This window comes from Haemaphysalis longicornis, unplaced genomic scaffold, assembly GCF_048455015.1.
Source record: "Haemaphysalis longicornis isolate Haplotype H1 unplaced genomic scaffold, Haemaphysalis longicornis Haplotype H1 scaffold_9, whole genome shotgun sequence".
Taxonomy (NCBI): Eukaryota; Metazoa; Arthropoda; class Arachnida; order Ixodida; family Ixodidae; genus Haemaphysalis; species Haemaphysalis longicornis.
In genome coordinates, this window is record NW_027526460.1 from 108,129,333 (window position 1) to 108,201,421 (window position 72,089).

The window sequence follows — 72,089 nt, forward strand, 5'->3', positions numbered from 1 at the left end:
GTGTACTCAGTAGCCGGCACCACCGACATCGCGTTTTCGTTTTTGAAGCTGTACAGGTGATGGCTACAGTATTATCCAACCAAATAACGCTATTGCAAATGCTTCACCGGAAACGTGAGCTGTGAGCCACAAAATTGCTTGATTTCTTTGGATACTAATTCATCACATGTAGCTACGTGACCAAGGCGGCCGGTACGCCAGAATACACAAACCGGAAACGGTTTGCTAAAACATGCACTACTGTTTTCAGAGGTAAAAGGAAATGTGCCGCTTCGGCCACCCTTTGTTGATAATCGGCGGTCAACGCATTGGATTGTATACACATAATTGAGCCGGCAGCAATGTCTGAATGCAGACTTCAGACGTGGCCTACGTCGTCTTCTTGCCCCAAAACGCGGCCAGAGCCCCACTAGCCGTTTCCGACCCGCCGGACACCTGTCGAGCCAGTGCCGCGATAACTCGCCGGTCGCCCTGGAATTGTAGGTGTTGGTCTCGCGCCCGCGTTGCTTCTTCCATCGCCGGCGGTGACTTCCCTGATGCTGACTCCGTTGGAAAATTGACGCAATCCCACACTATGTATTCGAGCGTTGCAACTTCCTGTCGACACACGCTACACTTGTCGTCGGGGTGTGCTTTTGGGTACATCATGTGCTTGAGCGCTTGGCTCGGGATTGTTCTTGTTTGTGGTTGCTTGCATATGACGGCCTGCTCCTGGCTCAGCCCTTTGCAAGGCGGCGGTAGCGTGTGGCCCTCGCTGAAACTTGTCAGGCGATCCTTCGTACCGGACCACAGTTGTCCGCAATATCTCACGGTGCGGTCTGTTAATTCTCGCGCCCGTGAGTATGCGTTGTGGTTGTCGTTGTTTGCCGACACCTTCTTTGGACGTGCCGGAAACCTCGTGATTCCAACGTGTGTGTCAGTTTGTCTTTTGATTCAGTGTCGTCGCCGCCGCAGGGGAGGTTCTGCCTTGGGAGTAGTTCTTCACTGCCCGTCTAGAGTCACTGAGGACTGTTCAGCATCCTGGGTCCACGATGACCAGCGCGATGGCCATCTCTTCTGCCTCCTCTGGGTGTTTGCGTGCTATGCTGGCTGCCGTTCTCACCTCCCCCTCGGAGTTGACAGCCACCACCGCGAAGCCATCTCTGCTTGCGTATTAAGCAACGTCTACGCATCGAGAGCCGTTTTCTTTGGCGTGCAGGGCCGTCAACGCCTTGACCCTTGCTCGCCTTCTGCCGACATTAAACTCTGGCTGCATGCTCCGCGTAGCAGGGTCCACCTGGCTTCTGCCATGTACGCCTTCGGGAATTGAACCCTTGTGGCCCTGTTCCGCATGATATCCCATTCCCAGCTCCGAAAGGATTTTTCTTCCTGCCTTAAGTTGGTCGTCGACAGTCCCCCCGGCTGGGCAACCATTTGCGCCAAGGTGATTTCGTCGAGCGTGTTATGGATGCCCAGGCTGGGTAGTGTTCATGTTGCTGGTCCCGGGTTCTCTGATTGCCGTGTTGTACGCCCGTCGGATGACATCGAGCTTATTCTTGTTGCTCTTCCATCGATGAAACTTTGGCACGTACGTGATGTTGCACAACACGAAGAAGGGCACCAGCCTGGTGAGGTTCTCTTCGCGCATTCCTACACTTCTTTTGGACACTCCCCACAGGAGCCAGATGGAGTTGGCCGCCTTCCCCGCCACTCGCGTGATCGTGCGTCGGTTGTTGCCGTGCTCGTCTGTCAGCATGCCTAGGACACGTATGTTCTTTACATTTGGGATCCGGCTGCGGTCGCCAGTGCAGACATCGGCCAGTGTAGCTTACGCTGCAAAAATGTGGCAGTGCAACGCCGGGACGTGCGGGAGGAAAGCAAGCACAAAAAGAACAGAACTCCTGCTGGGGCTGTTTCAGGCAGGGGGCGCGCAAACACTGCGAAGGCGAGAAATTTGAATTGCAGTGGGTGATAGCAGTGAGTGGATAACGGCGCTACAGCCTATAATGGCGAATAACTGCTATGCACTTCCGACAGCTTTCACGTTGAGTGGAATGGTTTCAATTTTTCCCTTCTTGCGGCTGTATAGAAGCAACCAGGCCGCAAGATTGTTGCGCTGTGCAACAGCGAAGGCCCACACCCTAAACGTGCCTCGTTGTTGCATTCAATTATTTGATTAGAAGGCTCGCGCACATGAATAACGGAAGTACTTAACCAATGTGATCTGCAAGAGAGAATGTGTGGCTAAGCCACTGGCAAAGAGGCATGTTCGTTCACCGCCCCGGCGGTCGCTTTTCTGATGTCGACAAAAAAGAACGCCTGTATGTCGATATTCCCAAGTGGTCAAAATTTTCAGGTAGTCAAAATGTTTCTGCCGCCCTGAAATTTACGGTGCGTGTCATAGCACGAGCATAGCTAATGAGCATCAAAGCGTCAAGATTAACAGCAAAGCTATTGTTACTAGCCGTTATTCCCGCGTTGCAGAAAACTTCCCTAACGCATACTCCCTTGGGGAGCTTGGCCAACAAGGATTTGTTTGGAAAGGCCACCGGAGCTCATACCCACTTAGTGAGATTGGCCAATAAGAATTGGTTTGGGAAGGTCACCGACACCGCCTCAATCTCTAGAAACCATTATGTATAATTGGAGACATGGCTGCGAGTGTGCGACTCCTCACCGAGAGGACTTGAAGGTCCCGCCACCTCTGCCTCGAGTCGATGACGAAGAGTTGGTAGAGGCCTACAATGATGAGGGTGACTTTCCATCCACCACTCGCCGTTGCGAAGAAGACGGCGACGTCTTTGATGCATATCATGACAAATACTAGCACCGCAACTATGCAAACAAATAACGATACTAAAACTCAACTTTGTCTCCGTCAATGCTCACCCACAGTTTCGCCATTCAAGTCTTGTGCGTGAGAGAATGCTTCCCCCAATTTTTGTTTTATTTGCAAGTGTGTTTAGGCTGGAAAACAAAAAGAAACGACCCAGCACTTGGTTTCAAAGTATTCAAAGCAGAGTTCATGCATGAATAGTTTCTGCTTCTTTTCGCTGCCTTCAGCAATAAAATCAACAAAATACCAAGAGGTAGTCGATATTTCTCTCCGCATCCCTTCCCTTGTCCGAACTTTCACATAACCGAACCTCTCATTACTAGGATGGCGGCAAGCGCCATCATGCTGATGTAATCGTTAGTTTTTTAGGGCGCGTAGAGCGGGCAATTTTGTGCCGGCCATATGTGTCTTACCTTGACGGCAGAAGTTTGCTATAAACCAAATGTGTTACAGCAAGGCAGCTAACAACGTCACATTTCGCTCTTTGTAGCTCCTAAGCTACACACATTCTAGAAAATATTTTTGGGGCATGCGATTAAGGGCACCCATGGCTTCGATTTGTGAATGCAAACAAGCGCAAGGTGGCCTTTTTATAGCGCTTTTCGATATCAAGCGATGTGCCCGACTTACCTGCAATTCAGTGCATTATTCCAATCTAACCCTTTTTTGTACATGAACTAAAATTGGCGCGAAGAATTAAAAATGGCGGATTAAGAATATCAAAAAATTAAACACCCTAGTTTTTTTTAGAACAGCCAGTAACCGACATGTCGGAAATTTCTTTAAGGGTGTATTCTTTCTAATTTTTTACTAGAAAGATTTCCGCCTGCAAACCAGAAATAGATGCTTTAAGTCATTTATCAGTGCTCGTAGCTTTGATAGAAGGAAGAATTCGTGGCGTAGCTGCTACAATTCTTGTTTGGCAGAGGTGAAAATTTGCAATTTCGGGCGATTAGTCCAAAGTGCTTCTGGTTCTAGGCGTCTTTAAATTTTTTTTTTTTTTTTCAAAAGAGGAAGTTTTCTCCTGCAAAGAAACCTCAGGCGCCTAATTCGGTCTACTCATGACGTTATTTACGAATTTCTTGCGCAAATTAAAGGTACGTCCACAGACCCGTCCCCCAACTCCCGTAAAAGCACCGCGAACTCGATTCTCGGACAACATAAGGGCTGCGGGAAAAAGTGGCTGTCAAGTTATCGCGGCTAAATTTATCTTCCCTAACACCTCATACAATTGTTTAAATTTGTCCGAAATTGCACCATTGTTATTGGGGAGGAAAGAGTATTTTGAATTTCTTTTTATCTTTTGCTTTCGTGGTAGTTTTAACCACAAAACTTTTTTTTCTCGTTTTGCTTATAATTTAACACATCTCACCGGTTTGCGAACCAGTTCAAAGTTTCTGAAACGGTTTTGTGAACCCGTTTGGCACGTAATTTAGTCAAACCGGCACTGAACCGGAAGGTAACACATTCTTCGGAACAGAACCGGAACCGCACCGCTATTCTTCTGATTCGGCACACTTATTTTAATGCTTTCAAAACGATCAGAGGATTTTTTAGGTAGGAAAGCATGCCTCACTTTACTTAGTTGTGCCAGAAACTTGGAAATAACGAGACTTGCTTGTTTTCTCCATTGTGTGTGCATCGGGCTCAGTACAAATGACTTCGTATCAAAAATTGCCCAATACACCTGATTGTTATGTTCCACTCTCCAGGTATGTAACACTGTGGAAGCAAAGTATGGTCACATGCTTCACAGTAAATGCACAAACTTCTTCAACCAACCAACCAAGTAGGGCACAAGCACTGATTGATTGATTGATCGATTAATTGATTGATTGATCGATTGATTGATTGATTGATCGATTGATTAATTGATTGATTGATTGGTTGATTGATTGATTGATTGATTGATTGATTGATTGATTGATTGATTGATTGATTGATTGATTGATTGATTGATTGATTGATTGATTGATTGATTGATTGATTGATTGATTGATTGATTGATTGATTGATTGATTGATTGATTGATTGATTGATTGATTGATTGATTGATTTAACTAGTTTCCTGTTTATAAAGCGTTATCCAATACACTTTTGCAGAGTTGTAATAACTAGGGCCAGGCTGCAGATTACACACACAGCTCTCGCAGTGCACTTAATAACTTCTTGGGGTTCACTAACTAAGTACTTGCGCACGAAAATTCGCTCTCTTGCGTTAGAAAGAAACAACATGAACATTCAGTAAAATAGAGATGCACGGTTTTATATGTGAACGAAAATGATCCTGATGCTCAGTCTAATCACAGGAAAAAGTAAGATGTCAAAATTAATAACAGTAGTAAGGAACGTGTTTTCCGATTTTGCATATCGCAGGAAGGTTATCTGCGCAATGTATGTCCCCGGACTTCAACTTCCCAACTTCTCACTCAAGGGTAACGATACTTTTGGCCTGGGACTGCCTGATCAAACCAGTGAAAATTATCGAGCCGTGCTTCTTAGTGTCCATAAGAGATTTTAAAATAATCCTTATATTAGAAATATAAACATTGGGATTCTCAACTATGTCAACAACTGCAGTATCAATGCTTTGTTTAATCAAGCCTGGCGAATTCTGCTTCTGAGCCATATTTCTTTTTCTTTTTAGTTTTGAAATGACAGCCGTGAAACCCAGCGGAAGGTGTAGAAACGGTTTCATCAATTCACCGCCGCAGCCACTCGTGAGGTTTATATTTAGTATAGCACACAACAAACAATATCATGAGGGTGTAAGGGGAATAAAACAGGAAAAAAAAACCTCAAAAACGCTTGGCCGTGCTGCAGCGATGACGATACGCTTCATTTCCTTGCCGAACCAGTCACCCAGACACCTTCACCTATAAAATATATTTGCGCAGTAAACGGAAAGATGAACCTCAAACCTCCATAATGTGTGTTGGTTATAGTAATAGCCTGCGAATATTGTTGATGTTAATGCAAACGAGATTATATAGTGCCACAATGACACAAATACTCGCTGTAAAATAAACAGTTTCGGCATAGAAATCAAAAATAAGGGTAACAATTACCAAATCGGTTTGGTATATTTTATTCAAATTTCTTGCCCCTATGGCTTCCACCAAAAAAAAAAGGTGGACGAATTAAAATAACTGGCCCCGCGATTCCCGCCAGACATTTTTGCACATATTTTTCGCGCCTCACCTCGCGGATTGAATTTTGATGAGCGACATTTTGCTCTTGTTTCCAGGTGTCTTGAATGAAATGGAACCAAAGATCAATAGAAAGCACCGTTGCTATGGAGGGGGCGAAACGGGGCGGGTCAGTTTGTCTAAGCGAAGTCCCGCGTTTTTTCTTTACCGGCATTTTTGTCAATCTCGATCTCCCGCGTTTTTCCTTTACCTGCATTTTTGTCAATCTCGATCTGTCGCCACCATTCATAAACCGCGAGGACGCGCAGTCGTCGGAACAAGTTACCCAACAAGAAACGAGAGCGGCCCCCCGTTCATTGCCGGAAAAAAAACTGGGCCGCATAATGTAAAAAAAAATGGCGGGAAAAGGGCAAACCAAACGTGACACGGAGAGAGATGGGCGCACGCTGGTGACCCCTCTGCGATCAGGGACGAGCTTTTGTAGCCTCGACGGCACAAAATAAAACAAGAAAGAGAATACATAAAAAGGTGCGGTGGCAACGGGCAGTGCGCGGCGAGGTCAGCGACGGCGTTTTCAGTTTCAATCGGGCCAGACCCCGGGTCTGCTGGCCGCTTTGGCACCGAGCCGAGCGACCCTGGCTTGGCGGGCGGGGGTAGACCGGATGTGGTGAGCGGACGGGCGGGACCAGCCGAGGCGGACCTGACGAGCGAACGCGGTCGTTCGTGGTCACGACTTCGGCGCAGGCAGCGGCGACCAGGACCGAGACTACGGACCGTCCAGTGCTCTGAGGAAAGAGGAACGGAGAGTGTCGGAGATAAGCCCGTTTCCACCGGAGACTCCCAGGCACTCCGCAGGCTGCACCGGACTCCGTCGGCCGGGAATAAGGGAAAGGGGGAGAGCGAAGGAAGGAGAGAGGGGAGCGGACGTCCCTGCTCCGTCTGCCCCGGCGCCTGCACCGTCTTGTTGGCTCCACCTGCGTCGCCCACGTGTTAGTGCGCGCGTGAGTTGGGGAACTTGGGCGTGCGTGCGCGGTCCCTAATCTTCCCGGGACATGAATAAAAGAAGCCGGGCCGGCTGAGAAGCAGCAAAGAAAAGGGGAAGGAAGGGTGGGGTGAGTGACGACGACGTCGACGAACGAGGGGCGTCGGCCGACGGCGCGCTGGCGGCGTCATCGCGTCGTCAGGACGCGCGGGCTCCGGCGGCAGCGGCGGCAGTGTTGGCCGTTGCACCGGTCGCGGCCAGAGCGCGCCACTCGGTGTCCGGACCCACGGCGGCGGGATTGGGAGCAGCGTCGGCGGCACGCAATAAGAAGCGGCTGGCGGCAGCCGTGCACGCGTTCGAAGCGGGCGCCTCCAAAAAGCGCACGGCCTCGGTGCGGCCCGAGATGCTGGGCAGTGCGGCCACCCTGGTGGGCACGGGACCTGCGCCGCCAATCAACGCCGGAGGAGGAGTGATGGTGGTGGACGCTGCGGGCGCCAGGCGCCCCGGGGCGGGTGGCCCGTCCACCACGATGCGCGGAGGCAGCGAGAGGGACCCCAACGTTCTCAGCGAGTACCTCCAGGTGAGCCCGCGCAACAGGTACACGCTTCGCGCATTCCGCACACTTATATACTTGAAAAAAGCTTTATGCCCTTTAACTGTTGCAGGAGTTCAAAACCAGTGACAGGGCAGTGCGGGTAACTTGTTGGGTAACTTGTTCCGGTAACTCGTTGGGGTAACTTGTTTTTGTATCTTGTTCCGACAGAAGCTGACAACGATGGCTTCGTGCACTAGCTGGTGGAGCATTCTAAAAGGGAGTACAGTGTGTACAGTGGGGAAGACAGAGAAGAAGAAACCGTAGACACATGCACACTGTACCTCTTGTTTTTTTTTTCTTATCGGTGTTGTGTATGTACCCAGTGTCATTCCTCTTAAAGTACGAAAACTATCTGCAATTCGTTAAAAAAAGTTTTGAGAAGAGACCAGCAGATGACGTTGTCTCCCCTCTGCCGTTTTTTTTATTTGTGCGCGTCTGTATATTATTCTTCATTTTATTTTGCATTTATTCTCACAGTATCTTCACCAAATATGTTTGCTACAGGCCCAGCATTTTTATGACTTACCTCTACAGTTCTCTTCAACAGTCCTGTTTCTCTCACGATTTTCACCCGGCTGAATCTGAGAGAAAAAAAAAACTTCGTCCGGATTATAGTAAATTCGGTTCGCGCATGCATGTTCTCTTCTGTATTTATAGCCACGAAACCGTAGGACTGCTATTGCCATTAATGTCATGCGGTTACTAAACAAACAGTACATTCAGCAGGTACTGCACGTTTCAGCCGTTACATGAAAAAAGCTGAAGACAGTTAACAACTTCGGAAAAATGCAAGAAATGTAGTAGGCATCTCCAGTGTGCGATTATCTGAGGACTCAAAGCCGTCACTGACTTCCTGGCTTATGAGTGCTTCCTCATTTACATCATTTTTGAAGAACAACACCATAATAACGTTTAGCCTTGCGGCTGTTTTATTTTTAATTGTTTAGTTTTTTGCCGCGGCGAAAATTAATGTGGACTCTGCGGCGCACCGTTGTGAAGGACTAGGAATAATATATGGCAGGGTCCCTGGGTCCCTTAACCCGCGCAAAAATCTCGAACACATGGTCATTCTTTCTCTGTGTCTCCATCAGAAAAGTGGTCACCGCGGCCGGGATTGAACGCATGATCTCCAGTTCAGCAGCACAGCACTTTAGTAACTCATTCATCACTGGGAGTGGAGCTTCATTTTTAAAGCATCGACAATGTTGCATGACCTGTTTACAGGTTATATTCATTTGTATATTATTCATTTGTATTCATTTGTATGAAGAAACGGGTTGTATTCATTTAACTGTATAATGAGGGTCATAAAAGAAACCAAGTATGTAAACCCTTATTCGCACTAAGAAGACGTGCGCTTTGGCTTCTGATTTCATCCGTGAGAGAAGGTCGCTCAGCAGAAGTCACACGCTCGCGCATAAAAATACGAAAGAGCACGAATTATTACTGTCCTAAAGTACATAGATATACGAAGTAAGTGAAAATATAGCCCTGTATATGAGAAGTTTTCTTGAGCAAAACAGGCTATATAGTTGTTTTCCTGTAAACCAAATTCTTCAAATAATGGGCCAAAAAATGAAACAAGGAAAATGGCAGTGGGAAACATTCCCATACTTCAAAATAAAATGATCACGAAATCGGGGCTGAGCAGCCATCGATCGTTTTTATTCCCTTTTAATTTCATGCTGCGCACAAGGTCGCGGGTTCGTTTCCCGGCCGCGGCGGCCGCTTTTCTGATGGAGGCGAAAAGCAAAAACGCCCGTGTGTACGAGATTTCGGCGCACGTTAAAGATCCCCAGGTGGTCAAAATTAACCCGGAGCCCTCCACTACGGCGCGCCTCATCGCCTGCGTTGCGTCGGCGCGTTAAACCCTACAATCAATCAATCAACCCTTTTAATTTCAGAATGAACCATTTCTTCGAAAAAAAGCCTGACCAACGTACCCTTGGAATAATTCACGTCTTGCAGTTGACTGTGTATATATGTGGGAACGCTGCAGCGCTGCTTCTTAGGGAAAACATTTAGAGCACTCGTGAAGTAGAAACGCCTGCGAAACTCGGAGGGGTGTTCTAAAAAGCCAAGCATTTTATTTGCATTCCAGATATTCTACACTGCTTGTACTGTGCTTTTAAAACGTGAAGTGCGAAACTTTATGTATTTGATTTTCACGCTACTGAACCCATTTCTGGCGTGCGTAAACATTACCCAACCAAACTTATTCGCCTTCGCGAATGACCTGCTATCCACGAACATAACATTCCCATGTCCCCATTTATCCAGTCACAGGCTCTTGTTGTATAACCACTCTTTCTGATCCCACAACAGTTCACATAAATTAAGGTCCTGCGCTTCTAGTTTGCTTGCCTTTGCGTTTTATTGCAGCAACCTCTGGATGTGCGCCCTCATGCCTGGCTATGTGGTAACGTTATGAGAAGTCGGAAACAGTGCTTAAAGGAGCCAGGAAGACAAAATACAAGTTGGGTTTATTGAAAGACTGCTTAGTCCCAATAATAAGGATACCAATATCATCGCAATCTTCGAACAAATAACGGAGATATGAAAGCAAACGTGTGAGGCAGTCGCGACCCCCTAGCCAATTTCCCGCAACTTTTCTGTGACGTCAGGGAACCTTTTTTGTGTGATTGGCGGCCGCCTAACTGACCTGTCGCGATGACAGATGACTGGACGTCTGTAATGTGGTCTCTACTTCCATTTGGCCGCATCACTTGAATGATAACGTGCAGTTAACGCACTGAAAATTAAATTTTATTGTTGGCCCGTATGACGTCATTCTTGCTCATAACACGTCACTTTGGCGCAAAATTTGAAAGTTTTTAAATACTTCTGGCTTATTTTTTTCGTTAAAAAAATACCTTTTGTGGCTCTAATGGAGCTGAGTGAGATACTGAATCCTAGTTCTTTCATATTAAACGAAGTTGTATTTTCTCTTCATGGCTCCTTTAAAAAACGACAATTTTTTTCTCTACCTCTGCTGTTGCATTCCTATCTACTCCAGAATTTATGTGCAAAAGGGAGACTAAGGCGTAGGATAATATTCATAAATCCACATTTATTTTCACGGCACATCACCCTATTCGAGGAAATGACGCGGAGTAGGGTTTAATTGGGACTATTGCACAAAAATCCGCATTTATTGCGTAAACTGCTATGCCAAATCGTGAAAGAAGTGGCACGTCGTTCTACACCCCGTGGTACCAACGTCAACACTTCAGCAGAAAAAGCAGAAAAAAGCGGGAAATGGCCATGGAGCGATGCTAGAAAACACTCTTTGCTAATTACGCGGCAACCTTCGCCAGGCACGCACGGGACAAGTGCGCGCTGCAATGACATCGAACCGGCGTTCGTACTATCCGGCTTCTGCGCAATAGCACGTATAGGATGCAGTCGAGGATAGTTGTGCCTCTGATCACTTTTATTAAATAGGATGTCTTATTTTGATGTCATTTGTCCTTGTTGGCCTTGCGCCATTAAAATAAACCAATCATCATCATCCCGGTACACGCGGGGCATGCTGCACTAAGTTGTCTACTACGATAGACGCAGTTACCGACGTGGCCCTGATCGTGTACTTCAACTTGCAAGCACCTATCCGTGCGTGCGCAACCGCCATGCCCCACTCTGTGTGTGTCCGTGACGTATACGCGAGTGCATCCACCACATTTGTGTCCTTGTCAGTGCTCCCGCAGCTGGTATAGCCCTGTCCAGCGAGATTCTGTTCCCAAATATATAGGTGTAAGCCCGAAACTTCCCGCGTGAAGCAGAACGTTAATAACGCGTTGATATGCCGCACCCCAATTTTAAACCAACCTAAAATGTACCACCACCCTAGCCTACAAAAAGGACGCGTAAAATTCAGGCAAGGAAACATTTTACAAGAACAAAATCACTGGTTTCACGCAAACATTTTGGCCCCGCTGGAGCTCTAAATCAGGCCGGTTCGCGCCAGAAACCGTGGTGCCACCTATTGGGTTACTATGGCCAAAAAGCGGGTGTTGTTTATAATTCGCTCAAAAGAATACAAGGAGTGTTTAAAGCGAACGAGTAGACGCCTGTGTGCTATCAAGAAGTGGCCTGCTTGTACCCACTGGGGAGCGGAATCTTGCCGCTGCCCATGGCTCCGTAGCAGACATGTCCTCTTCCGTATACTTCCAGTAATCTACATGTCTTTTACGGTTCGTCCATGACAGACGCGACCCTGGATGTTCTTGTTCGCACTGCTGGATGGTAGCCTGGAGTTTTTAGATTTTTCCAGGGGTCCTAACGAACAACACGGCGCAAAGAGGAAATTGACTTGTTCCAGCACAAATACTGGACAGGCTTTAGGCTGTGTAGAGGTGTTGGCGATAAATGTCGAGTTTTACTGCATTAACTGATTGGCGATAGGAATTACGCCAACGCATCAGTTTTTTAGGGGCGAGGCCCCTTATGGGCTGGGGCTGTTGCCGTCTCCTGTCGTCATCGTAATCGTCGTTGCATTTAGTCACGCTATTAAAACACCGGGAAAGTCATTTACGCCTCACGCTATAACGTAACACGTACTAAAAAACACCGGGACAGTCATTTACGCCTCGCGCTGGAGCGTTTCGTAACGGGTACTAAAAGTAAACACCAGAACACTCGTTTGCGCCTCGCACTAGAACGCTTCGTGCTTCAAAGACAAGAGACTTTTAAAGTCAAGCTCTCGACCTCTACCCCCAACGGTTTCATCTCCGTTGGCAAACCGCCAAGGCGCCAGGAATACACTTATACACTGCATTCTTCGCCCCCCTTCAGGTTTCACGTTAGTGGAGATAACCCGGGATTTTTATAATATAGCGTGGCTGTCGACACCCATGGATCATAAAGCTAGGAACGTGATTACAGTCTTAAAATACCAGTAAAAACTAGGCCGACGCCGTATTAGGGCGCCGTTTTGGCTTCACGGGGGAGCTGTATCTTACGGCTATCTGATACGTTAACTGCTTCTTTACTCTGCTGCAGATATCAGATAATGATATATTCCTTTTTTTCAATAACCTTCCTAATCGAGTTTAGCTAGCAGTGATTTGAGTGTTTCTAATCCAATTTTATTTTTCGTCTGTTTCCTAATGTTCACGTTGATTGCCTCAGCAAGTAAAGCTGCTGGTTGTTCTTGCCTCGTACGTATTTTCCTTTAATTTTTTTCCCACAGCGTAGACTAAATCATCGTAAATCAGGACCGCACCGATTGAGCTCATACATGAAGAATTTGTGTTAGGTTCACAGGATTCATATATTTGTCGACGCTATTCCGGGAATTGCGTCATTGATAGAGATTTACCGCAATTTCGGGGGGGGGGGGGGTGTTTTGTTGAAAGCACATCTAGAACCTTTTTATGGTGACCCTTCGCAATAAAGTTGGATTTGCCGCAAGGCGCATTAGCTCACGCACAAGAAATATACACGGAACCATAGCCATATAGAGCTTCGCTTTAAAATGTTAAACACCATTTTTGTTGTGCGGACATAGCGGGTCTTGAGAGTGTTCGCCAGTAATAAGATTCCTGATCCGTTTTGGTCCGGTGATTTATCTGCCTCAGGCAAATATCCACATACGCACGTGTGGCCCATGGGCACGCCAAGAATGGCCAAGGATCAATATAAGCTGCGTGCCGAGTTCCAATTATGCAGGCTCGATTGTTTGCCTGCCCCATCCCTTGTTTGCTCAACCCTAAGGTTCATGTTCGCATTTCACGCACCCGACGACTTCCCCACAGAAAGCTGGAAGGGTATTTTTTTACCATTCTCACGCAGCAATTGGCACAGACTGTCGAAGGCGGCATGTTTGTAAGCAACGTGCTTGTTATCTAATAAAAACCGTTCAACTCGTTTCCTCCTTTTTCTTCTCCTTTACGCTGCTTGCAGCTTGTATTAAGTTCTCTAGGGCAGTGGAGAATATATCATGATTTCACTCTGTTACTTAAAAAATGTGCTCATTCCGAGTGACTATTTACCCAAGCTCTGAAAGCCCACGCGGGTGTCCAATAATTTTACAGGAACATTAGTGGTGTTTCTCATCTTACAAAAGGTATAGGCACCATAGCCATTTTTATCATGTGCAAGCGCGAGAGGATTACTGGTCGCTGAGTAAATCATTTAGTTATGTCGCTGAACGTAGCAGCCGTGTGGTAAACTGTTTGTAATTTCAGTTGTGCGTGTTATGTTTCAGTGTGCAATGTTATTGCTTATGAGGAAAACTACCAGACAACAAACTGGCCATATCGCAGCTTCGGCCACATATCAGCTGCGGCAATTTTTCAACTTGAGCCATCTAGTGAATTTCCCGCGAGGCAGCGCCCAACCACGTGCATAAGGCTATTTATCTCTACCCCAGTTGAAACTACGCGCCTTAGGCCAGCTTGCGTCATGCAGTCAACCGGCTGCGACGCAGGGCCTAACGGAACAACACGGCACGACGCTGCCAATGGGAGTAGCGTGCCATTTACCTGTGGCTGTGTTGGAGCCAAGTTGTCGCACAAGTGCCACGTATTATGCTATCAGCTAAAAACTGGATACCTATTGAGTAATAGATGTTATGTGGTAAACCGTACGTTTATTCACGAGGCCTTAACGATGAGACATTATAAACGCGTCGAGACTGGGCGCTGACTAATAACAAGACTGACTATGTTGACTAGGGTTGTCTTCGTTGGGGTATTTCAGTGTGGTTTTGGAGTCTTTATGTATGTACCGGCAAGCCCGCATTCAGACACATTTTCACCCTAACAGGTACAGATGAGACTATGCCGCTTTCCCTACGCTTCCAAACAAATTGGCTCTTGCACACACTGCCGTGCAACGCGATTCTCTGATCTCAGTTCAGCATGTACAAATCGTGTGGTGCAGCAGGTTGCGCGCGTTTTGAAAGAACCGTCATGCTTTTTGCGCTCATAGAGTGAGATGTGACTGCAGCATAAGCAATCTGTTCTCCGTGAGCAGTTGCGCATGCGTTAAAGCATGCATAGGACGCTTTTTTTCGAAATGAGCCAGATCTAAAAACCAAAACTAAGTTGGGCAAAACTACGTTGACGGCAAAAACTCGCCAGTTTTCCCCCAAAACAAGGGGTGGCAAGAAAACAGTTGAGATAAGGCCCTGAAAACGCCTACGCAGATCGTAGTTCCTATCGAAAACGAGCCAAAACGAGCCAAACGAGCCATATCGGAAACGAGCCAAATGAGCCAAATTCATTTGCCCAATGGGTGTTTGCTTTTGGCTTGACTGTGCCGACTATTTCGCGGGTGTTTTCGGTAGTTTTTTTTTTCTTTTCTTAGCTGGCTTATTATGGATTCAGACGGAAATTAGGAGATCAGCGAAAGATCTGTCCCCAGATGTCAACGACGAAGTTAACAGCAGAAGAAGTTAATGGAAATGAAACTGAGAGATGTGAAACAATGGTGTCATTACGTCTCACCTTACCCTACCAAAAAACTCGTTATATTTATTTTTTTTACTCCCATATTTACCATTTTAGTAGTGAACTAAATACCCGCCGCTTAGAAGCCCTGGCAAATCTCTACCCCCTTTCACCGCGGGGAGTAAGAATCGTTTCATGAAAGAGAAGAAGACATGAGCAGCTTTCTTGTGAAGCGTTTTGTAAATTCAAGGCAAAGCAATGAAGAGCTTGCTTACTTCATGAGTACGTTCAGGCGTGCCAAAGAAAATTATCCAAGAGCAGAATTCGGAAAGAGCTGCTAATGGGGCCAAGAGGACTCACCTGCTCTCCATGTATAGATCTACTGTTTTTGAGGCCCTTGTGCGCATTTCTAATGCCTTTTCCGCCAAAACTCAATCGGACCACGCTTGAAAATCACTTTAAATAACGCTTTCATGAGAATGCCGCATGAACTTGAGTGTTTCGATTCAATATGAGCCAAATCCAAGCTTAACACCCCCAGTATTGCCATATTCACGGAATAATTTTAAATATTTGTGGCCTTAAACTTCTACCTGGCATGCAAAATATATCATATAATAGCTTTGACGGCGTTGCATTGAGGTGCTCGTACGAACTTCAGCCTGTTTCTCAAATTCGCGTAGGTGATTTAGCTGATATCGAAAAAAAAGCGCCTCATATATAATAGCGTGTTAGTATGCTCACAAGGGGTAACTGCACCATTTAATGGCAAATCGTGGTTGAGGACCCGAGGCAACCTGATTGCAGCTTTGTTCTTTGGTTGCCTCAGACCATGGTCTGTAGCCACGCGGGGTATTGGCCAAGAAGCTTTGTACCAAATCAGGATGTGAACTATATTATTTTACATCTAAAAATTTAGAAAAGGAAATACAGAACAGAATTTTTTGAACATGTACAATATGAAAGTAGAGTCAGGAACAAAAATTAAGTAAATGTGAACGCTTAGCTGCCTAGCAGGAAAACCGGCCTGTCGCCGCAACATAATGGTGATGGGCGGGCAGAACATCCCTGTGGCAGACTCCTAGGGCAGAATCGACTAGTGACAGAACCTCGGAAGAAGATAGCGGAAGGTGGAAGCGTCTAAGGGTTGACTCCAGGGGCGGTATTCTCGTAACTGTCCCTTTTGAAAACGTCCCTTTTGAGTCCCTTTATACATGACGTACTTCTGGTTAAGCAGTGGGCGTTGACAGTAAGTTTGTTGCTCTTGCGTTACATCACTTCCGGTCGTTTGCTTTTAGCCAATCCGGGGTCGTCAAAAGGGACACTTTTGAAAGGGACGCAAAAGGGACAAAACTCGAGAATACCGCCCCAGATGCGTGCGTCGCATTGGGGCAATTAAAAAGAAAATGATCTATATTTTCAAGTTCGTCGAACAAACCGCATTGCGGAGATGGAGCCAGACAAGATTTCTAAAGATAAAAACTTAATGGAGGAATTTCGCACCGAAGTTTAGTGATTGCTACCTCGCATAGCCTTGATTCACAAAACATCGGCTTCCATGCATGACAAAGGTGGCTATAATCTATAAAAGAGAGAACGGCGTCTTGCCGGTAAGTCTGGAGTAGTTGTAAACGTCTAAATCTTGCCCCCAATAAAAAACTATCATTTGGACATTGCACGACCGCAGGGCCACCAAAAGACATACTGGCTAATTGATGAGCCACTTCACTGTATGAGATTCCTGCATGTCCTGGTACCCACACTTGCCTAACCTCACAAAGCTGATTAGGAACAAATGACCGGAATGTGCAGATAATGGAAGAATCTTTTTCGGATGTTAATGATGTTAACGAATAACGTTTTTGAAGAGCCAAAATCATTGCCAATAATTCCGCCTGAAAAATAGGTGTGTAATCAGGTAACCTAATGAAAAGGACCAATCGTTGGACTGGGAGAATATCCCGACACCAGCGCCGTCTCATCACTTTACGAGGCATCGGTAGCAATGAAGGGTTGACAAATGATCCTCCAGCAAATTCATTGAGGATTTGGGCCGGCAACATCTTTGCATTCGGGGGTAGATATTATCAAAGTTTATTTCCACGGATTACACACTAATACAAGGAAGGGGAGCCGATAAAGGTCTGCGTGAAATGGCTGAAGCAATGACTGTACTAGATCTATCTGGGAGCTCTGGAACCGCGGCCAGTGAATGCCTTGAAAAATATCAGGCCTCAGGCGGAAAATGAACTGTGCGTCATGCAGTGGGGAGTCAAACAATTTGATAGAGGTTAATTCAGCTTAACGAACAAGAAAAAGGACCCGGACGAACTTGATCTGTCCTCTTTCTCGTCTTCCAGCCCGCTCTTGCGCTTGCGATGGCGGGATTGGCGGTATTGTTACTATAACAATAGCGCCCGCGCTGTTTGACTGTTTCCGCTTGCGATGAAACCATGACAATATAAATAAATTGTTCCAGGGCCCACTGTCACATAAACACTACTGATGTGTGGATTCATGCGCTTAAACTCTCCTGCCAGCAACCCCTCACGTCTCTGCGCCTCGTCGTTTTATTTCCCCGTAAGTTACTCCTCTCTTAAGCGGACGGGCAGATGAAGCATGCAGCATTTTCAAGCACGAAGCATGCATACTGTTCAAACTTGTGCAGTTCTTGAAACTATCAATCTGCCCTCGATTCGCTGCTTCGCCAAAAACTGCAGCTAGCTCCTTGTCTGGTATCCGACACGGAGGCAGGCTCGAACTGTCATTTTATTAGGTCCTGGGTCAGTAGTAATGATAGCACCTGGGAAACTAAAGATCTGCTCCATTTTTTACGAGACTCTGATCTGGAAATATCTCTTTGATCGTAATCAGTGCAAGTGTCTCGAAACATGTACTATTTTGCGCTGTGGTGTTTATCTGTTTACGTTCTTTTTGGTAGGTGTTCTTGCCATCCTTTGCACCTTTACTTAATATTTTCATGAAGAGTTTGCCCCAACAATTTTCTTTTTGAAATTTAATTTCTCTCCAAAATTTGATAGCAGGATTTCCTTGTATATCATATCCAACTGTTTTTGTTTGCCTTTTCGCTGTTCTACCTGTGATGTCCTACATTCATCACTCATCACTATAGTCATCCCCCATCTGGCGTAGCAAGCCCTGCCACTCTCAAGGCTGACTTCACCAGTTCCCATTAAAGAGCTCTCTCTCTCTCTCTCTCTCTCTCTCTCTCTCTCTCTCTCTCTCTCTCTCTCTCTCTCTCTCTCTCTCTCTCTCTCTCTCTCAAACTGCCTGTAAACAAAGCACGTCGTTGTTGCTTGGGTGGAAGACGGGAAGCGTAGGAATATTTGTTGAGTGTGGTCTTGGGCTCCTCAGGGAGCTGGCCCAATAATCAGTGGATCTTTAGAAGATCGCGGGCAGCTTGTAGAGGGTGCCCTCCCGCCTATAGTTTAACCTGTACAGCACCAAGACTAAATTGATGCACCATTTAAAGTATGCAGGGCAGGCAACACTATGCCACCTCTGGATTGTCCTTTGTTGCGACACTAAACATCCGCTTAATTGTGCACACGACTTGTGGACAGGTTTGTAGCGTTCGATTCTGATTTTAAGGCGGAATTCAGAAATACGCCAAAAAAACGTTACGTTCCTACTGCTCCGCGTTACATCAGCTCTATGAAAGCAGGAGTAAGCCAGGAAGTCCGCGGCTTCCTCTTCCCTGTACTGTTTATAGCTTCCCTCTAGCTTTTACCCGCAGTGCTTTTGTTGCAGAGAAAAGAGTGGCCCACCCCAAAAGCCCGAGATCACGTTCGCTATGCCCGCGTGATTGAGTTGGCAGCTTGAACCCGCTGCTCGGAGGAACGCCAGACAATTCTGCCTGAAGTTCGTTCCCGTCACACGCAGCGGAATGGGCGTCGACGCGGTAATGTGCCGAGCACATGCTACGGGTCGTTATTTTTGTTGCACAAAGCACAGCTCAATATCGGGTAGATTGTAATTGTTTGTAAGCAACCAACACTTTCCATGCTTTAGTTTTACCACAACTCAATTTGGGAGACCGCTATGGCCGTTTCTCGTTAAATAATTAGCTGCTTAATACTTCCGTGGGCTACCATTTTGCTTTCCTTCCTTACGTCCCGGAATTGGAATTTTGCAGCTTGTCTAATGTTAACGCAGTGCGCGGACATGGGGGTGTGTTAGGTGTTGCGCAAGTCGCCACACGTGTCGTGCCGCATTGCGGCAGGTGAACTGCACCAGCCACGATGCGCATCGTGCAGGGGCAACTGCTTCCTTGTAATGGGATTGCCCTCTCACGTGCGGCGGACCCTTTTGTAGACCTGAGCCTCTGCGCGCGACCCCCGACGGCGCGTGCCCCAGTGGTTGCTCTCCAAGCAGCGAATTGACAAATCGATCAGTGTCCACCTGGCGGCCCGTGTGCGTCTTTCTCGCGGTCACGCATGCGTCTTCTTTGCTGTTTCTTGTTGTCATCGACCTTGCTTCCCGGAAACAATTTCCTTGGCTGCGATGTTTTCGCTTTGTTTTTGTATAAAGAGGCCGGCAACTTTGGTATGGTACCCGACCTCTACGACTGGCACCACTGCTTTGCTTATTTTATCTTGGACGACGATGTAGCTTGTGCTGCCGTTGGTTAATATCCGAGGCACAACGTAAAGTGTAACCTGGAATTGCCTCAAATCACAATAGGTACTCGCGGAATCGGCGCTTTACCTTCTGGGACTGTGCGCCTTGAAAATCAATGAAGACGGTTCGCGCAGGTAGCGGGAGTATTCGCGAAATATTTGATGACCGATTATTTTGCACCGGAATAGAACGAGAAAACCTCTGCGCACCACCGCGACACACATCAGGCAATAAAATGGGTGGTGTGAGCTAGACCACCAAAGTCTTGATTAAAAGCGTGTACGGATATCTGGGACCACAATGCAGACTGCGGATTTCTGTGAACTGGGCCCGTTTACTACTTGGCTCAACTTTCCTCGTATGAACGTACCGACGACATGATGGGGACCACGGAAAACAAAATTTGGACAAGAAAGGCCACAAGAAATCCCGCTTTCAAATTGATATCAAACGCTACAAACCTGTCGAAGTTTGTATTGTCCAAGTTTTGTTTTGCGCTGTTTCCATCATGAACCTATACCACCAAGCCCAACACGCAGTTCTTCAAAAAAGTGAAGTCGAACCTGGGGTGGGGCGAAGCATGCAGTGTATAAGTGTATTCTTGGGGCCTTGGCGTTTTTGCCAACGGAGATGAAACTGTTTGGGGTAGGCGTATACAGCTTTGCTGTAAAAGTCTCGTGTTTTTGAAGCACGAAGTGTTCCAGCGCAAGGCGAAAACAAGTGCCCGGGTGTTGTTTCACTACGCGTTACGAAGCGTTCCAGCGGGACGCGTTAGCGACAGTCCCGGTGTTTTAGTACCCTGACAGCATGAGACAAAGGCGACGATAACGACATGAGACACCGACAGTCCGAGCCGCGAATGGGCTTCGCCCCTAAAATCAGAAACACAGAGCATAAGTTGGGTAGCTATTCTTAGTTTGTTTAATGTATGACGTAAACACTTGCATATAATGTCTCCCTGATATATCACTTCTGTCTGTCTGTCTGTCTGTCTGTCTGTCTGTCTGTCTGTCTGTCTGTCTGTCTGCCTGCCTGCCTGTCTGTCTGTCTGTCTGTCTTCGTGTGTGTGTGTGTGTGTGTGTGAGAGAGAGAGAGAGAGCAAGAAAGAAAAAAAAGAGGAAGAATAAGGATTCTGGTAATTTAACGTAGCATGAACGACGCAAGGTTTTTGAACTATGTAAATTTTATCGGATGGAACTTGCGCTCCGCCCCACAGGAGCGAAAGCACGAACGTCGAAGAAGCAGTTAGCAAAGTCAGGAGCGCAGGGCGGCGTCGGCAAACAGAATGCCGCGTCGTTGAATGGGCACGCATTTATCCCGGAGCATTTATAACCCTCAGATCTATTTATCACAATTACTTTATTCCCAATAAGGTTGAGCACAAAGTCGATCAAAGAAGAGACTAGGCTAGTTATAAGTGGGTAGCGCCCTTTCCAAATAAAATTGCTGAGTTAGGCAGACTGGGAACAAATTGCCATTCCGCTCGAACAGTTATTTTTTTTTATTTGGCACTCTTCGCTCGAGTTGCCCTTTCGCCAGTAAACTCAACCAATAGTCATCATCATCGTCGTCGCCATCGTCGTCTTTTTTGTGAGCTCAACATATACGACAAGAAGCAAGGAGCTCTCTTCTATCTACGCCATAAATATGTTTGAATAGAAACAGTTACGACCAATGAAACAGCGAGCCATAACTAAGTTACAGGAAGATACGTGCATGGCCAATGGAACCGAGAGCATCGCGTTGTTCTTTGCTCTTTTGAAAACTGCGCCGCGTCGTGACAAGTGCACTTTCTAAGAGGGTGGCGCATTTAGTGGGTTTCAATATCATGCCATGTACGTGTTGCTTGTCCCTGCTGTTTTGGTAAACGAATGAAGGGCGCAAGCTGGTGCAGCGATGAACAAATTTAGAACACTCCTCTTCATTTCGGCGAGCGTGCGCCAAACTCCTCTCCTGCAACGAGAACAGGAACAAAGCCTTCGAGAGCCACGTTTCGACTCTGAGTATGGCTTTTGCCAAAATAACTGTACCATTCCTTCCTAAAGAGCGCGAAGGTGCTTTTACATCAAAAGTGCGTTAGGAATGCGTCAAAAGTTTCGCTAAAAGTGCGTCAAACCTCCGATGAAAGTGCGTCCAATCGATTGTCAAACCTTCAGATACCCAAATCGTAAAGGAATGAACAAATTCATGCGACGATTTTTCGCGCACTAAGTAAGCGCAGCTACAAACGATGCAAATGTATACCGATACGGGGTCATGAGAAAAAGGTATGCTATTGTACTCCTTGTTAATGATCGATGCGTGTGTTGTCTTTTCTAGAACCTTTACTTTTTCGCGATTTTCAACTTACCGTTTTGACAGAATGAAAGCCCGGTGTCATGCACGCGCCGCATTTCCAGAGTTCTTTTCAGAGACTAACCGAGCTTTTCAGTAGACTAACCGGTCTATTGAGAAATCATTAATTATTTTGAAAGGACGCCATCGGTCCCAGTAACAAAGCGTTCGCTTTCGGAACTGCTAAGGGATAACAACCGCATTGGCCGTTGTGCAGAAGCCACAAACTACGGCACACAAACGCTACGTCACGTTCTTCCCTTTTATCTAAGTAAGCTGAACAGTATTTGTTTGAAAAATCAGTTTTTTTACAGTGCTGTAAATTCATACCCACTTCTTGTCTAGTGATTGTATAACTATATGTTTGGTGTAATTAACTTTTTTTTCTTCTTTATCTTAGACAAATGGTGTTACGTTTTGCATCGTCTCTAGTTTAAGTTGTTTTTATAGTTTGTTGCTATGCGTACGCGTATCTTCTTGCGATGAGGTTTGTGTTTTATTGTACATGTATTGTAACTTCGTATGTGTTGAAGTATGTACATGCTCATGTTGGCAGCAAGCCGCCGCTGCCGCTTGTTTTGTACACAGAGCCGTGAACCGTGTCAAGCCCGTATGGTGGCTTTTTGTTGTTGAAATAAAAAGATTGTTGTTGGAATAAAAAGATGTTGAAATAAAAGGCTATTATAGAAAAACAAAGCCCTTAAGATTGTCAGATTTTTTTCTCCTGATGCTGTACATTTATTACGTTTCTTGGTGTTTTCATTTTGGTATCCCTCTTATTCGTTGTTAATACCTACTTTTCCCCTTTTCTTTTTTTTTTCACCTATGTTCGCACCCATCTGAAGTAGCGCTCCCCGCGGTTTGTCGGGCTAACCTATTCAGTCTTCATGAAAGTTCTCTCCCTCTCTTTCTCTCTCCCTCTCTATCTATCTATCTATCTATCTATCTATCTATCTATCTATCTATCTATCTATCTATCTATCTATCTATCTATCTATCTATCTATCTATCTCTCTCTCTCTCTCTCTCTCTCTCTCTCTCTCTCTCTGCAAGAAAACGTTTCATGTTGTCCTCCTGAAAAATCGAGCAGTGCTGAGAAAGCCTGAGAGTGAGGAAAGACGGTAAAGAACAAGGAAGGGAAATATTCGAGGTCGAGTTCCCTACTGGGGAATTATCATATACCGTATCTATTTCGATCATAAGGTGGTCACTATTGTAAGGCGTTAGGCAGGGGTGCAGTTTGGAGAGTCGTCATATGGATTCACCAATGAATCCAATTATTTATGTTCTGTTTGTAATATTGCCGTTTTTGGGCGTCCTTTATAACCCAGACAGCGGCTTTTGTTGGGTTTTTTATTGCTTTTGGTGACTACCACGACATCACGACGATACTATTCTTGTGAGTTTATTTTTGTCCCACTTTAACGCGATTTTTTTCTGTTCCGTTTTCTTATTCGAAGTTATATTTTTTTGGAAAAACAAGCCTGCCGTGAGCATTTAACTATAAGCAAGATGCAATTTTTGTGTATGTACATGCGTTACGTTTAAATATACCCACGGCTATCTGGGCAATCGGCAATGGTGGCTTTATGAACCGTGCAACGACTGGTGGTGGGTTGGAAAGCTGCAGCCTATCTATGCTTCATGGTCAGGCTCGCTTTTATGGAAGACATAGTACAATATGGCGCTAGGAGCTTGAGAGATCATAAAAAACGCATACAGCAAGAAAAGCGGGAATGAAGGTTTATTCGTGCCCCTAATAATCCTGGAGACAAAGAATAAAGCTTATAAAAACGGAACATTAGCGTTTGAATAAAATGCATTGAATATTGCCGTAAAATGCATTGAATATTGGCATAAAAACAGGAAGTATCATTTTTCTGTACTGCAGCTACATTAACCCCATCAAAGATCAAACCGAAAGTCACTCCGCAATTATTCTGACAACATACATGTACATACCAAAAGAAAGCCTCAAGGACAATTACTACTTTGATTCGACCATTTCGTAGTCAGCAAAAAAAACGCTTCCATTTGGTTTTCACGTAGACGAAACTCTGTACCCGCAAATGTACCCCGTAATGTCGACGAGCATAACGCGATAGCCTTCAAACGCAAAAAGTCTCCTAGTTCCTCCAATATAACACTGCCAGCCCCCATGTCCAGTTCTGGGCATAGAAATACCATGAGAAGTTTCTAACCAAGTTCTTCTGTTGTTATATTCATTCGAATAATGTAAATTAGTTGAAATTGTGCCAAGTGTTAATGGCGCCCGCTTCTTATACACGAAGTAAATCGCCTTTTCTGAGGTATCTTGCAGTTGGTTACGAGACCAAGAGCGATCACATTTTGCGTTTGAAATCTTAACTGAGCCATTCGAGAGATTTTTTTCGCTTCGCGTGAATGGCTTTCACGGAATACTAAGTGAAGATGCCAGCGAAAACATTACCTGCGTGTCGAGGCGGCGGTTTAAATGACATAGAAAAAGTTCATTTTAATCAAAAGGGACGTTTGAGCCCGCAAGGTTGTAAGCTTCACTAGCTTTCACATTACATGTAGGCGCACCTCTACTTCCTTTAACACAAAAAATCTAGCCGAACTGCCTCACTTTCTCTTTATCTCTACCCCCAAATATTTAGTAAACGATGAGAATGGCCTCTATCACCATTATTTCAGCCGTATAAATAATGGGGCAATCGTTATAATTCCACGTAAAATGGCAAGAAGAGCTTACTGGAAGTCATGACAAACACATGAATTTTCAGTAAACGGGAAAATGCGGAATCATGCTTGTAATTTTCATTCTTGGAAATAAGATAATAAGATACAAGCACCAGTGCGTTTACTGCCAATTAAATGCAGGATTTACCGAAGGTCTGAAACGACGGTGTGATTACATGTAGTTGTGCTGCGCCGCGAATTAACCACGTGGAATGGACGTTCGCTAATTGCTGTTCGAAATCCAGCTGCTCGCGTTTGCAATTAGCTCTGAAGATCCAGGTGGAAGGAAACCCGAGAGAGTGGGGAAAAACAAACAAAAAAAAACTTGGGAGGGGTGCGCTAATTTTCGTCAATGATCTCCCGAAAACGCGGGCGCTGGTTGTAATTACTTTTTGTCGTTGTCCGCAAACTGTACACCCTCCAAACGATGCAGACGACGATTTGCGTTTGCCATTACTTTTTGTGTTGTCGTCCAAAAAGTGAACAGGAATTCTCGGCGCGCGCAGTATTCGCAAAGGAAATAAATTACCCGAATCTTACGATTCCAAGCACGCGCAAATCACGTACGTGAATGTGTAAGTGTGTAATCATGGCCAAAAAAAACAGCGCAAAGAAAGTGAACTGAAGACAAGAAAGAGAGAAACACGGCAATGTTTCTCTTCCTTGTCTTCCGTTCAGCTTCTTCGCGCTGTTATTTTTGCCATGATTACGAACCAACTCGCCCGTCTTCTCAAGAACACTAGTTGTAAGTGTGTGCGTGTGCGCGCGTGCGTTCGTACGTACATTCGTGAGTGCGTGCGCGCGCTTGTGTGGGTCATAAATAGCACTTAGTGGCCCTTAGGATGATGATAGTTGGGCAGGGAAAATCAACAGCCAACAGCGCGAATAAAGGCAGAAGAAAAGTGTTTCCTCACTTATTTCTGTGGAGAGAGAGAGAGAGAGAGAAAACGTTTATTGAAAAGCAGGGACGGGGTAGGGGAGAAAAAGAGTTAGGAGCTGTGGGCGGCCATCCTATTCCGGTAGGCCGCGTGCCGCGGCTGCCATCTTCGCCCGAGAGATCAGGGCCTCCTGGTCTTCGAGCTGGCAGCTCTGCAACGCGCACTCCCACTGCTCAAGGGTAGGGGATCTGGGAGGTGGAGGGTTGGTGGGGCACGTCCAGACGAGATGAGCTGTGGTGTTAGGCTCATCGCATTGGGGGCAGTTGAGTGGGTAGTTAGTAGGGGATATGTGGTGGAGATGGAGGTGATTGTAATAAGTGTTGGTTTGAAGTCGGCGCCAAATGCAGGCGTCAGCGGTAGAAAGGGAAGGGTGGGGAGGGGGATAGGTGCGTCGGGTTGCTCTGTAGTGGTAGAGGATGTCGGTGTATGTTTGGGAGAGGGGCGCAAAGGAGTTTGTAATACTGGCTGCATTGTTGCCCTCTTCTGGGAATGCCCGGTGAAGGAGAGCTCGGGCGGTGGCGTGTGCCACCTCGTTCCCAGGGAGGGAAGTGTGGCTGGGTGTCGACACTATGCGGGCATGAGGGAGGGTGGGGCATTGAGAAAGGATGGCCAGGGTAAGAGCCGAGACTCGTCCGAGTGCAAAACGACGGCAGGCAGCTTGTGAATCAGACAGTATCGTTATGCTGGGACTCATGGCTTGGGTCATTGCGAGGGCAATAGCTGCTTCTTCGGCCGTGGTAGTAGACTCTGTGCAGACAGTTGCCGAGGTGAGGAAGGCATTGTCGAAGCGGGCAACAGTGGCGACGTGAGCTGGTCGTTGAGGATAGGGAGAGGCGTCCGTATAGAGGGTGGTCGGGTCGCTGCCGTATTTTCTGATGAGGAGGCGTGTACGATGCTGACGACGGCCGGCGTTGTATGTAGGGTGCATATGGCGCGGAATGGGGAGGACATGGATGTTGCATCGCATTGATGGAGGTATGCGTTGCGGCGAGTCCGGAGTTTGTACCACCTTCCGGCCTAACGTTTTGAGCAGATGACGACCGGCGGGTGTGAGTTGTAGGCGCTGTAGTTGGTTTTGGAGATGGGCCTCAATAATTTCCGAGAGGGTGTTGTGTAGACCCAGTTTCAATAAGCGGTCGGTAGAAGTGAAGGTAGGCAGGCTGAGGGCTGTCTTATAAGATTTGCGTATTAGGACATCAATCTTGGCATGTTCTTGTGGTTTTAAGGTAAGATAGGGTGCCCCGTAGGTGATGCGGCTGATCAGCATTGCTTGAATGATGCGGCAGTTATCTGTTTCCTTGAGTCCATGTCGGCGAGAGCATATTCGTTGAATTAGGTGTGTAAGTTGGGAGACTGTCTGTATAAGTTTGGGGAGGTACGCGGCCCCGGAGCCGTCGTGGTGGTAGTGGACTCCTAGGATGCGGAGGGTCTTGACGGTGGGGATTGCTTGCCCGTTGAGAGTGAGTGAGGGGTCGGGGGTAGGGTTTGGTGGGCGGCCCCGGGTTCGTGCTCGGAGGACGAGTAAGGCGGATTTTGATGGGGCGCAGCAGAGACCACAGGTTTGGAGGTATTGGAGCGTAGTGTCGACTGCCTGTTGAAGACTGTCTTGCTGTTGTCCGGGAGAGCCTGTGTTGGACCATATGGTGAGGTCGTCTGCATATAAGGCGTGCGACACGTGGGGGATTTGCTCAAGTACTGTCGGGAGTCCCATGAGCGCTATATTGAAAAGTAGGGGTGAGACAACCGAGCCTTGGGGAGTGCCCTTTGCCGGTGTGTGAAAGGTCTCTGTCTGGTGAGGGCCAATGTGGAGAGTGGCAGTTCGATCTGTCAAAAAGGCTCTCACATAGTTATATGTGGCAGATCCGCAGCCCGTGTTTTGTAGTTGGCGGAGAATGGCTGTGTGAGTGACGTTATCAAAGGCGCCTTGTATATCGAGAGCGAGGACGGAACTGGGATGTACTTTGCTGAGGCAGTCGAGAACCCGCTCTTTGAGTTGGAGGTGGACGTCTTGCGCCGAGAGGTGAGTACGGAACCCGAACATGGTGTGAGGTAACCGGTTGGTGTCTTCAAGGAAGTCCGTTAGACGGCGAGTCACCAGATGTTCAAAAAGCTTGCCCACACAGGATGTGAGGGAGATCGGTCGTAAGTTGTCAAAAGTGATGGGTTTGTGAGGCTTGGGAAGTAAAGTGATATCTGCGTGGCGCCACTGGGGCGGTACTGTGCCGTTAGTCCAGTGGTGGTTGTAACAGGCAAGCAGGGATTCTAAGTGGTCGTCGTTAAGGTTACGAAGTAGCTTGTACGTTATTAAATCGTGTCCGGGTGCTGTTGTGCGGGTTAGCCGGGTTAGTGCTTGCGTGAGCTCGTCCATGGTAAAAGCGCCATCGAGCTGAGGATTGGGAGTGCCCACGTAGTCCGGGTGCGAGGGAGTTGTCTGAGATGATGCAGGTCCGAATAACTTGTGGCGGATTTGGGAGAGTAGTTGATCAGGCGGTTGAGAGTGGTTGTGTATAAGTCGGGCTATGTTTTGCGAAGTGGCAGTTTTGCTAGGGGCGTTACCCAGGAGGTGGCGTAGGATGTGCCAAGCTTTCTTGGTTATTTCTGTGGAAATTGATATTTTTCGATGATGAGGAAGGAATAAAGTACAAGTAATAAGGCGTTAGGGGTGTCTCCCGAGAACACAGCCTTCGGATGAGGCGTCCGAAGGTTCATGTCTACAATAAACGCTGTATTCTGTTCCATGAGTTTTTGTATTTGCGTGTATGTAAGTGCATCCGAGCGTCAGTATTTTTCATCCAGTGGGACTCGATGGATGTACTGAGCCAATTTCATGAACACACCTGCCATGTGGGATGATCCTACATGATAACGCAACTGTATATGATATTATTAGCATGAGTTTATTTTCAGGAGCTTCAACCACTCCAAGACATCCTCAGTCTAAGCGAATGGGAACATATGGACAAGCAGCAAATCAAACCGAGCCCTTAGTCTGCTTACGTGGTTTGAAGGCAAACAGCTAGCGGTTATCACAGACTTCATCGTGTTTGCGCCACTTTATTCTATTTTTCAGATCCTGGTCTTTTGAAGTGAAACTCTAACAAGCAGAGTGACCGCAATTCACGCGGAAGCTTCCCGAAAGTCCGAGCTCTACACCGCGTGCCCCCACGTGCCGTCACGCTCACCAGTCATGTCACACTCACGCTCACCGTAATTATGCGTGCTGCATGACAGATGAGCGGGCGACTTAAGTCATACTTAAATGTGACTTCGGTGTGTGTGTGTGTGTGTGTGTGTGTGTGTGTGTGTGTGTGTGTGTGTGTGTGTGTGTGTGTGTGTGTATGTGTGTGTGTGTGTGTGTGCGTGTGTGTGTGCGTGTGCGTGTGCGTGCGTGCGTGCGTGCGCGTGTGTGTGTGTGTGTGTGTGCGTGTGCGTGCGTGCGTGCGTGCGTGTGTGTGTGCGTGTGTGTGTGTGTGTGTGTGTATGTGTGTGTGTGTGTGTGTGCGTGTGTGTGTGCGTGTGCGTGTGCGTGCGTGCGTGCGTGCGCGTGTGTGTGTGTGTGTGTGTGTGCGTGTGCGTGCGTGCGTGCGTGTGTGTGTGCGTGTGTGTGTGTGTGTGTGTGCGTGTGTATGCGTGCGTGCGTGCGTGCGTGCGTGTGTGTGTGCGTGCGTGCGTGCGTGCGTGTGTGTGTGTGGGGGGGGGTGTGGGGGGGGGTGAATGGGTGGGTGGGTGGGTGGGTGTGTAAGTCATACTCTTGTTTCATTGTGGCATGATTCCGGGTTAGAGCAGTGATGGTTAGGGCACTTGGTACCTGCTCGGACCCACAATAGGCAAAATGTTTTTTTATTTATTTATTTGTAAATTTTTACAACAGCGGCAATTTTGGCAACGTTTATGTTTACCACAGCAGTCACTTTGGCATTTGATGAAACATATAAGGTTTTGGCTTTATATACTCGATTCGAATATATACTTGCTTTATATACCTTATATACTTGCTTTACACTCGACTGTCTAATGCGACGGGCCCCGCGGCTACCCAAATAGCTTGGCAGCGAAATGTAGCCAATATCTGTAGCACGCGGGCGACGTCGCTTGGGTGACGTAACTAACGCTTGACGGCGATGACGTGGCAAAGCCAACGTAACTAGATCCGACAGACGCTTGCTCTAATCTTCCCTCAAAGCCAAAGTGGTTTTACAGCGAAGTTGTCTTCCGCTAGGTCCTGACCGAAAGTGCGTGAGTGTCGCGCGTCGATCATTTATTGCATGCGCTCGCTTCCCAACTGCTCACTCACTACGGAGCTTGTGTAAGATTCTCCATAGCTCTGAATCTACTCTAGGTATGTTTCAAAAGAAATACAGTTGAAACTCGGTTTAAAGAAGTCACCGGGGCCCGCGAATTATTTCGTTAAATCGGGAACTTCGTAAAATCGAGACAACGACAAAATTCGTTCAAAAGAACGACACATTTATTGCCTAATGAGAAGCTTGTAATTTTCGTCTGCGCACTTCGTGTATAGCGGAAGCGCACACTTTTCGTAGCTGGCCAATGAAGTCAAAGCGTCCTCGGCAACCTCGTGTGTCCCAGCAAACCACCTGAGGAGGTCGACAGGGTCCGTCACCTGGCTTGATGTGGGCATGGGAGCTTCGACAGTTCCCGGATCGTTCGCATCTTCAAACTTCTTTTGTGCGTCAGAAACAAGCTGCACTATCTCCTTGTCGTCGAGCACTTCTGTTGTGTCAGTGTCCGCGTCTGCGTCGGCGTTCACGAAGTCGTTGAACTTCTGATCTGCGGCAACCTCGTCACGCCGACGAAGCTCTTCCCAACTGGGTGATGCCTCTTCCTGCTCGTATTGTGGGCTTGTGGAGCTCGACGCAGCCTCGGAATTAGGAGTGTGGAAGCTCCTTTACAAGTGTGAAGGCAGTGCGCTACCGCTCCTGCGCTGGTAGCAGACTGCCAGACATTCTAGTTGCCGTAAATCTGGAAAAAAAACCTCTTCTTCTATGCATTTTTTTTTTCGGATTGCTTCGTTACATCGGGTTTGGTGGGGAAGTTTGTTTCGTTATTTCGAATACGTAAAAGCGTTAGGCCTATGGGAAACTGCGGCGGGAATCCTGATTCCTTCGTTAAATCGAGAAATTCGTAAAATCGGGTGGGTTTCGTAAAATTGAGTTTCAACTGTATCCTGAAATTGGTCGCTAAGACGGCTCTGTCATTACGCCAAGTTTTATTTACTTGTCTTAAATAATAGACCATGAAGTTGGGAACGTTACAGAAATTCCGTCTGCTGTCAATACATGGCGATCGACGGAGGCGGTATTGTTACAGAAAGCGGCAGTAACTTTTGCTTTAAGTCTAAGTAAGTTTTGTGTATGCGTCTTTATTCGGTCAGTGTAGTACGGTCCCATACGTAACTCAATATGATTGCCTACCAATTCAGCTTCGCTGGTCTCCCATCTTCACAGTTGGTGGACGGGATACTAATTTTTTCCTTGTTGTTGAGTCACCAACTTTTTTGTGCCTTCTTTTATCTCGTCAATCTTCCGCGCCGTTTGCACCCGGCTGTTTTTCGATTGCATTTTTCGAATGTCTATTTTTAATTTAGAAAGTACTGCTATTCTGGACGATTGGCTTGGGTTTTCACTGATTATGTTGCTGTTAGTTAACGGGCGAAGTTGCCCTGGCGAGATGTGCCGGCAATTGCTCCGCCCTATCAGCACGTTAGAAAAATAAACGCGGCAAATCACCAAACTCAGCACATTAGAAAAATAAACGCGGCAAATCACCAAACTTCCCATAGGCTTGTGTTCATCAAAAACTGGAGGACTAGGATAGGATGTCTCTCCAAGTGATGCAGTGCCCGTTTCAAAATATAATGTTCTCCAAAGAAGCATGAGAGCCGGCGCTTCCTCCAAGATGTTTAAACAAAAGTGGCCGCTACAGTGCATACTCCGGGAAGTCTATGACACAATGATCGACGTAGCCTGGTATATTACACGTTGGACGCTGCGGTGAGTAGTTCAGTATCAGCTTATAAAATCACGTCAGTGTTTCAGCTGAAGTTGTCCGGATGCAGGCATCAATGACACCTCTTTTCTTCAAATCATTTGGTAAAATAAGTATAGTGATGTGGAAGCCCTGGAGATTTAAAATATTCGTTTATGGTCATCTTCCACATTCGCTGTTCGTCTGGGGCCACTTCAAAAGAACGAGTATAGAAAATTGCTTCCCGGGCGAACTTCTCAGTATCTTCGTTTCCTAGCACACCTTTTAGCGCGCCCCAACTTCCGTGGTGTTCCTGCATCAGGGAACACTTCGTAATCGATTAATTAGATGTTGCAGTAATAATTGCAATGATAATGCAAACATGTTTCTTTTTTTGTTCCAATCAATTGAAATTACTGCGCATAACTGGCTTCATAGCTGACAGAAGCCTTTCTCCCTATTTTTCTTCCTGTTCTTCTTATTCTTCTTGTTCTTTTTCTTCTTATTCTTTCTTTTCTTTTTCATGTTATTCTTTTCTTTCCTTCCGCTTCTTCCTGCTATTTTTCTTCGTCTTCCCCTCCTACGTCTTGTTCTTGTTCTTATTCTCATTCTTTACCAAAGCGTAAAACGTGCCTTTAGCACCTTTTCTGCGAACAATCGTGTTTATTACCATCACCATCACCGAACCGTGAAGGTAACAACCACAACTCCTATCGGGCGGCCGTGGTTCCCAGTTTCAGTTCGATTGCTTCTGGGCTTTTTTTACCTCTCACTCAATGTAGCAACACCTATACGAGTTATATTTGGAAACTTGTGCCTTAACACCTTGAGGCGCTCAAGACATAGCGCCACATCTATCACTGTATACAAATGCGCCAAGAACGTCTGAGACATCAGGACGACAAGATATCGATGCACTAGAGCAGCACAATGCGCACAAAGCAATACACGTCATCTACGTTTCCCCCTGTGCCATTTCACTTCAAGACAAGGGAGTAATTCACTTCCAAGCGCACGTTCCTTGCAGTAGGCTTAGAGAATTAAAAAACGACTTTTTGGCGCCCATTTCGCGCGGAATTAGGCGGCCGTCGTGTTATTCGATTGCATCTGGGTGCGCACGAACAATACATTTCCTGAGGCATGCTGCGGGTGCAGCAGCAATACACACCCAGCATTCGACTGCGTGACTGCTACACGCCCCACAACGACGCGAACAAAATGGGAGCCTAGCAACGTGGCACGATTATCTGATCGAACAAAAAAACCCGCACACGAGGCAAGGGGAGGTTAGCTTGACGAAAATGTAGGCAATGCAAACAGCGTCGACGCCGTATTCCACTGCAGGCACACGGGCTCTGGTCTCATTGAAAAACTTCCACCCCTTTTTTGTAATTTAAACACCTCCAAGATAACGAGCAAGGCTGCTCGCAGAATCATTACAGATGCATTAACAATCAGGCTAGGTTAAGAAACACCACAAGAATATCGAAAAAAATTCGTGAATAAAGTGGGACAAAGTAGGGGGAGTTGGCTGATTTTGTGGCCTCATTGGTCTGGACGGTGCTATACACACCCGGCTCTATGCTACGCGCGAAGGCTTTTTTTCTCAGGCCACTGAACAGGAACCACGCCCCCTCGGTGGAGAAACGGCGGCAATAGCCATTCAGAACGTGTACATTAACTCTGCTACAGCCCGATGATTTTACGGTGCGCTCTACTGAAAAGGGGACGTACTTTCCCAAACCGTTTTTTTGAAATGTTTGTTGCAAATTTATTTTTCAACTTTTCCGGGCTGGCGTAATCAGGAAAACGGCGAGGGTGTGCTTACTTTAGCCTAAATGCTGACGGTGGCATGACATTTAGGCATACCCCTACAAAATTAGTGGTACTCTAGTCCAAGCGAGGACAGGGGCAGAGATGATTGAGTGAAACGAGTGGGCATGGAGGAACGTGGAAGCGCTTACTCTGTCCACTCTAATTTACACAGTATCTTTTTTATTCGCAGGTGGTACGTGCTCCGATGTTACATATCAATCGAACGTTGCTACGTGCCAACGGCAGCGGTAATATTGCAACAAAAACTAACATTGACATTCAGTCGCAAACGAAACAAATTGCAACTAGTAGCCGAGCTGTTTGTTTCTGTGTCCTCTGGGGTGCAGAGAAGGGAGTTAACACATGAGTGATTTGTATATCAGAATTAGTATGCTGTTATCCACGTTACAGGTCACCAGAACTGCCTTAGTAAATGCGCCGCAGATCTGTGAAATACAGAAGCATTGCGAAAATAAACCACTCTATTGGCAACAAATGTATTAAACACATCGCACTCTCGATTCATTGCTCGACTGAAAAAAAAAGGTGAATCTGGGCATCGAGAAATATCAAATGTCATGTGGAACATTCTTTAAAACTGCAGGTCGAATATACCAAACGAATGGCAGGTGAAAGTATTGCGGCCGCCAAGCAATCGCTGGCTCGAACATGAACGTCGGTATTGGAATATTCCTCTAAAAATTCCCAGATAATAACACGGTGCCTATTTTTGAGAATGACACCCTATTTCGTTCCTTCATTTCACCGTCTAATTACCGAGGTTGCAACTCGAGAAATTTTGCGAGATCCCATGTGGACCCATAGTAATTTAGGTAGAAGGCCCCAAGGTCACTTTGTTCCACCGAACTGGTAGGTCAATGGTGACTCCTCAAAATTGAAAACCCTCCTTTGAGTTTGTCCTTGGTGCCCGAGGCAACGCAAATGCCATCACACTGCACATCGACTAATATAAGTACGCAGCACTAAAGGGGCCCAGCTTGTCGCTGTAGCCCGTCCAGTGTCACGCACCCAAACAGAGGCTTCGTAACAAAAATTGGGCCCATCTCCCCGCGAGGGGGACTCGAGTAAATGCGTCGCATAGGGGGTGGGTGTATTGCGTTAACGTTTAGTGTTTGGGGAGTTGGTGGTAGTGAATGCGTTGTATCAGCAGCTTGTTGACGTAGTTTGAATGAGTCAAGGATATAAGGCGCGTTGGTAGCCTCCCATTCTGTGTCGGCTTTGTGGCGCAGTGGGTAGAGCACCATGTACATTGCGTTCCGCCCGCAGGGTCGAGGGATCGAAACCAGGCGCTGGATAGTATTTTTTTATATAGTGTAGGGGGAGGGGTGCGGACAACGACGGTGCGGACTACGACTACGGACGTCAACGCGGATGACATCGTGAGTTACTGAAATGCTCTGCATTTAAAAACGTCGGGATCGAACCTGCGTCTCTCGCATTCCGACGCCGATGTGAATCTCATTGCGCCCCAGACAGACACGTTCCTCTTATGCAAAGTGTTGAAGAAGATCTCTGCGCGGTGCCGTTTCCACGGACGCTACGTTGCTAGGCCGCAAATAAGTATACAATACAAATTCAGGAACAAATTATAGATTAACGCATTAATTACTCCAAATCACTGAAACTCAATCCAGCGTCTCTTCACAGGTGCGATGATGATCATGATAATACTCATGATGATGATGATTGCTAGTGGCATCCCCTTTATAGCGGGGTGATGACGGGTCATTTTACTTAAAACAAATACACCTACATTTTATACTCTTCGTTTAATACTTGCGCTGCTCTTAGGGGAGACACAAAATACTAATAAGGCACGCAATACTTCGTTTTTCTGTTACAGGTGGCAGCTTTACTAGGCAATATTCCCCTCTCTGCTTTTCGTCCACCCGCATTCTAATCTTTTTCCAATCTAATTGTAATCTTTTTCCACCCGCATTCTAATTCTTTTCGTCGCCTCGACAGCCCTGAAGTTAACTCCCTCTGTGCTACCCTGAAATCCTAGGGCTTCTGGAAGCCGAATATTTCCTTCATGTAGATTTGGATGGATACAAGCGCATTCAAACACTATATGCCGCATAGTTTCCGTTTCTTTACCGCAGACCACGCATATCCCATCATTTTGTGTATACTTCTCTGCAAAGCTTTAATGGGCAAGGAACCTGATGGAGTTTCAAAAAGCGAAACACTGCCCTTGGAATTATCTCAGAAATTTTCCGTTCTGGTGTCACATTTCTCAGCCCTGTACACTTCAAACGACGCTTTAGCTTGCATTTTTTTTCTCTCCATTTATTCATGTCTATCTGCCTTGCCTCTTTTTTGGCTATCTTGGCTGCCTTTTATTCTCCACTATTCTTTTCGTATTTCATCGTTAGTCTTCTAGTCTTCCGTAGCCACCGCGTTTTCACGCTTTTCATGTATAGGTATCTTAAAACTATAGCTGTCCCGCTACGTTGATTCATTGCTCCCAGCCTCCCCTCAAAACATATTTTACTCTGAGCTTCTCGAGCTTCTTTTCCGGGACTGCGGCGCCCTCTCTTGACTACGTTCGGTATCAACGTCAGGCTGAGACTGAAACAAGTCAGCAGAGCACGCCACAACTCCTCTTGCTGGGCTCCGTACTTTCCTGCAGCTTTCACGTTGAGTGGAACTGCTTTAATTTTCGTGCTCCATTGACCATAGAGTTTCTTACAGTATACACTAGAGAGGAATCTGGCGCTAGCGTCTATGCGGCTCACATCAAGGTCGTCTGTGTCGTCATGGACCGCCATTATACATCGCGCTCGCCTTAGTTTCATCATTGGCTTGGATTGAAACGTTTTAGTGACCGCTAATTTAAACAAAGTGCCACAAAAATGAGAAGAATAGTGTTCAATTATGTAAGTGGAAAATAAAAACAGGCTGTTTTAAAACTAAGAAAAAAAGAAGTAAAGCGTATTTTTGCCGGGACGGTTGTGCCTGCTATTCCGCAGGTCAATTAGTTACGAACACTGTTATTATTTGGGGGGTAACTCATTAGAGACTGTGATTTTATTAATTTTACCATTATTTCAAAAAATAAGTTGTTTGAAGAGTTTCGAAAGTTTTTTGAGCGTGCCTATGAAAACGTTGCCTTCGTGCTGAACCGGTGCACCGCGACCGCCAGCTAGTTTAACAAGAAAAATGAAAACGTGGCGTTAAACAGACGTGGACGATGACAAGATAGGACGCATACAAGCGCCCGTATCTGCCGTATCTTGTCTTCGTCGAAGTACGTTTTGTTTCTTCTTTTCGTCGGCTGCAAATTTCGGGGCGGCATATTACCCGCTCAGTCATACGTCCTTCGACTGCGGCATGAGCAACGTCAGGTGCGATCACGCATTGCCTGCTGTTTCACTGAACACGGCTACCACAGAAACTGGAGGATTTCGTCTTCCTTGTAGCTCGTAAACGTGTGAATGCATAGTGAAGAAAGCAAATCACAAAAACCGCTTAAGAATCCAGTTGTCATGCCAAGCCCAAGCCAAAAAGGATGTATTCCCATGAACCCCCATGACGACATGGCTTACGAGGCGCAGTTTCCTCTCTAGTATACTTACTAAGAAACTCTATGCCATTGACCACACGCGTTGATCCTGTTATCACCTTCTATTTTTAAATGCAGAGCATTTCTTTAACTCACGATGTCACCCATTCTAGGCGTCCGTACTAGTCCGCATCGCTGCCTCGACATGCCCGGATCAGACGTTTCGCTATCGGCGCGATCAACATTCGATAGTGCGCCCAGGCACGTTTCAAGGACACTCTCTCCCCTCTCTCGGACTCAACGTGCGCCGAGGCTGCCAATTTTACTGCTGACGAGCGCTCTCTCGTCAGCAGTTGCCACAAGTGCAACAACATTAACGTAACGCAAACTACTTAACGTCGTGCGCCCCCGGAAATGCTCTGCATTTGATCGTGCCCCTCGCGAGGGGGATGTTTCACTGCGTCGCCATGCGAACAGTTTGCCACGCTTTAGTTTCGAGTTCGCCGCATCTTTCGCCGCATCTTTCGCCGCCGCTCGCTTCTTCGTTCGTGCACCGGCTGCGGTTGTCAGAGAAGGCGCTTCAAATCCTACCGCGTTGGTCGCCCCTTTGTAATCTGCACTTACGCTACTATAAGTTTTTGACGGACAACGGCGCAATAATTGATCTGCAGATCAAGTCGATAACTTTTTCCTGCGATCACTCCACGACGCCGCAGCCTAACCCCGATCACCGTGCTGCTGTAAGGATCGCCGACGATCACGTCACCCTGCCACCCCGCGCAAGGTTGATGATCGCCGTCTGCTGTGAGGATGCTGCTCCTGACATCGACGCTATCGTAGAGAGCGACCAAAGGTTGCTTCTCAACCGCGATGTCTCCGTCTCAAGAGGCATTACGCGCTTTAAGGAATGCAAATCCAACGTTTTATTCACCAATTTCACCGAGGAGTACCAGCATCTAAACAAGGGCGCTGCAATTGGGTTCCTCGAATAAATGCAAGAAGAAAGTTAAGTGATCGTGGCCGCCAACGTTTTGCAAATCTTCTACTGTGGTAAGTTCGGGCTCGAAAATGGTGGAACTCATTTGGTAGCACACAGAAACCTTAGGTCAAGTTGCAGGGCGATCATAGACATCTTTAGGGAGTACGCATGCACTACTCTACACGCTCTTGTGGTGTCCCAGTGAACATTTCGGGGCTTTGATAACCATGACGGCTAGGTTAGCTGTCAACGTCCCATGATCGCTTGTGGTCGATCCGCAGTTTCCTGAACTGTGCTCAAATTGAAAGTGAACATTTCTCCAGTGCACGTTAACCACTTCTTTTATTTTTAACCTGATCTAGTAAACTCATGACCGCGTGTAGTCACTCCGCGGTTGCCTGAACTCTGCTAGAATCGAAAGCGAACATTTCTTCACTACGTTCGAACATTTCTCGAGTGGGTTTTACCATTTGTTTTATTTTTACCATGAACTACTGAGCTCTGCCTACAGACCTCATGTCCGTTTTTTTTTATTTGTTTTATTATTCACCTGACGTAATATGTTAGGCTATCTGCTAGACAGACTTTGTCAGCATCATTAAACTGCATTGTCTCTCTCTTGTGTCACACCTTAATCCTCTTCATTCAACCAACAAATTCTCGCGCTGTACCGGCGGGAAACAAACTTTTCTTGATACTGTTATTTTCTTCAAATTGGTAAGCTTGAAATCACAGTTGAGAGGGAAGCAACGCACATGATGCAGTATTTAGACTTTACAAGCCACTATCCGCCACAGTGCCGTCGAGGGATTTGTGTTGGACAAGGAAGCAGGCTCAAATCCAGCCAACGTAGCAAAAGTCACACCGCCAGCCCTGATCAGGCCTAAGCTCATCCAACTACACTTGAAGGGGACGGGGCACGTGAAGGTCAAGAAATAGCGCCGAACTAAAACTGTCCGTTTACCTCTGTAACAGCAAAACTTTCAGCTGCCGTACCTAACATGAACGACATATTGCGAAAATTCCACCCCTTTTTGGCGATAAACGACAGATTTAGAAAAAAGACCTTCAGTGAAGCGTCTTCCGGGAAACAGGCACTTGGTTGGTAAATAAGAACTTCGTTCCAAACTCTCACTAGAAAGTTTTTGCAAGACCTGAAAACATCTGCAGACAGACGACATTGCCGACAGCACACCTAGCAAGCCGTCCAGAAGAATAATTCAAGTTTGTGATAAGCAGTGTATCGGAGAAACAGGTCAACCTATGACCACGTATTACTGGCCGCGGTGAAAAATTATTAGCCGAGTTTCAATATCACACGCACTACATAACAACCTAACAGGCTACATTTTTTTAGGAACCTAAGCCATATATTCTGCAGTCGACCTCCAAATCCCCCATGAATATAAGATTCCGAGAACCATGTTTAAGTCACAACTTAGACCCCGTAGAACCCGTTGGACAGTGTGCACGCATCTGTCTCCTTTCCTGGAAACGTAATCCCTGCGCCAAACATTTCCTCCCTAGTTTAAGCGTCCTGTTGCCTACAAATTGACACCTCTTCCTCCTAGAGGCATTGCTTATTTGCACTTCTTAGCTTCCCTTTTTCTTTTTGTGACCTACCATTTGTTTATCTTGCGCACCCGCTTTATCTCCGCCCTTGGTTTTGCTGCTTCAACTTTTCTGGTAGGCCCACTTTTATGCTGCTCCTACGATCGACATGCCTGTGGAACCCTAACTACGGGAAAAACCATTCTCTCGCCGAGACGTCCTTATACATGTGGGTTTTCTGGATTACTTTATAATTTCTTCACACATACAATTCTACGTGAAAGGGGCTACTAAGAGACTTAAAAGGTAAGAAACCCCCTCGGCTGGGAAGATAACGAACCGCTGGGGTTCCTTACCTTCCTTGGAAGGTAAGGAACCCCAGTCAGCCGCTGGCGAGCGACCACATGTTATCGACAACCTTCGCACTGATTACAGCCCGAGTTCTTGCACCACTTTATTCCATTTTTTTACTCACCTCCAGTGATGAAGCAAATATGCTTCGTGACTTGTCGAAGGAAGCGCAGTCTCGCCGAATAAAAGACCGTGGCATGTTTTGAGGCGTTTCGTGCACACCTACCATTTCATCGACCGGTACGGCGACATGGCGCTTCCCCTCGCCTTTTGTTAATCGCCGGCGTTGTTGTGTCCCGTGTTTGAACGAAACCCGCGGCTATCTCGTGGCCCGTGACCGGCTTCTGGGCCGCTGAAGGCCTTTTACGTGTCGCGGGAGGGGTGAGGTTATTAGTCTCCACATACGTGAAAGGTGCGTGCAATTTGTGCCAGTTTTTGCTTCCCTAAAGCTGTAGCGGCAGCATGATATTGTAGTTCGCGGCGTGACCCACTTTAGAGCCGTTTTTTCGTGTTCGCTTTTCATGCTTTTGCAGCATGGCCGAGCGAGCTCGGGCTCTCCGCCTTCTTTTGCCTTTCCCGCGTACTCGCCTCGCCGGTACAGAAGCGCACGTAGGGGAGGTAGCATGTATTGGTGATATGGCGAAGAAAGAAAGAAAGAAATACAGTTCAAAAAATCTATATACGGATTGTAGAGGACAGGGGGGGATCCGCTTTATGGTTCAGAGTGCGGTTTAATGTCATCCTCCTAGGTGGTCCACTGAGCACGCGGCATGGTAGAGGGCACGTCTAGTCGCGATAATTCATCACGCCCGGATTACACGTCGAGGGCGAGGGCAGGCCCAGCCGCGTGCTTGGAAATAAGTTATATAAGGCAGAGTTAAGAAAACGCAGTATGGAGAGTTATGTTAAGGCACTGAATGCAGCTCCAAGATTACCGACAAAAGAAGTATAACTAGGAACTGCAAAGAAACGATAAAGACAAGGTTAGTGGCTAAACCAAAACAGAGTTGACTAGGTTGGAAGTTCAAGCGTGATGAAAAAAATCTTGTGTGAAAACTAAGTATTGTCCTTAGGATCACATCTCGAAAGTTGTGCATTAGGGTGTCGATATTTGACGTCTGTCGAATAAAAGAAAGGACATTTTCGTTGTGACGTCATATTTCAGACCTTCCGTTTTTTGCTTAGTAGCTGTCCAGTAAGGGAGCGAGGTTTGTGCGCAAAGTTTGCAATGGTAGAGCAGTAAACATTTACCGCCTAAAAATTGCTGTCTTCGTCTTCCTTTAGGGATCATTCTGAAACCTTTTTAACCCACGAAAAATGAAGGAAAAAATGAAGAACGGAAGCCTGTTTAGTGTATGTGGGGGACAAATATCTGTGGCGCAAATGTGGAGCTGTCGCACTTAAAATTAAAGCTGAACCACAAAAGCACCTTACGCACCAGCTTGGTACAGCTCACTATAAATCATAGTGGGAACTGTAAAGTGGGAACTATTTAAACTATAAAGCATAGTGGGAAAGATTTCAGGTGTGTATCAACCGCCACAACCACCTAGGATGAAATTGTTGCTATACAGTTATTTCCTCTGGCACAATGTATGTGGAGAAGAGTATCAACCCTTCTGTTGTCCTTACCCTACTATACCCTACGCCTGCCGTTTCGGCAGACATCACCACCTCTGTAAAGAAAAAATAACCCATGACCTCGTTCACAACTGCGTTGATATAGTATACTTGTAAGATGACAACATTAGACATCCCGCTTATTTTTCGCAAAAAGCAAATAGGAGAAATTCTTTGGGGCACTTATGCCTACTTACCTGCTTTCAATGTGAAACCATAATGGCTTCTCTCGGTGAATTTTATGAAACATTTCTCTACTCCTACATCATGTGTTGTTTACATTACGATACCATGATACGGATTCGTCACTAGTCAGTACGACGTTCTGCATGGTCGGCGTTCTGCTAAGCAACGCAGAAGTAGAATAAAAGCTGGAGAGAAGGGTTCAATTCAGAGAATCATCTAGTGATGTGGAAGCACACCTACGCCGATTGTCTTTATTGTGAGTTTTTATAACCAGATTTGTCTGTGAGCCGCCATATGCGTTGGGTTATTATAGTGTTTTATAGTTTTGCTTTGTTATTTTTTGCCAGTGATGTGCGTTCCTACACTTATTGCGAATACGTGCCTTAACATCGCCAATTCTATATTTTGGGGCCGACACGAGGTTTTTTTTTTTTAATTATCTTAGCTCATTTATCAGGATTTACCCTGTTATGACGGTAAATGCGTTCACTCCTCCAATTATTCTAATTTGAGATAATCCAAGGCGTTCCACGGTTATCCCGTTTTTACGATTTTTTATTCGTATTTTCCTCGTTGTTTTCGAGCCTTATTGTTGTTGTCTTCGTTTTGTGGAGGTGGTCTAAAAAGGACATACCTTTTTGTTAGCTCACTTTTCTTATTTGTACGTTTTATATTTCTGTATTTTTGGTTTTTGAAGTTTATTTTGATCTGTTATCTTCACTCAACCTTTGATTAAGATAAATGCATGAACTCCGCAAATTGAACGTTTTGGTAGGGCGTTGGACGTTTGAACCTTTTTGACCATTTTTTCTTTATTTGGGTGTTTGTCGTTCTTTTCGGGGCTTTATTATACTTGTCTTCATTTTGGAGAGGCGGAGCATAGGTTGCGCATTTATCGCTTTCTTAGTTTCCTTTTACAATAGTTTTTTCTTTCTGTTCTTTGCCATTTTTGCTTTCTCAAAATTTCCATCGACCACTTTTCCCCATTGACGATATCTCTGCGAAGCTGTGCATGGTTAGAGTACATGCGATGGTCTGCAGCAAGAGACCGATAATAAAGCAACAATTCTCAGCGTATAAAAAATTCAATAAAAATGAAATACGACCTATGGTCACAATCTTTCGATATATAACGGCTCATATTCCCCCTGAACAATTGGCTTCCCTCCAATTGATTTGTGTTTACAAGTTAAGCAAAGTTAAGGAAGATCGGTGCAAGCTCTGTCTCTGCAAGCTAGTTTCCCCATCTTGCGAGTTGCACAGTGAATCATGGCTATCAATGAAGAAAGTATGGTTTCAGCACCGCTTCATACTCCTTTGTACCACCGCCACCTTTCTTTCCCTACACCTTGCAGCGTTTCTTTCCCTCAGACAGTGCATAATGCCGTGTCGTCTGCGGTGACCACCTGTGGGGCGCACTAGATACGCTATTGTCTTTGCCCACTAATCATGTGTGTCCTTTGAGACGTAGAGATCGCACCACTGTCCTCATAATCCAACATAGCAAATCCCAATATTGCTAAACCGCAACATGGCATATCCCACCAGTGTGCCAGCTCCACTGGACTCCCCCTGTTCACAGGCTGGAAAGGCTCTGAAATTTTATAAAGAAGAAATGTGTTAACTCCGTTAATTATGCATTCCTCCGCAAGTGCTGGGCGTTACACAGTTGAGTTCCCGTGGGAACTCGGCAAAAAATGCTACGCATTAAAGATCTAATGTAGTGACTTTGCTAATGTTCTCATTGAGTTTGCATTCCAGAGACGGGCTCATATAAACGCACTTTTCATCGTTGATCCGCTCGATAAGCAGTACCCTGCGCTCCGCTTCCCGAGTTCATCCGTCCGTCATGGTGTTCCTCTACTTAACCACTCAATAACCTCCCCGTTACTTTGGTGGTCCAACGGTCAACTTTTGTCGCATTGCATTTCAAGGCCAAGCTATTTTTTTTTTTATTTCAAACTTTGATGCCTTGAGCAAGCGCATACGCCGACAATTTTTGTTAACCGCTGACGGCGCGCTTCACGTGAATTTTGCCGTCTTTTCGGCTCATTAGGCATATAAGACTTTCAGAGCTCCAGAATTCCCTCTGTGCTGTCTCAAATCCAGGAGGTGCCATCCTTTCACGACAGACAGACAGACAAAATAAAGGGCTCTAAAGTAAAATAAAAGCCCAACCCGTACCACATACGTATCACGGGTGACGCCAATTAAAAATAAACAAACTGGACCGAAGTCGAAAAGAGTTTTTCAGAGACAGGAAAAGAAGAAAGGAAGAACAAAGAAGAGAGATCTATCACGCGAAACCAAGCCAAGGGAGGGGAAGCAATCAGCGGTATTTTTTTAAACGAATATGTGAAAGCTCAGTTAGGAATCACCATTTTCGCGCGTGACAATTCTCCTCAACAAGTATCGCAATACCGCCTTACAGCCGTAACCCAGTTTCCCCTTAATTAATAGCGGCCATGCAGATCCTCTGACGTGCGCTTATATCTAAAGCAACCGTTCCGCGGCTTATAAGAACCACCTCGGTGCACTTTCCTTTCCAAAACGCAATCGACTCGTCGAGAGACTCACCACAACCACCATTTACAACACGCCATCGACACTCACTCTTGAGGCCCACGTTATTGGTGACGACTCGAAACGCGCGTTTTGAAGGCATCAATGTGCGCATGCCACGCCAACGTGTGTGCCTATTATAATGCGTCAGGCATGAAAAAAAAAAAATTTCCGTGAAGGCGGAAAAACACGATTGTGTTAGGTAATGGTAGGTTGAGAACACATCCGGAAGGACATCTATGTTTGTACTCAGAAACAAACTATTCTAGCCCCACTTTCCTCGCTGTTTCAAACTCACTGAATGGAAGGGTCCATAGCAGCCTATATGCTTCCCCTGAGTAACACGATTTAGAAAAAATGCAATTACAGCACTTAATGAAAGTGAATCACTAATTACATCACTAATAAAAGCTACATCACTGAATTACGAATGCAATACGTTAGACTTGTCTATCTGAAGAACGAGGAATAATACCTACAATTTCAAGCGAAAGAGGAACTTTCGTTTTGGAGCAAACTGCAACCAAACCAAACGTAATACGCCTATTTGAGCGCAATAGTTTCTTTACAAGAACATTTTACCTAAAAAAAGGCTTCACGCAAAGAAAACGCCGTGGAGGTAAAGATTTACGGACACAAAGTGAAGGAGAAAAAAAAATTCCCCCGCATTTCCCCGAGGGGGAGAATGTGAAAGTGCGAATGCACGGTTGTCGGCCCGCTTGCGGCGCTGCGCTCGGCCCCCGCAGCCCACCGCCTCGCCGCCTTCTCTTCCATCTCTTCCATCGGGTTTGTAGTATCACGTGTACACCACGCAGTTATCAAGCCGCTATAACGCCGCTGAATCGCCAACGCACGCCGCTGACGACGTAGTTTGAATGCGTTAAAGATATAAGGCGCGTTACTAACACGGATATCAGCGTCGCGTCCGTGGCTTTGTTACAAAAAAAAATCGCGTCCGTGGCTTAGTCGGTAGAGCGTCGCGCTGCGGCCGCAAAGTCCTCGGATCGAAACCTGGCGCCGGATGCTGTTTTTTTTTTATATAGAGAGGAGGACTGCGGACGCCGCCGCCGCCGCCGGCGGTGGAAGGTTTGGGGTCGCTTATAAAGTGCATTCGCACTTAAAATACAGCGGCCGTCTTGTTTACGGCATCAAGAAAGCGAATCAAACTCATGCACGGTGTTGTAGGACTCCATCTGTTGCGATTACGATAATTTCAGTCGTTTACCCAAATAATTTTAGCGAAAAGGTAGCGTAAAAGTGACTTTCTTTTTCATTTTTAAGGCTTCCCACTTAGTGCCACAAGCACGCTAAAGCTGAATCTGCAAGATCGCAGGCGTGTATTCTAGGGCTTCAGAACTGTAAGGATTCCCGCGGTCGGTTCAGCACTGTTCGGTTCTGCTGCAGGCCGCGATCGATCCGGATGCAAGATTGAGTGGCTTCCATCCTGGTACACAGCAGACGGCCTTGTGGTCCCTGCGGTTAAGACGCACGAAACAGAGAGAGCTCTCGGGCGGGGTCGTATCAACACATACTCAATTCGCCACTTGTCTCGAATAGTGATTCAATTTGTATGGGTACATCTGCTAAAACAAGGTGCTACACGCAGTTTTCCGAAAAGCACTTTACGTTTCACCGGCTACTTTATGACTTGCAGATAGCCTACGTGGTGCTTTCCCTGAAATATCGCAAAAACGGGGGTTTTCGCCTTACCCTTAATCGCAGACACAACCACCATGGTTACTCCGGGGCAACGCAATGCTTTAGAAATAGAGCCATCTCGTACATTTGTGGGCTAACATTTATTAATGGCTGAAACTTGGACAAAAATGTTGGCAGAGGAATCCCTCAATAAAAAACAAACACTTTTACAGCTAAAATACTAAATGGCCAATTATTAAAAACAACCGGCAGTGGCCTCGGTTTCGGTATCCGAGAATCGCCCAGGTGACTGGGAAGCGTCCCACTGTGCGAGCTTCGCATTGATGAGAACTCAAACTCAGAAGGCTGCTTAGGTTGCTACTTTGCACAACGTTTTCTCTCTTGTTTGCTTTCCAAGTTTCATCGTTATATCTCTCCCTATAGCGACAGAGAACGATGAAACTTGGAATATGGTGGTCAAACAACAGACAAAACTTTATAAAACGTAGCGGCCTCAGTCTGGGTCCAACTTGACGTCAAGTTGGCTTGCCTTCAACTTCCCAAAGGTCAGCCACGGCGCTCCCTCTCCTGAAAAAACTTCCTGGCTACGCCACTGCTTGGAAGCGTACCTGCTTCCCACTCCAACCACTAAAACAGTGAGATACCATTTTGGGCTGGCTGAGGAAAATATATGGAGGTGTCAGCAGCGCGCATCGCAGACACAGGACAGAAAGGCCACAACGCAGCGCTTGTATCGGGTGCACCCCTTAGTCCTTCGTCTGAAATGTGTGCTGTTGACACTTCTGTTGCTGGACCAGTTTTGGTTGAACTGGCAATACCCTGAAAAACTCTAAGAGCTACTTCAAGTTTACGACATTTCCGTGTCATCGGCGCACCACACGGACTGAAGGGCGAATCGTTAGCACTCTTCAATGAAAGCATACTGGTTGAATTGTGAGAGTAAATTTTCTACGTTTACTCTTAGTAGGCTTTGAGGGGCACGGGTAATCCCGCCCTAAACCTATTCTACTCAAGTATCCTAGCGGCTCGAGGTTCCTAGCAGGCCCCTTGGCGGTGTGCCCTCCAAAAATGGAAACCTCGTCCGAACGTCTTTGAGAATCGATCTCGGATTTGTTCAGTTAGCGCCAATATGTTTCTCCGGTGCTGCTGAGCACTAATAATTTGTTTAGTGTATGTTACAGAAGAAGGAATTCCTAAATGTTGCAACTCACATTAAAACTTGTTTTATACAGGGTAAGCAATTTTAAAAAAATTACCTTCTGGAGGTAAAATTGTTGTTTTTGCGCGAAGTGGTCAGGGGCCGGGACGGGCGCAATAAAACGACTTCTAATTGCTGCTTAGAGTAACAATTAACCAGTAATTGTTAAATGAATTTTTAATTATTGCAATTCGGCGTGCTATTTTAATGTGAAAGTTGTAGAGCCAACCCGATATCCAGCGTTAGATTTGTGAAAATATAATTTCCCACAGACTTTCGGGCTGGTTACTTCAATCCTACGGACGCGTGGATTTGGAGCTCGGCGGCTACAAAGCGCCGCAAAGTCATGCACCTGCATTGACGTCACTCAGAGCAGTACAAAACAACCGTATGCTGCACTTTATCAATGGTTGACTTACGGTTCTTTACAATTTGCTCATTACAATCACAAGCATAACGGCAATATTCAAAAAGGTTATTAACAAGTGCTTGTGCTTCTTACCCTAAATAGCAATTAGAACTCGTTTCATTGCACCCGCCAAGGCCCCTGATCACTTCGTGCACAAAAAAAAAACAATTTTATCTCTGTAAGCCTATTTTTTAAAATTACCTAAATTCTTCCCTGAAACACCCTGTATAAAGAAAGCTTTGGGAGAAGCTCGAAATGAGAATTAGAAAATGAAAGAAAACGTTTGTAAGCCGAGTCTTAAGGTAATGTAATCAGACTTGCTAACGCTGAAAGCTGCATCGGATTTTTTGTGAGATACTTTTGCGAAACCATTACAGGCAAAACTACATTCATTAAAGCAGGCAGACATTTTAGCCCATCCTGCAACTGAAATGGAACTCAAGTTGATAGCTAATTTAACGGTTTACACAGCGCTGGGTGTCCTGATGTAGTAGATGTTTTTTTTTTTCGTACATATAGCGGGTTATGCTACTTGGATAAAAAACTTGGTCAGCTTAAAGGGACACTGAAGTGATTCGTAAACATTACGGGATTACGAGCGCGAAATGTAGTCCGGAGTCCCTACGCCCTGTTTCGACCACTCTGAGCGCGTTTACGCGAATTTATTTAGTAGAAAATCAATTCGAAAATGCAGTCCTCATCTCTGCACCCTCGCCCATTTTCTGTGGCGTTTTCGTGTGACGTCAGGAGGAGATGAGCTGGCAATTGGCTGCGCTACTGCACGGCTCGCCGACCTTCCGACAGAGTCAGTCGGCCCAGCGTTTGGTCAAATCACGCATGGTAGTTTTCCTTCTTTCGCGCTGTGTAAAATAATTACCCACTTGTCAACCAGATAAACGATGAAAAGTGTGCTAATTTGAGCCATTCTACGCAGTGCAAGGAAAAACGGGAGCTCGACAAATTCACTTCAGTGTCCCTTTAAAGTTAATCTCGCATTTCGTCCCTAAGTTCAACTTTTCTTTAATAAATGGGACCACTTCGCTATCATAAATGTGGCTCCTAGCCGAGTGTGTGAGAAAGAGAGGGAGTGAGATAGAGAGAGAAACATGTTATGCACTAGTGAGCAGGAGGATGCTCTTATGGCCTCCAATCTGTGTGAAGCGTGCTTAGCCCAAGATGCCTCAGTGCTGGTTGGCCGTCGGGGCTCGCTCCCACAGTCGTCGCCGCTACAAGGGCGCGGAGCTTGTCAGTTGCTTACCCCACTGTTCATGAGTGAAGTTGGGGTTAGCAGTAAAAGTAAGGGCTCATGAGAACTCCCACAGTAGGCGGTATAATGTGCCAGGAACTGGGCAGAACTGAGAGGTAATGTGTTTTATTTTTACGTTGAAAAGTTTCCAGTACAACGAGGCGGAGCACGGGGCAATCTGAGGCTGATCAGGCGATGAACAACATTTTTATTAACCGCCAATTCTTGATAAGTATGCGAAAATGTTTGTCCGCCAATGAGCAGACGTAGATCGTGAACCAGAAGGCCAAAATTAGGAAGAGAAGATAGTGATTCCGACAACGCAACACTTTCCTTCTCTGGCAGAAATTGGTTGGTTGCTTCCTCTTACCTTCATACCTCTAGTTACCAAAATCCCAGAACAATTGTACCCAAAGTAGGAAGGCATATCTTAACTACACAAGAGCCCCCTCATGCGTGCTTAGCATTTCTTCTTGCCAGGATGTAGTTCACATTCTTTATTTTCCCAGAAATATGCAAAGTTAGTACTGGTAAGGTATGGCTCTCAGCATCGCTGTATACCTGCAAGGCAAACCGCATTCGGGGCATGACTCGTTTTCTAATCGCTTCGTCGCTTAACAGTATTCGGTGCAAAATTCCTTTTAGCGCACCTCAATTCCTTCTTTACATTCTAACGCCGCCGACTTCAAAATGTGCCTTAATCTCCGTTAAATATCTTCTTTTGGGTTTCCCTTGGAATCCAAGTTGTAAGTCCATCAAGATAGGCGAGAGTTGAGATTTTTTGTCTAGTTGGTTTCGAAAGTGGCAAGAAGTGACTCACTGGTATGCTGGAAGAGCGCTGACAGTGCCACCCCCAGCGTCTCTGTTCGGGTTCATCAGAAACCTCCCTTCTTTTGCAATACCTTCATCTAGAGCAGTTTTACCGAGGATTTCCCCACCACAACGGTTATTTAAAAAGCAACAAGAGTATGAACTGGTCGTAAAGAATCTCCGTATTCAGATTTGTTCGTCGTGATAATATGCGTCCTCACCTTCCCAGCTTTCTCAGATTCTTTCCGAAAGATGAGGTTTTGCGAAATAACTGGTTCAATATAGGCGATCTAGGGAGCCTTCTTCGTATGACCGCTTCGTGCCCGTCAAGTTCACTCGAAGTTTGCGTGCCGACAGCACACGCATGCCGCCACCCTGCCTCAGATCTGAGCATTCGTGTCACGTTCGGTTCACTCTCGACGCATTATACCGCGGTGCACCTCCGTCAATAAGGGACTGTCGGAAAGCACTTCGTATCAGATCGAACGCGGTATTTGTGATCAATGTCAGATGACCTCGGATGATATCATGCAGAAAATGAGTTACGCATGCAAAGCTCCAAAATTACATACAACGCTGCCATCTCTTAAACGTGAAGATGAATGCGCATGTCTTTGGATTATGTAGGTGTGAGAGGTAATAGAAACCTAAGCGACTGAGTTTACTCGCTCTATACTTCCACCTCTCCTGCCATCATTTACATTATGCTTTGCTTGCTAGTTCACTTCTATTTCGTAATTTCGACGCTTTCATGCGCATATTTGAAGCCTTTGCTACGCTGAAACCGCACGGCATGTTCCGCCATATTTCGGCAGAGTTATGGAATATAAGAGAAAGAGATGGGCAAATGCAATTGATACATCAATGAGAATAAAATTTGGTGCAACGCAGCGTACAAGTGAGTGACCTGCAAAGCAAAGCTATGACCCACACCGGTTTGGGATGTTAAGGTTGGGTGTTTTCGCAGCTAGGCATCAAAACAGCCAAACCATGTGCATTATCGGTCTTATACTACGAACTTTTTCCGCCAAGCTTCTCAGGCAACCATGTCAGTGTTAGGAGTGGTTTTTGTACCATTCTTTTGCTAGTGGATCCGTCTGCACAAACGTGCTTTCAACTAAAGGGATCGGTGTGAACAAACCACATTTTCACATTGAATTTGCGCCGTCAAACACGGCACAACAACAATTCAAATAACGTTAACTCTACAAGATAAGCTAACAGTATGCGATGGTGGACGTCGGGGACGCAGATCTGTTTTCGGGTAATTCCACTTCCGTGCGTGATGCTAAAAAAACACCCGGATTCGCGACAAACAATGCTTCCGTGGAGAAGTTCGGTGCCGCGAGGTAGTATTTGGACCTTTCATTACCGATTTGCAGTACCCGGTGTAAGTTCCGCTCAGCGGGAGAAAAATCGGGCTCCTTTCTTCTTTTTCCTAGGGGTGGGCTTCCGTGACTACAACGAAATATCGCGTCGCCACACCGCTGTTGTTCCCTTTCAACTGGGAACGTGTGTGCCCAAATACGATATCTGTCTTGCCCTTCTGTACGGCTCCTTCCGAGGACGGTGGCACAAATCGCTTATATAGTGTACGTGCTCCTGTGGGAACGCTGAGAGATATCGGCACCTTCGAGGCACAGGCCTTCATCCTGGGAGCCCCACCCACCTATCTGCCGCGGTGGCTCTGGGAGCCCCACCACTGCTCTCTTCTTGCCTTTCTTCGGGAGTCAAGGCCGAAGTTGTATTTTTGGAACTGCGTAAAGTTATGCCAAGCGGAATATTACTGCGAAAGAAATCTGTCGGTATAAACAGACACCTCAAAACCACCTGCCTTTGACCAGGCGTAAGTGCGCCCTTCTTGTTCCTTTGGCATTTATACACTGCGCGCATAAGTGGGGATAGTGGATGCTTGTGTTGCTCAGTTTTTATAAGGCACCCTGCTGCGAAGCACGAGATGCCTTGCAAAATAACCGGCCATGGCTATGACGTTCTCAAGGAGGCCAAGTAGAAAACGGCGAGTGGTCTGGAGGGTTGGGGCCCATTATAATTTCCTACTGGTGAAAATTATTCCGAAATTATTTTATCCGGCTTTTTCTCCTGCGAATTATTGACACGCACGAAGCTCCGGTTCATTTGTGCAGGTGGAGTGTGCAGATGTGTTCCCGGTCAGAATATATGCTGCGGTTGTTGTATTCTTATCTGGTACAGCATGGACACTTCCACATTGACGAATATCTTGTGATGTAGTTTTACAGGCTTCGCAATTGGTAAAAATGAGATGGAAGTGACATCAACCCATATTTTGCTCTTACAGTCACCTGACAAGCTTTCCTAATGTGTTAGAAAGCTGAAGCACTTCGCGCAAATTATTTCTGCATATTTTGTTCGCAGGAATAGCTGGCAGCAAGAACAATCATATTTCTGACCACATTGAAGACAAAGGAGGGTAGAAACCTTCGTTGCGCGCATACTATCACGTGTCCACAAAGATATATGTGAAACATCCGGCCGCAGGTTTTCGTCCCCACGTAACAACCGGTTCCAGAATACGTGGTACAAATGCGATCCTTATGGAACCTCCGGCGATTTAGCCGGACTAGCAAAGCAACTAGGCCAGCTGTCGTTTGAGGTGACCCTCTCCGCCGGAACGTAACTGACCATGAGGCTGCCACAAAGCTGCCCCAGGAGCTCCCTAAGGCAGACTCCGTGGCTCTCCCTAACAATCTCAGGACAAGTGGTCTGATATAATTGTGATCATAGATTTGCCAACAAAATTATCCTAGGACGAACAGACTAGCGGGTTAAGCACCGGCAAAATAACATAGGCTAACCTCTTTGTTAACCCGGCTTTTGGTTTACTGCACTAATAGATGGGTTAGTCTACACGCTTCACTAGCTCCCTTCGGAATAGGAAACGGAACTTTCTCAGTCGTTACTGGAAAGAGTTTACGTTTTTCTTCGGGACGTCGCGGTAGGTATTGCATTTGATTGTTATTGCTGCTAGGCCGCAGAACGCAATCCCGTCTTTTTAATAGATCTAGTTTCCTGTGGTATTTTGTTTGTCCCTTTCTATTATCCAGTATTGTATTATCCAGTATTCGCATCATGCAGCAATACTTCACTTTTTTTTTAGGGGGGGGGGGGCTCTTTTTATTGTCTCATTTGTATGAATGACCTCTCAAAGGGGTCTTGTGTGATATTGGCATTTGTGGAAGCAAATAAATACGCACAACTAGACAAGCTGGCACTACAGAGTGCTCTAACATGCTTATTAACTCACTCGCTCGCTGACTTACTAATTCTCCGGCTTGCTTATTAACTGTGCAAGGTTAATCAAGCTTTCACCCGGCTGCTTCTCCAGGATGGTATTCCTTCTAGAAGTTATTTGCGTGCATTATGCACGGGTTTGTTTACGCGTGCCGAAGATTTTGAACAGTGTGCCGCTGATTGTTCACTCATCTTTACCCCGGGTGCCACAACATGGATCGATTAAATGTGTTCAGGAAATCCAGGCACCAAGATTTGGAACAGGGGCGCGTAGAGAGACAGTAGGGAACGCTCCTTTTTTGAGCCATGCCGGACTTTTAAAGCGCAAGCTTTCCTAGTGGGAGCAATTGCGTTCTGTCAAAAAACTAATGCATTTCCCTACAAACCGTTTGGGTGACCGAAAATCGCTCATAAGATCTCTCGACACACGCCGCGTGCATGAAACCGTGCTTCCATTGTATGAAGATGGTTAACTGAAAATTTCAAAAAAGGGACATTTCTAGATAAGAAATACACACATCGATCTCGAATAAGGGGTACAATAGTATACCTTTGTATCATAGACCAAGTATCGGTATACATTCCAAACGGTTGCCGGAGCTCTGTCAAGCTGCTTTATTGCAGTTTTTTTTCGGCCGCCATTTTTTCACCATTTTTCACCTGGTGTATTGATTTGGTGAAAAATAAACAAATTGAATTGAATTGAATTGAATTTAGGTCGTGAGCAGATGCGTTACTTAGTGCGCTAAAAATCGTCGCAGGGGTTCATTGTTAGTTTGCGATTTGGGTCTTTGAAGGTTTTGACGATCGATTGCGCGCACTCAGTCCAGGTTGGACGCACGTTTAGCTTTCGCTCTTCTCTGGACTGTCTTTAAGAAAAAATGGTAATTTTTTTGTCTGTTGAAAACGTAACATGTTTTTCTGCTTTCTTTCTGCTCGCTCCTGACGCAGGTGGAGTTTGACGACGTGTTCGCCGAGCCCGAGGGCACGTACTCGCTGGATGGCGTCTGGAAGGCGGCCACGTTGACCTTCACGCACACCAAGAATTTCTGCTACCGGGTGCTGAGCCTGCTGTGTGCGGTTCCCCTGGCGCTGATCGTGGGCATCAGCTTCGCCTGCCTCTCGTTCCAGCACATCTGGTGCATCGGGCCCGCGATACGCCACTGCCGTGTCAATTGCCACGTCGTGCGCCAGTACATGCGCATCATCCTCGAGTCGTGCTGCGCGCCCTGCTTCTCCGAGATGGGCCTGGTCCTCAGCAGGATCCGCATACAGCATTTGCCGGCTTCCGGAAATCACGTGGATAACATTTAAAAATGTCGCGCGAAAGATTTGCTTGTCTTGAACATGATCATGGGCGACAGGCCACGGGGTAATTCAGCGATATTATTTTGGCAAATATGTCACACGGAGCTGGTAAACTCGCATTTGTTCCGTGTAAACATTCACACTGGCATGTCTACTCACCTTCTTCAAGTTGCTTGCTGCAGAAGATGTTGTGCGCGAAGTCTCTACTATCCCCAGCGGCCAACAATAGGCAAATGAGAAAACTCGTCAAAAATGACTAAAAAACAATTTACTCGCCAATTGTTTCACAATTACTGCGAGGGGGACACCGCATTTGGTTTTCTGATTTCGAATGTGGTACCTTCCATTAGCCTAAACATTTTCATGCTGCAGAGGTTAGTCATATGGACACCGCAGATGTTTCTGTTGAACTTTCAGCACAGTAAAACGCGCCGTACTACGAACTGAGCACCGATATAAGTGCCAGAGCGAATGATATCCAGAGCAGACTCAGAGCTTGTCTTATAATTAGCAATGATCCAAAAACATGTGAATTATTTTCTACGTGCCTCTGAACATTTTCACGTGCCCTTCATGCATCTAACTGATAAGGACATGTGTAGAAAATGTTTTTGTGTATACAAAATGATCCACCTATTTATTGCTTGCTACATTTTGCAAGCGTTAAAGAACCGATAAGTAATGAAAACCGCATAACTATAATTGACGCTTCATGGAAGATGGGAAATCGATAATGAAGTCGGGACATCAAGAAGTTCACTGCGCGGTTGCAGCAGGTGATTCTCTATCGCAGAAGTGTATATATGCATCATATGATCTGCAGGCGCAGTTGATAACACAAATATATTGGAAAGCCTTTTGAACGAATCTGGAAACTATTGAGTAACTGGAAGCCCTTGTTATGCTGATGGGGGAACAGAAATTAGGGATGGTCACTCACTAAACCTACCAATTAGAGCCCAGCCAATGCTCTTATACAGTGATCGTAGCGTTGTATTGTTACCGTTGTTTTTTTGTTGTTGTAGAGTATGCGTGCACTTTTCATTGGATTTCGTCCGAACTATGTCAGCGCAATGTGGATTGCTAACAGCACTGTTAGCAGGAATGGTACGAGTTATTTCAGTGGGTGCTGCATCATTATTTGGACATGTTTTCAAACATACACACAAATATGAAACACCGGAACTTTAGAACCGCAACCTCAGTCGCTACCTATTGCCACTCATGTGTTGTGCACCCTTTTAACCACCTCTTCTTCCGCTTAAGCGTTTTTCATTCGCGCAATGTTCTCTTCATATAATTCTTTATCTCTTGCTTATTCTTCTATATCTTTCGTCGACATCTAGATTATACACCCCATCTTAAAACTAATAAAGACCAATTCGTGTCCCCAGTACAAAGCAACATCCTTATCCGACCCAAACCATCCTTCCTTTGTTATTTGCTCGGCTTCCCCGGGCAAAGAGACGACAGGCCCGTAGCTTAGACTGGCCTAACATCACTTAAGTGAAGCGAAAGCACGTACCCATTAAGTATTCTATCCCACCAGGGCTGGCCTAACCTATCAGGGAATAGCCAATTAAACGCTGTCTAACTGCACCTTGAAAGTTTCCGAATCAAAAGCTATGCTTCCTGGGCATAATTCACTCATCGTAGCTTAAACTTTTCGCTCTAAATTTTCCCGTAGCAACTGAAACTTGACTATCACACTGCAGCCGGAACAAGAAGCAGTAAAAACATCTTATTATAAGGATGTCTGTCGCCGGTGACTTATAATACGTGTATACGAGCCACTTCAAACAGCTTCGAGGAGGGAAGCGTCACTTTTTATGCAGTTCACCCTTCCACTCAGATGGGACCTTGTTTGAGACGCACTACACGAATTTCAACTGAAATTCCGCCAGCTTCTTTCGTTATTTCGAAAGGTGTATGCAAAAAGGCAGGTTCAGAGCCTTTGACGAAAATCTGAAGTTTGACGAAGATCTCAAAATATACCCACTTATTACCTCCTTGGACTTTGACTTACCAGTCTCCGTGTTCAAGTCTTATCTCAGGTCCCACCCCGAGTGCCGTGAACTTAGTGTAGTCATATCCAAGACGCCGCATATAACATCGACATAGCTTAATGCTGCACATGTTGCCTTTTAACGTATTTTTTCCCTCGGTGGCTCAAGAATGCGTACCTTGCAGCGTCACCTTCCTAATATTCGGGGCACGGTCTTTGAAGATAGCTATCTTCACTTTGATTTTTGACAATGGGTAGCTTAAGGATGTGTAAGGCAAAACGTACTCAGCCTGTAGGAATCTTTACGCCTGGGCCGTATCGTTTATATTTTTTCTGATATTTGGATGCTTTTAGGATTCTTCGTTCACCTAACCAATTAATATTTACTAGCCTGTGAGGTTCGAGTTATTCGCTACATTATCGCAACTCTTAACTCATCAATCAGCGATTCTACATCTGGTTATGGCGCAGCGACCGAGCGCGAGGCAGCTGAACATCTAGGACACAGATGCTGAATGTTTAACTTGACATTCTCGTGAATAGGAGACGCGCAGCATATTAGTATACTTAATTTCCGTTCATACGTTTCAATTAGCTCGTTTGATTTCTTCTTTGTATAAAAAGAAAACAGGTGCTTTTGCTCTACATCATTTTTCCTGTATTCTTATTATTTTTTATCGAACTCATAACAATCGTTAAATCTCTTCGAAATTAAAGTAAGAAACCTCTTTTGTCAAAGAAAAGAAACCATTTCCCTGGCCTTCACACTTTTTATAGACCGCAGTTTTACACCAGATTCAAGTTGCTCCGTGATCTGTTGGTTTCTCCAGCTCCGTAGTACTGGTGCTTACTGGTTTACATCATTACCGCAGTCACACCCATCTGTACCTTGCACTTTTTCATCAGGTTTGAAGATATTTTCAGATGTTATCAGCCAGTACTACCTTCGGTTCTACTCGTAAATGAGCGAATCTAAATAAATTTTGCTTCTTTTGTTTGCCATTTCACGTGGGAGTGCTCACACAGAAAGTAAATATGAATAAATTGTTAATGTCTGGCATTTTCCCCAAAAAACCATGTTTATGACTCCACCCAATTGCAGGCCGCAGTGCCTTACCTGCACACACAGGCTCACTCCTTATTTTTGCATCACGTTGCGAGCTTGTAGTTTCTTTGAACGCTTACAGCGAGAACCCAACAGCCTGGTCAAGAAATAGTTTTTTGAAAAGAGTGCCCCTTAAGCACGAAACCTTTTGCGCTAGAGGCCTGTACAGCCTTATATAAAATGGAAATCAAAGTTCCAGTCGGCTCAAGGTCGAAATATCGCGCCTTGTGCTCGTTGACTAGTACTTTCACTACCGTGATGCTGTGTGTTCGGAAGTTACTCTATCATTTCTCTAGTTTGGTGGTCTCGTACATTGCAAAGTATTTTATACCCGCGCTTGCGTGTAAAGCAACGAGATTAATGTCAGCAGGTTTGTCCTTTTATTACACAACTTGTCTGAAATTTAGCTACACATGAGACCCAATTTGGCAAACTCAGCCTCAGAAGTTATAAGCTTTTGAAATGTCCACACCCTATACAGAAAGCAGTACTTCCGCCTTATACAGGATTATTTGAACGTATAACCACTGTTGTCCAATCAGCATTTGTCGTTAGCCGGCCTACCGAATAACCTACAATGTTTCATCGAGCAGACGTAGACGTATGTTCCCGTTATTTGTGCTTTGAGAAGTGTTTTGTCTTTTACCCTCTGAAACCCTTTGACCCCTCGTATTGTGTCTACCTTAACAATGTTGTATGTGCAATTTGGTATGATTCTTCGAACGTTTAGCGCCTTCTTGTCGTGCATCTTCATATTTTTTGACACTCTCATAAGCAAATGGCACACGGCTTCAAGGTACTCCAGAATTTTTCATATGCGTGGAGCACGAGAACATGGCGCTTAGATTGCTCTTTATCACTTGACCTTAAGATAAGCCTTTCCGAAGAAAAAATTTTGCTCACTGCAGGGACTTTCACAGCATGCAGAACGGTATGATACATCAGAGTATCTGTTTCTGAGATTTTTCGTTTGTCATTTACCGTGGTAAAAAGGCGCAAGCACAAACACCGTACGCAGAAGTAAACAGGGTGGGTTGTTTTCTCCGTGAAGTATGCGGAAAAGAAAACGTTAAAAAGAGTGCCGTGGATTACTTTGAGGATGTGAAAACAACGGCTATCCGGTAAGCTTTACACCTCTTCTTTTTTTCCACCTTCATCCCTGACAACTCGGTGTGTCACAGATTTATTCTATGAAGCATTTTACATGTTCCCAGAAAGCCGTGGACAAAAATAAGTGGCTGCCGGGGTGGTGCCAGTACCCGTTAGCCCGAGCCCTTAGTCTCATTTTGTCTCATATTTTACCGATAAAATGTAATTTAAACCAGTTCCAGTACCCATAACTCAAATGTAGAAGGAACAGGTAAAGTTGCGCCTGTTAACCCTTGCACCATCTTAGACATAACAGCCTCCCGATGCTTTTGTTCAAAACTGCGAATTTGACACTGGGGTCGTGTGCTACTTGAACCATGTACAAAGCTATCATGTTATGCTTCTCCGTGTTTCGTACAGCTGAAAGAGTTGCACGTGTCGTCGCGATTTGTACTCCAATAAAAAATATTGAAGCAAATCGCTGAATGTTACCTGGTCAGTGTTTTTATGTTTTGTTTGTGTTGACCTACAAGCATTGAAGGTCGAAAGACTAAGAACGGGCATAGTTTCAGCAGCGGATTCGGCTCGTTTGATTACTGTAACAAGCACTCGTAGTTCCCTCAAGTCGCTAGTAGAATGTTCTAATTACGTCTGCCATATCAACACCTAAGTGGCCGACTGAAAACTACTTAAAGCTACCACTGTACCGCAAAGGCGAGTACCAAAATAATGACATTGTATTTTTCAAAAGGGTTGACAAAGTGGTTCGTCACACGTATGCCGTCTTTTCGACAGGTTTTCGTTCAAGGTTGAAGATTTTGGGGTGTATAAATCCTTCGTGTAAACATATTTGGGCCCGGCGGAAATCTACCCCTGCACCTAGGACAACACCCTGCCATCGTATTCTACAGTTCATTTCAGAAGCTGCGTGCAGCCCTGTGGCGGCTGCATTGTTGTTAACACTCCGCCCATTGAGGGTGCCGCTTCCGGCGACGGGGCCTTGCGACTCCTACTGCCGCGAAATAGAAATGTAAATGGAAATGGGCCTTGAAATGTCATTTCAAGGCTCCCATCACGGTGGGTTAGGCGTGCTCAGTGGGCGGGTTGTTCAGTGTAGCATCTACAGTGCTGCACACAGCTTCTGAAATGCACTATGGTAACGTAGGCTGAGGCGACGACCCTGTGTCAGCGGCGCCGGTCTGTTAACCCTAAAGCTACGTGCGCACTAGCGGCGAACTTGCCGTACCGCCCTACCGATGCCCGCCAGCGGCCGTCGCGGCGGTCACGTAGTTGACGAGTCCTGAGCGCGCGAAATCGACCGACATCTTCCCCCGCTTTTTTAGGCGAAATGTATTATCTTCGAGATGGCCCGTGCTCGCGGAACTTGCGGTGGGAAGTGGGAAAAGGTTGGCGCGACACGTCAACAGCACGTCGTCACACCCCCCATCCATCATTGGTCTTTGCGCTTTGGGGAACGGCAAAAATGGGTCTCGATTCCATTCGCCCTCCGGCAAGGAAATCGTGCCGCTATCAGCGAAAACGGTTTCCATCGGTTTCCATCGGATCCACGTAGTTACCACAGTGTTTTTCTATTGCATGACCTTAAGTTGCTCTCGGTGTCTCACATTTCAATAAGAAAAGAATGAGACACGCCGTGGCAGACCCTTCTTCAAAAAGAAGCTATTTTAGTTCAGTTGAGGTTTTATGGTTGGCGCTGGCAAGAACTTGTAAAATTTTGTTTTGTTATCGAAGCAAAAAAAGTGCAAAATGTTTAGTACTATTTATTGTTCTAGATGCCTTGTCTGCGCAAGGCCCACAAACTTCGCGCTCGAGATTTCTCGCGCTTTTCTGTTTTTGGTTTATAGTATGGCTTCACGAAGGGAACATTTGCTGGTCCGGTGTATTCAGATAACTACTCTGGCAAAACCCGACAAGCATTCGTGAGAACACACGTTGGAAATGACTCACAAGCGTGGTACGTGCTTGTGGCTAGGTTCATCTCCCTTGCTGAATATAGCGCCCACAGCTAGCTGCTGCGTGAACCACAGATCAAGTGATAACGACAGGCAGTCGCGCCCGAAGGTGCGCAACAAGCAACGTCAAGGTGGCAATGGCAAACACCAGCCGCAGGTTACTCCGCAATAAATAGGCCACCCGTCGTCCGCCCTTCCGGGGAGCGGGCAGCTCACAATCAGCGACGCCTCGAAAAGAAACGGGAACAAAATAAAATGCCTCAACATTCAAGGCATAACGAAAAGGCATAATGAACAGATGAGTAAAGCACCCGCTGTACGCTAAGCTTTGCGGGTTAACCATATTTACGGATCTCATGGCTGCATTTATTTATTCTAAATACGACTTCCTGCCAGTAGAAGCACATTTTTCTCAGTTACATATCAGGCGAGCACCGCTTCCTTTTCGTCCCTTACACGTTAGGTAAATCCCGTGTCCTCTCTGCTTCGTTTTTTTTGTTACCAATCTCCTTCTGTACATTGGGCAACTTATCACCCGGTATTCAATTCGGATTTACGGTTACCGACGAGGCGCTGCGCCCTTACACACCACCAATGCATGGAGACGGAAGCCGATTACACCCCCATTCACCCGAAGCTGAAGACCAGAACGTTGGGGATTAGCACGAGCAGCAAGGATTCGCTAGGACATGGCAGACGCTGGGGACTCAGATCGTTGGACCTCTCAGTAAAGAAGCGTTTGCCTGCGTCTCAGTGTCGTTCTTCGGGATCGTGGCCGGTTGCTACATCCCCGTTACTCGATTGGCGTGATGGACGTGACGCCCAAATATTTCTGAAGTGTTCACGATCTAGGCCCAAACAGGCACATGTGTGCTTTGAGTGCGCGATCTTCGCTATTCCCTAGCCATTTGTGGCAGTGGTGGACCATAAAAAATGGCGCATGCTCTCTTAGACGGACTGGACAAGAAGGACGTGATTTAGTTCCTGCTTCTCATGCAGTACAATATTTAAAGAAGCCATAACGACAAAACAAAAGTTTATTTTATTCGAAAGATTAGGTGTGTCATAGTACCCCAAGCGCTTTCCCGGTAGCAAACGATGCTTTATTCACTGAGAAATAAGGCAATTTAAGCCACATTTTTAAATCTCCCGCTAAATTGTACATTTCGTAACGTGAACAATGACGTCATACGAGCTGGTACATGAAACAGATACTTACTATGTCGACTCTATATAGCACCCCGCACGGGGCACCTTGAGTAGTCATGGTGACGGTGTTGGCTACACCGCGGACCCCGAGCCCCCAACATAAACTGTAACCTACCGTGGTGATGTGTTTAACGGTGAAGGGTAGAAGCCTCAAACGGTGGCCGTCGGAGCCCAGGTCAAGCTCCGGCGGAGGAGCTCCCTGTCTGTTTACCAGGCAGGGAGCTCCGGGACCTCTCAGGCTATCAGGGTAAGGTTTGAGAAGAAAGTACCCCCGTCCCCTGCTTCTTTTACATGCCATATGGTAAATCGTAAATCCCCCCCCAAACATGATCGGCCCCTGAAAAGGGGCCGCACCGAAGGTTCATTTCCGCCACTCCCAACCCTCAGTCTTCCAAAGCCCGATAACTACCCCCGTTTTTTGGTGTTGGAATCCAGTGACCAAGAAAAGCATCTTGCATCACAGTCCGTGTTCCTAATATCGAAATTTCTGGAGGGCATCATTGCTGACAAATATAAGGCCAAAAAACAAAGAACTGGAGAAATCCTGGTTGAAGTACACAACCAACAGCATGCAAAGATCCTCCTTGAACAAACTCGCGTAGCCAATCTTGAAATCAGGGTGACACCCCACCGGAGCCTGAACAGTACTCAAGGTGTCATCTCTGAACTAGACCTGATGAATGAGACAGATGCTGACCTGCTGGAGGGCCTGAGAAATCAGGGCGTGACAGCTGTGAGGCGCATAACTATGAGGAGGGATGACAAAGTAGTTTCGACCAAGCACATTATCCTTACTTTTGACCGGTCCACACTCCCAGAGTACGTCAATGCAGGTTTTGTACATTGTAATGTCCGGCCCTACATTCCAAACCCACGCCGCTGCTTTAAGTGCCAGCGGTTCGGGCATGGAACCAACTCCTGCCGTGGTCGTCTGACCTGCGCAAAATGCGCTCAGCATTATCATCCATCTGATAATTGTCCATCGTCAACCCTCACCTGCGCCAACTGCCAGGGACCCCATGCCGCCTACTCTCGAACGTGCGAGAAGTTTAAGCAGGAGAAGGCGATTATTAATGTGAAGGTAACTGAGAACATCACCTTCCCAGAGGCGCGAAAGAGGTTCGCCTCTTTCCCCCTGGGGAGGTACGCCGACGCGGCTCGCCGGGGGGCGGAGCGGCGTATGGTGTCCACAGGGACGCAGTTCAGCGAGTCTGACCTGGTCCCTCCTCCGCCCCCCCCCCCCCCCCCCCTGGAGTGCCTCAGGCAGCCCAATCCGTCGCCACGCCGCTTGCTGAGGCAGCAGCGGTTGTGGTGACAACCTCTTCTGTGGGGACCGGTGCCGCTCCCGCCTCTGCCTCCCCGTCCTCCAGTGCATTGGAGGGTGCCGACCGGTTGGACACCGGGGGCCCCGCATCGGCTCCCACCGCCACCGCACATCATGTGCCACCTTTGGTGTCCCGGACGCCCTCGGTGGTGGCGGCTCAAACGAAGGGCTCCCGAAAGGGGGCCAAGTTCGAGGGGCCTGGTCCGCCGGGCACCCTTCTTGCATCCGACGAGGAGATGGATGTCGCGCCGTTTCTGCCTGCAACGCAGCGCAAGGAGCGGCCTCCGATGTCCAAGCCGACAGACAGGCCTAAAAATCCTAGAATAACAGCCCCGAAAGACGACACATGAACAAGAACACACACACTCCAGTTATTCTTAAATTTAAATAATGGGAAATGAAAACATCATCCAATGGAACTGCAGAGGCCTCCTTAAAAATCTTGACGATGTGTATGATATGCTGCATGCCAATCAGCCAAGTATCATGTGTCTCCAGGAAACCCACCTCAATTCTAAACAAACCAATTTCTTAAATAGGTACATGGTATTCAGAAAGGACAGGGTTGGCTGCACACACTCTTCAGGAGGTATTGCAGTTGTCGCCCAGAAATCCTTAGCCTGCCACCCTGTCACTCTGAACACTGTCCTTGAGGCTGTAGCAATCCGTACGATAATATTTAATAGGTTGGTAACGGTATGCTCTATTTACATCTCTCCTGATTTTGCACTTCTGAGCTCTGATGTCGAGGCGCTGGTTGACCAGCTGCCCGAACCATACATACTATCAGGGGACCTTAATGCGCACAACTCTCTTTGGGGCTCCTCAAGAACGGATGCCCGAGGTCGCCTGATAGAGAAGTTTCTTACATCCTCCGGAGCATGCCTGTTCAACAAAAAACAGCCTACATACCATAACTTAGGACACAATACATACTCGCATCTTGACTTGGCTATTGGTACCGCAGTTCTCTTTCTATGTCTTGAGTGGGGTGTGGGCACGGACCCATACGGTAGTGACCATTTCCCCACTTCATTAATGTATATAGGTAAAGGCCCATGCAGTCCATCTCCCCATAACAGGTTTAATGAATCCAAAGCAAACTGGAGTACATTCACAGAAACATCTAAACTACACCACACAACCATAAAACACCTACACGTGGAGAAAGCAGCCCAACTCGTCACGGCACACATACTCGACGCCACCGAAAAGTCCATGCCCCAGGCCTCCAATGCGTCCCGCAACCCAAGGAGGCCCTGGTGGAACGAGCACTGTAGGCGGGCGCGAGAGGCCCAGAACAAGGCGTGGGGTGTCCTTCGCCGGTACCCCACGCCAGATAATCTCATTTCCTTTAAACGGGCAAAGGCTCTTGGGAAGCGTGTGCGTCGTGAGGCGAAACGAGAGAGTTGGCGCGCCTTCCTCATTTCCATCAACTCATACACCGACACTCACAAAGTCTGGACACGGATACGCAAGCTAAAAGGACAACAGACACACAGCCTGCCCCTGGTTAGCACAACAGGGGACACACTCGAAGAGCAGGCCAACACGCTTGCACAACACTTTGAACACGTGTCCAGCTCAGCACACTACACAAACACTTTCATAAAACACAAAACATCTGCAGAAAAAAAGCCTTACACGACAAAGACAAATCAAAAACTTCTTACAACTCTGAATTCACTCTCTATGAGTTGAGGGCTGCCCTGAGCACGTGCAAACCTTCAGCGCCAGGCGCAGATAAGATTACATACACCATGATACAACACCTACACCCAGACACTCTTGAAACACTCCTACATCTATACAACAACATATGGCTTTCGGGGCACATTCCTCGCTCTTGGAGAGAGGCCATAGTAGTGGCTATCCTAAAGGAAGGGAAGGACCCTTCCTCTCCCGCCAGTTATCGTCCCATTGCCCTGACAAGCTGTCTGTGTAAGCTCTTTGAGAAGATGATAAACAGGAGACTCGTGTACTTCTTAGAGTACAATGGTCTTCTCGAGAGCTGCCAGGCAGGCTTCAGGGCGGGGCGATCTACCAACGATCATCTCGTTGCATTAGAGGCGTATATAAGAGATGCTTTCCTCCATAAGCAGTACTGTATGACAGTATTCTTTGATCTAGAAAAGGCATATGATACTGCTTGGAGGTATGGTATCCTCATCGATCTGAAGTCCTTCGGCATAACGGGTAACATGATGAACACGCTTTCCAGTTACATGTCCGAAAGGACGTTTCGCGTGCGACTTGGAAGTGCACTCTCTAGGGTGCATGTGCAGGAAAATGGAGTGCCACAAGGTGGCGTTTTAAGTTGCACCCTTTTTATTGTGAAAATGAATTCCCTTAGGAAGGCGCTGCCACCGTCGATTTCCTGTTCAATCTATGTAGACGACGTTCAGCTCTCCTTTAAATCCTGTAACTTGTCTGTCTGTGAGCGCCAGGTCCAGCTTGGTGTTAACAAGCTAGCTGGTTGGGCAGATAGCAACGGTTTTAAATTTAATCCAGGGAAGTGCACTTGTGTCTTGTTTTCCAAGAGGCGTGGCATCCGACCGGATCCAGACATTCAACTCCACGGTGTCTCGATTCCTGTAAAAAAGGAACACAAGTTTTTAGGTATAATCTTTGACGAAAACCTCACATTCATCCCACACATAAAACAACTAAAACATAAATGCCTAAAAACAATGAATATCCTGAAGGTTCTCTCGCACATCTCTTTTGGTGCTGACAAACAACTTCTGCTGCGTGTTTTTACCAGCTTGATAGGTTCACGATTGGACTATGGCAGCGTTGTCTATGGGTCAGCCAATAAAACATCCCTCAGAATGCTGGACCCTGTGCTTCATCTAGGGCTGCGCTTGTCGTGTGGCGCCTTTCGGACTAGTCCAGTCGAAAGCCTGTATGTAGAGTGCAACAAGTGGAACTTATAACGTCAGCGAGCATACACAGACCTCCTTTATGCTTTTAAAATTTCATCCATGCCTCACCATCCTTTTAAATCAGTTTTTCATGATACCTCCATGACTGAACACCTTTTAAATCGACCATCGTTCTCTGCGCCCTTCTCTTACAGAGTTAGAGAGGAAGCGTCAGAGCTTGCTGTCTCCTTTTTAGATACCACCCAAAGTTCTGTAACAGATTTCATAGCACCATCGCATCTCCGCCCTGTCTCATGCGACACATCATTCACACTTGTAGATAAAAACCGAGCTCCCACATGTGCAATTCTGCAGCACTTCTTGTATTTGCAGCAGAAGTACCAATGTTCTGAATTTTATACGGACGCCTCTAAAACTTCCACCTCGGTGTCCTGTGCGGCGCATGGGCCCGGCCTCAGTGTCACTAGAACTCTTAACAGTATTACAAGTATCTTTACGGCAGAGGCTTATAGTGTACTTCTGGTTGTTAATCATATCCTTCAAAGCCACATCCCACAATCCATTATATATACAGATTCTCTCAGTGTTGTGCGGGCGTTGTCGTCAACAAAGTATTCAAAAAATCACGTTATAAATTTAATAGTCAAGGGTATTATGTCTGTGTATGTCCACAAATTTAAACTAGTCCTTTGCTGGGTCCCTGGCCACTGTGGTATAGCTGGGAACGAAGCAGCGGATCGAATGGCTGCTGCTGCTACACTCTCGAATGCAGTAGACATAACCACATTACCGTACACCGACGTGAAACCACACATCAGACAACAACTTCGCAAAACATGGCAAACACACTGGAGTGAACAGACAGACAACAAGTTACACGTAATAAAACCCCACTTGGGACCATACACCACCGACACACGTAATAGATACACTGAAGTCACCTTGGCTAGATTACGGATAGGGCACACTCATGCAACGCACTCGCACCTTCTCACGGGGTCTCCAAGACCTCTGTGCAGCAGGTGCGGAGAGGCCCTATCCGTGATCCACATCCTTATACAATGTAAGGCACTTGACACAACAAGACACAAATACTTCCCACAACTACACACGCGACATATTCCACCACACCCGTCATACTTCTTAAGAGATGAAGCCATGTTTTCAATCAAACGCGTTTTCGAGTTTCTTACCGACGTAAAATTTTTACATCTCATTTCTTATCATGCATGTTGACAACCTGGCCCTTTACACCAGTCATCGTCATTACGTTGTGTTTTGCTTTGTTTATTTTTACTAAAATGTTCTACTTTTACTTCCATGCCACTTTCATGTAATCACTATTGTTTGGCGCTCTTTGCCCTTAGTCGGCCTTGCGCCAATAAACTCCAAACATCATCATCATCATCATCTATATAGCACCATACGCGGAAATCAAACAGGAAACGGAACTCGTACCGAAACCAAGATGGCGGCCATTTTAAAAATACTATTAAAACCTAGTACACCCGCAGCCCTAATCATGGAATCGCCTCATCCCGACAACAAAGCTCTGACTGAGGAGTTCGGGCTTGGATTTAACAACCTCACACCACTTGAACACTCAATGTTTTTATGTGCAAGAGCGGCAGGAGTTGTCGGATACACGGATGGACCGAAAAGCGACCATTCCGTGATACCCACAACAGACGAACGCCCAGCCGTCGGCACTTCTGCCTCGTCAGCCCCGTCGTGACGGACGAATACAGACTGGCACGTATGTGCCGTATTTTTATTACGTTAATAATAGTTCAATTTCAGTAGCAGTATCCCTTATGCCAGTTGGCTGGTGTCGTGTATGGAAAGCCGTTCGCGCGAGCTCTCTGCTCCAACCAGAAAGTTACGAGCGTCAATGCGCGGTGTGTACGGTATTTTTTCCCCGCTCAGAGCGCTTTGACGCCGATTTGACGAAGTCGGCGACGAGCGGCGGCATGTCTCAGGAGTGAGCTAGCGTAAGGGTCCCTGCCGTAATCACTTCGTCGGAAATGAAGCGAGCACACTCGTACTTCCTCTAGCTCCCTTTCTCCTCCGTTTGCAAAGTTCACAAAACATAGCCACTTGCTTAGCCGAGGTTCGTCGTTGGGCAGCGCATGAAAGGAGATCTCTTCACCGGAGGGGATGTCGCACTCCCTCGACGATTTGCCCGTAGTACATGGGAATTTCAGGACGCAGCAAAGAAATTTCATTGTAAAGTACCCGAACAAACTGAAGTTCTTAGTGGTTGTAAACTGAAAACGAGCTCGTAACGACAGCAGCAACCCAACACTACCACCATTCCGAAACTTCTGCGACGAGTGGCACGATCTCGTCGCTGCTTGCTGCTCCTTACTCCCCTCGTTTCTATTTTTACCTTTGCTGTTTGGCGATATGACGTAAACTTCCTGTCAAGGGATTAAAGGGGCACTGACACAAAATTTTGAAGGCGAGATAACGTCGGAGATAGATTGGTGGGAACACATATACATCATCTGCAAAATATCAGCGGCGAATACAGCCTAGAACATATTTAAAATCAATTTTGAAGTGTGCGAAACGCAACCGAGCAGCCAGCAGAGGACCACGCGCTGCTAAAATAAACAACATCCAAACACGTCACGAGTTTGTGTTTGCCGCTTCCGCACTACCGGCGTTTTTTGCCGGCTCGCCTGGCTCGCCGCTCCAATCGGAGGGCCGGAGGGCGGAGCTTCTGCTCTCGAGAACGAACGACCCGATCGTTGGCGGCGGAGGCGCCGTGATTTCGTCAGCTCATCGGGCAGCTGGCCGCGACCAAAGTTCTACAGCGATTCCAGGCACTCTGTTTCCATTACTGTTTTTTACCATTGGATGCTAAAACGCGCCGGAGGCACGAAAAGCTCACTGAGCTAGCCGCACGGTCGCTGTGCAGGCGGCGGCCACGGCCGCGAAGTGGCCCAGGCCGGCGCAGGTAGTTCGAATGATAGCTTCTTACAACTGCACGAAATTGTCCTCAAGTCCCAACCATGGTGGCTTACATTAGAAAGGAGTTAATGATGCGATGGCGGGTTGCATTAAAAATTGTCATCTGCACCGCTTACGAGAGCGGCACTCGAATATCCGCCGCAGTGCTGAGCCGAACACATCTGTAGGCGGACCTGTAGGCAGACCGGCCAGCTGCTCCCAGCGCGCGTCTTGCCACCCACCGTCTCGAGCGTCGCGCGTCGTTCTTTAGCCGCGGTAGCATTTGCACTCGCAGCGCCTGCGTCACATCCACGGTCGCTTTTTAATTTAGCGCCTCACGAGATCAGTACGTGGGGGCATTCGCAGAAACTGCCGTCGATGCGGATTCGACAGTGCTACGGCGGCTCTGCTCTGTGATATCCCTCCGACGGTCACGTGGTCAGCTTTGTTCACACAAAATCCACAAAATCCATCGTTTCGCGGCACTCGCTGAAACCGAAACTGCGACTGGCCGCATTGAAAATGCCTCTAATTAAACAACCGTCGCACGCTGAAGCAAATGAGGTTTCTACAGGTTATAAGTAGATCACTAGCTACTTATCGCAACAAAAAAAAACAAGGTGCAAAATTTTTGTATCGGTGCCCCTTTAAGATACCAAGCAAGGTCGTGGTTGTGGTGCTAGAACGGTTCGCTGGCCCCGAAGAGCCTCCAACCCGAAAATTCGCCTGCGCGACGGCGAAATGTCCAGCTCGGCCGGCGGTAGTTTCGTACGCATTGGCATACACGCTTGCGTGTTTATTCGGAACTTCAACCGTTTACTCCACCGTTCTTAGTGTCATAAAAGGAATGTGCAGTATGTTTCACGGGCATATAGCTCACTATGCAAACTGGTAAGCCCTGCCTAACTTGCGTTTGCTTTTGCCGGCCTCCGCCAATCGCAGAACATTCTATTATGACATCGTAGGTTCTGTTGCGGGAAATGAGCTAGTGGGTCGCGTGGCCATTCCATTTTTTCCTAATTATGTAGCTTATTTGAGCGAAGTTTGCGTTGCAAGTGGTGTCAGTATGGTTCTAACGAGGCAACCTTTCGAATGAACCAAACTTGTGTTTTGTCTTCATGGCTCCTTTAAAAGGGATAGTCTGTGTATCAGTTCTATAAGTTAGGACGTATCATTTACCCAGCACCACATATACACCAAACGAAAGCGGAGGAGCGGCAGCTCCGTGCACTCCAGACGAATACCTTTCCCATCCCACTAAATGCCATCTATTGCACCCCACAATATATTCCCCGCCCGCAATGCCGCTTTTGTGAAGGCCCCAGTACACTCTTTCAAATGGTGGGGTGCTGCGCCAACGCCCCACTAAATTCACGAAATCCCTTCATTTCTCCTTGCGAGCTTTCGGAGAGAGCTCTGACCAGCTCCGACCTCAATGACCAGCACCTACTGGTCCCCAAGTGTTAAGGACTGTTGAGGCTGGGAAAGCTAGAGGGGTCTTGAACTGAGGAATCCTCTTCATTGCTTTTCGCAATAAACACGTTTACTCTCTCTCTCTCTCTCTCTCTCTCTCTCTCTCTCTCTCTCTCTCTCTCTCTCTCTCTCTCTCTCTCTCTCTCTCTTTCTCGCTCTCGCTCTCTCGCTCTCTCGCTCTCTCTCTCATGCGAATCCACAGCGTTATCCTCTTCATCATCTTGAGCCCGGTGGTGTGACTGGCCACCCCGTCTATGCATGGGTGGTGTACATGGCCACCGCGGCACGCAACGAACTTTTGTACTGGATGTTGCATATCTCGGCGTTTCACAAGCTGCCTTTAGGGCTACTGCGGCAGCAGGAGGGTCTTCAATTCGCAGTATGTTACAAAGAAAACAATAAGTCAGAATGGCACGTGTGTTGAGTGGCACCTTGCGCGCTGCTACAGTCAAACGCGAGGTACCTGGCTCCCACCTTTCGATTTGAAAGTCGCGCAACTTGCCTGCGCCCGTTTTTCTCACCGCTTTACGAAGGTCCTCGGTGAATGCTTCGCCTCCCTTTTTCTGCAAAAACAAACTAAGAAACCATTAGGAGGTGAGAAAAGTAAGGAGAAATGCAGAAGTGCAGAAGGTCCTAATTATCGATTTTCCTTTGCACTTACCGGCTTACATGGGAATTAGAAAGCGGCGGGAAGCCGCTGTTCCGCTGCAGTGGTTAGGAGACACAGCGCCTCTGTACGAGGACCGGGTTCTAATCGAAGTCGGAATGCTTGTCTCGATTCTTGTCAGGTAAAATAACATCTCCAAATACGATTAAGGATTGATAGATAGGTGTAACCCTACAATGAAGGCTTCCTACGACATAAATAACACTGTCTTACCAGAACAAGATCTGACCACCCTGGAGTAGTATGCGGCTGCAGCTTCCATATGAATCGAAAACAGAACTAATGGCCCTCAGTCTCTAGCAGCTGCAGAGCACAAGACTAATTAAAGATCAGGCCAGCGATGCTGCAGAAGGTGCCAAGAATGCCTGGGCCTTCACTGATAACGCTTAATATTGTTACGTGGCGGCAGAGCCAATGACTCGAACGATGACTAGAGGATGGGGAACGATCTATGTACATAATTTACAATGCGGCCATAACAGCGCCCGCTGGGACCCAGCTACTTCTTCATCGTCCTCGTCGTCTTCACGTGATGAGCCATGATGGGGCATTGGCCGCCTAGGTGTCCCGTGACATTACCACCCCCCCCCCCCCCGGTCTAGGGCGACCGTCCCGGTCGAAGCTGCAGCGCGGTGACGATGGGGACGCAGATGAGTAATGTGGGAACACGCATGCAAGGTAGCATGTCCCACACAGCTTCGTCGTCGTCGCAGATGCTTGTTTGTGACGCCACATGCGGCTGCTATCTTCATCGTCTTTGATGGCGTAACATGCCCCTTTCATCGAAGGCGACCGGCCCGGTCGAGGCCGCAGTAGCATGATGAGCTCGGTGAAGGTGAACGATGTGATGAGAATGTACAGTGAAGCTCTTGCCACCGCGGATGTAAGAGATGGATTTGGTGAGCTCTGGCGCACAGCAGCGACGCGCCCACAAATGAATGACGAACCGGCGAGGGCTTGCTACCACGTCGGACCACAGGGCTGGGGACACGTCGTCGTCGTCGTCAGGTCAAACGTCGTTGTCGGATCGGCTCGTCACGGGCTGGGGACACGGGGCGGGGGAACGTCGTCGAGTTCTTGTAGCGGTGGGGCTGGGGCTGCCCGACGTGGTTCACGCACCCTCGATGATTCCACCAATGCCGATGAGGTGCGAAGCTGGGCCCAGGACGGGGATGACGACCCGCACCTCCACCAAATGTAACGTGGCGGCAGAGCCAATGACTCGAACGATGACTAGAGGATGGGGAACGATCTATTTACATAATTTACAATGCGGCCATAACAGCGCCCGCTGGGACCCAGCTACTTCTTCATCGTCCTCGTCGTCTTCACGTGATGAGCCATGATGGGGCATTGGCCG

At 46.7% G+C, this 72,089-nt stretch overlaps 1 protein-coding gene across 1 annotated transcript; it reads left to right on the forward strand.

Moving 5' to 3' along the window:
• Positions 1-6,569: 6,569 nt before the first annotated feature.
• LOC144151901 (caveolin-3-like) lies at positions 6,570-58,702 on the forward strand. Its single transcript, XM_077683065.1, has 2 exons — positions 6,570-7,526; positions 53,688-58,702. Exons 1-2 carry the CDS (start codon positions 7,350-7,352, stop codon positions 54,048-54,050), a joined length of 540 nt encoding a protein of 179 aa, XP_077539191.1. The 5' UTR covers positions 6,570-7,349; the 3' UTR covers positions 54,051-58,702.
• The last annotated feature ends 13,387 nt before the right edge of the window (positions 58,703-72,089 follow it).

Coding starts and splice junctions, on each gene's coding strand:
- LOC144151901 (XM_077683065.1), top strand. CDS start 7,350: ATGCTGGGCAGTGCGGCCACCCTGGTGGGCACGGGACCTGCGCCGCCA. Junction 7,527..53,687: donor TTCTCAGCGAGTACCTCCAG/GTGAGCCCGCGC, acceptor CTCCTGACGCAG/GTGGAGTTTGACGACGTGTT.